The 72089-nt window shown below is 42.2% G+C and overlaps 1 protein-coding gene across 1 annotated transcript; it reads left to right on the top strand.

The window, feature by feature from the left end:
- The first annotated feature begins 13642 nt into the window (after positions 1-13642).
- Positions 13643-57901, top strand: LOC126184277 (mucin-22-like). The gene is made up of 4 exons (XM_049926651.1): positions 13643-13721; positions 15897-16136; positions 54854-54941; positions 55099-57901. Exons 1-4 carry the CDS (start codon positions 13643-13645, stop codon positions 57899-57901), a joined length of 3210 nt encoding a protein of 1069 aa, XP_049782608.1.
- The last annotated feature ends 14188 nt before the right edge of the window (positions 57902-72089 follow it).

Genomic DNA, 72089 nt, shown 5'->3' with positions numbered 1-72089 from the left:
GTGCGTAACCTCTGCCTGATCCCAGCGCTATACTGAAAGTCAGTGAGTTCTAACTGAATTCCAGGAGGCGCACTTTCAGCTTCCACTGCAAAAGGAGTTACAAGTCCATATCAATTTAAGTCATTAAATCTACTATCAAAGTCTCCTAACAAAGTATGTAGCACTGGCACAAATTCATAAAAATTTTCTCTCAGTGTCTCTTTTTCAAGATTTAGTTCAATTATAGTTAGTGCAACATTCAAAAAGTGCGCTAGTGACCATAGCCTTATCAACTACAGCAGCTATCTTTTAACGATCTACACGGTGTCAAAAACTTCATTACTGTGTGTCTACAGTGCAAAGTTGTATCAAGACGATGAGATGCTTTGTAAGGTCAGTTAGAAATGCAAGACGTAATATCTGCTTCGGCTCATTGAACCTTTTTACTGGTGTTCCTTTCATGAATAATAGGCCCCCTGGCTCAGCAGCTGTTGTGGCTGAGCACGTGAAGGATAATTTGGAAAATATTTCGAGTAGATTTCCCCACCATGTTATAATTCTGGGTGGAGATTTTAATTTGCCGGATACAGACTGGGAGACTCAATCGTTCATAACGGGTGGCAGGGACAAAGAATCCAGTGAAATTGTTTTAAGTGCTTTATCTGAAAATTACCTTGAGCCGTTAAACAGAGAACCGACTCGTGGCGATAACATATTAGACCTTCTGATGACAAACAGACCCGAACTATTTGAAACAGTTAACGCTGAACAGGGAATCAGCGGTCATAGAGCGGTTACTGCATCGATGATTTCAGCCGTAATTAGAAATATTAAAAAAGGTAGGAAAATTTTTCTGTATAGCAAAAGTGACAAAAAGCAGATTACAGAGTACCTGACGGCTCAACACAAAAGTTTTGTCTCAAGTACAGATAGTGTTGAGGATCAGTGAACAAAATTCAAAACCATCGTACAATATGCGTTAGATGAGTATGTGCCAAGCAAGATCGTAAGAGATGGAAAAGAGCCACCGTGGTACAACAACCGAGTTAGGAAACTGCTACGGAAGCAAAGGGAACTTCACGGCAAACATAAACATAGCCAAAGCCTTGCAGACAAATATAAATTACGCGAAGTGAAATGTAGTGTGAGGAGGGCTATGCGACAGGCGTTCAATGAATTCGAAAGTAAAGTTCTATGTACTGACTTGGCAGAAACTCGTAAGAAATTTTGGTCTTATTTCAAAGCGGTAGGCGGATCATAACAAAATGTCAAGACACCCTGTGACCAGAATGGTACTGAGACGGAAGATGACAGATTAAAGGACGAAATACTAAATGTCTTTTTCCAAAGCTGTTTCACAGAGGAAGACTGCACTGTATTTCCTTCTCTAGATTGTTGCACAGAAGACAAAATGGTAGATATCGAAATAGACGACAGCGGGATAGAGAAACAATTGAAATCGCTCAAAAGAGGAAAGGCCGCTAGACCTGATGGGATACCGGTTCGATTTTACACAGAGTACGCGAAGGAACTTGCCCCCCTTCTTGCAGCGGTGTACCGTAGGTCTCTAGAAGAGCGTAGCGTTCCAAATTATTGGAAAAGGGAACAGGTCATTCCCGTTTTCAAGAAGGGACGTCGAATAGATGTACAGAACTATAGACCTATATCTCTAACGTCGATCAGTTGTTGAATTTTGGAACACGTATTATGTTCGACTGTAATGACTTTTCGGGAGACTTTAAATCTACTCTGCAGGAATCAGGATGGGTTTCGAAAAAGACGGTCGTGCGAAACCCAGCTCGCGCTATTCGTCCACGAGACGAGAGATTTCAGGTGTGCCGCAGGGGAGTGTCATAGGACCTTTGCTATTCAAAATATACGTAAATGACCTTGTGAATGACATCGGAAGTTCACTGAGTGTTTTTGGAGATGATGCTGTGGTGTATCGAGAGGTTGTAACAATGTAAAATTGTACTGAAATGCATTATGACCTGTAGCGAATTGACGCATGGTCCAGGGAATGGCAATTGAATCTCTATGTAGACAAGTGTAATGTGCTGCGAATACATAGAAAGATAGTTCCCTTATCATTTAGCTACAAAATAGCAGGTCAGCAACTGGAAGCAGTTAATTCCATAATTTATCTGTAAGTACGCATTAGGAGTGATTTAAAATGGAATGATCACATAAAGTTGATCGTCGGTAAAGCAGATGCCACACTGAGATTCACTGGAAGAATCATAAGGAAATGCAATCCGAAAACAAAGGAAGTAGGTTACAATACGCTTGTTCTCCCACTGCTTGAATACTGACTGCTCAACAGTGTTGGATCCGTACCAGATGGGGTTGATGGAAGAGGTAGAGAAGATCCGACGGAGAGCAGCGCGCTTCGTTACAGGATGACTTAGTAATCGCGAAAGCATTACGGAGATGATACATAAACTCCAGTGGAAGACTCTGCAGGAGAGACGCTCAGTAGCTCGGTACGGGCTTTTGTTTCGAGAACATATCTTCACCGAAGAGTCAAGCAGTATATTGCTCACTCCTACGTATACCTCGCGAAGAGACCATGAGGATAAAATAAGAGAGATTAGAGCCCACACAGAATCATACCGACAATCCTTCTTTCCACGAACAATACGAGACTGGAATAGAAGGGAGAACCGATAGAGGTACTCAGGGTACCCTCCGCCGCACACCGTCAGGTGGCTTGCGGAGTATGGATGTAGATGTAGATGTAGAATACGCTATGTCTTTCTGCAAATTGAAAAAAACTTTCTCAAACACCTTGACTCCAGCAGGGTACTTCACAAAACTACGGCACATGGACACAGATACACTCTATCTCTTCCATTAAGGACTGTCGATATCCCAAGCAGTACGATCTCAGTTTAGTAACGGTCTTTACAGCAACGTCCATGATGGCAGTTATTTTCGCACATTACCAGCACATTAACACAATGCAGGGTGCAATGAATCGCTGTATTTCCCTGTATATACCAATTTTTCCACATTTATTTCTTAAAAAACTGTACCTCAGTCGTTTCGGGAGCTCCATCTGAATATCGACGTAAGTTTTTCCCAGCTAAGCCATACTATTTCTGCACAACACCCCAGACGCCAGTTTTCAGCAAGACATACAGGACCTCAAGTTGCTGCACGAAGACGTGCCATCTTGGTATCACAGGATGTCAGCCTTTTGCCCTGATCCGCTAGATCACCAGACTTGTCGCCTATCGAAAATGTATGAGATGTAGTAAAAGGACGGCTGCAGTACTGTGACTCAATGCCAACCGCCACAGATGAACTCAGGACCCAGGAATTGGAGCACGGATGACTATACTACAGGAAGCCATTCGTGCCTTATACGCATAGATGGCATCATGCATAAAACAAGGTATAAGGACCCTTGGCAGACCCTGTGCCGACTAGGCAACAGGACACATGCTGAACCGAGGTGACTGAAATGCTAATCATTTCTGCAGAACATACCAATGTAGATGCCCTATGAATATGAACGTCCTTTCTCTCGTCATTCATGATGTTCTATTTTTTCTGATCATGAGTGTATTATACTGACGACTGTAGCTAGATAGGTGAAATATATCAAGTATTAATCATTAAAAAAGTATTCAACAGCTTGCTTACTTTCATTTTGGGAGATACTAGGTCAGTAAACCGGTCTGTTCTTGTTATTTGTGTTTGTCTGTTCTGAATGTCAGGGTTCGGTCACTCTAATGGAGATATCGCCTTCAGTTCAATTTTTAAACGAATATAGAAATTGTGGTTTTATTTCATATGCAGGAAACTGTTAAGTAAAATAAGATATAAACTACATAGAAATAATTCTTTCCACTTACTAATGTCTGGGTTACCTGCCGTTGATTGTCTACAATCAAATCACCTTCCCGATTCTGGCCAGTTATGAAATAATAACTAGATTATTATAGAGCTATATTGTTAGATCCTGCCACGTGAAATGATCAGACTTACGAGGTAGCTGCCTCTAAACCGCGTGAGACAGACTGTGTTGTGTAGAAAACGTTTGAACCAGTAAACCGTGAAAATGAGTAATTGATATCTATTTGTTAATGCTGTAGTTGCTCGATACATAAACCCAAATTGAACCGTTTTTCCCTTTGGAAGCGATAAGATTTCTAGACGTTATAGTCTCAATAGTGGAAGAGTAGCGCAATCTTAAACGTATGACCAGCATAGAAACAGTGTTACCAGGGCGTATGAGGAACACTTTGACTGAATAAAGAATTAACGAAATTCAAATCAAAAAAGCGCCATCAAATCGATAAGTTTGTAGCTGCCTGAGAAGTACACGATTTGTATTGTACTAAACGTTTCAAACTCAATAAAAAAACCAAGGAACATGCCCAATTCTCTAGATAGGGCAGTAATACATTTTAGAGTACAAGAATCAAGAAATATATTTTAGATTTCCTTTACACGCTTGAAACAACATTCCATACTTGGACTGCGTCGTATGTTATCCAGAAACGCTCTCCATGAAAGTGAATTCTACATTTAACCCTATTTTAAATATAGTTTTGTATTAAGGACATTAGTAATAGTATAGTGAGGTTTGTAGCACAATTTTGATATCAACTGATACACAAATTAAAGAATTTGATCAATTAATAACCTCAACCCACGCCCATCCAGGCCCACCCCCGCCTTCAGCCACGCCCACCCCCACCCCAGATGACATCACAGGTTTTTCTCAGCTGCACGAGTGCCCCAGTCCCCTCCTACCCCTACCCCGCCTACACCCCGCCCCGTCCACCAATCTACCTTATTGGCGGGAATTTCGAATGTTGGCGGTAATTTCGAATGTTGGCGGTAATTTCGAATTTTCGTGAGAATTTCCTTGTCCCAGTGCTGTGCTTAAATCCCACCCCATCCCACACCTGGGAATTGTTGGGAAATATAAATTGGCGGTCCCCTTTCCCGGACTCGAAACACCTGGTTGGAAAGCCCAAGTGCACCTCTGTAACTCAATTAAACCACCAGAGGTGCCGGGAACTGACGGGAAATTAAAAATGGCTGTGTCTTTTCCAGGAGTCGAAACCTGATTCTACTGAATGGAAAGCCCAGGTCCACAACCAAACACGGAAACTGTCCAGAAGTGGGAGAGGGACGTTAGGTAAGTATACTTTATTTATTTTTGTCGGGAAACTGACGCAAGGATCGATCCTATCAACATAATTAATCACAAAGATTGGGCCTAATTACACAACCATATGCAAAATGAGTTACTGTTCTAATTACGTTTCGAAATTGTCATGAATAAACCAGCACTCGTAATGAAAAGGTCATAATACAACACATGTCCTAAAAGACTGCAGGGTGCAGAGGGGGTGGTAGTTCAACGTGCAATCTTCTTGATGTATAATCACCGACAGCCGAAAACCAAAGCCTCCACACCTTCCCTGACGGCTCCCTCTTCCCCCCTCTAGGATGCACAATCGAGCGTCTCGCGCCCCCGCTACGACCATCTAAGCCTCTAAGGCCTTTGCCCGCACTCGGCTTTCCACCATCTGGCCGCCGCCTTAAGGCTACGCTCCTATCCATGCACAATAGCGTGATTAGTCAACTAAACAATAGGAGATAAAAGGACGACCACCTCAAGACCAACTTGTTTTTCTAAAATATAGCGACAGAGCGGCTGTGTCCGGTGACCACCACAGCAGACACGCCTCCTCGCCCTCTCGCCCAAGGGCAGCCCGCTGTTCGGTGATGGAGAACAATTGTATCTGACGTCAACGTATCTACAATCAAGCATCTATTAAAAAAAGGAAAACACATTTGCGACCATAATAAGTGTCCTCTTTCCACGAAAATAGGTACATTCCATTTTCTTTTAGTTTTATGAGAAAAGTCGTTATAGTTTTTACGTTCTAATGCAGTCGCAGCTCATTATTTTGTGATATGCAGCGAAGTGTACCACCACCCTTCACAAATGGTGAGCAGAGACATGCCCACCCTGTGTAAAATGAAGAAAAAAATTTCAAATACTTTGATGCGAGAACTACCGATCACCATAGAAGGTCCTCGTTATTTTGAAACTGTCATCAGACTGAAGAGAAAGCTAGAATTTAAACTCCAAAGGAAAATAACTATACATTAAGCAATTTCTTCGAGCTTGTTGAACAAATTACGAAACCTGAGAGCGTCTCTCTCGTTCAGTGTCTTCGAATAAACTGAGATGCACGTGAATTATAAACATTGCAGGCAATCTTTCACGCCATTGGCACACATATCGGAAAAAACACATTCATTTAGCGTCTGATAACAAGAAGCTATAATTCAAGAGAACCTAGCTCTTAAGTACACTATGACAAGTACCCTTTTACCAATTCGATGCTATATCCTATAGCGTTTACGAAGCAGATCGTGAGAGCTTATATCGCCCTGTGTAGGGAGCGATTGGTATTTCGGTAAAAGATAGCCGCAAAAAAATAAAAAAAAACCGCTTGTGAAGAATAATTCTGTGGTGCCCTAGCCATCTCTTCCAAATGCGAGGTGGCACGTCATTGATATCAATATGATAGGCTAATTAATTAAATTGGCCATGAGAGTCACTTCGTATGGCGAGTAACTATTTTTTCAGCAACCGGATTACACTTGACAAGCAAGACAACTGGGAATCCACGGAGGGAACACGATGTTCTTTTCAAGGAACACTATCGAGAAATGACATCTGAAGCTGACCACAGAGGGATTTTACAACACACAACATACATTTCGGGTAAGGACCGCGATATTGAAGAACACGACCAGAACGCCTAAGTCACCATCACGCTGCATACAAAGTGGTTTTGGCTACAGGCACACACGGTTTCAGGCAGAATTGCTGTCCGCTATTTGGAATGAATTCTATCCATTCAACCAAAAAAATTTGCGTGGGATCCTGTAGAGACGTCTTTTAATAAATACAGCCACTGGTGAATCATATTCCTGCCACTCTCGTGTCTCTAAACTAGTCACATACGTTTTTTTTTTCGAACCTATGTTCTAAGGATGCCATACACACCACAACTGTTTTTAGAGAGTCGCTCTGCGTTTTGTAACTGCTCCTAACTCTCTGCTCGCCCTCACCGCAGCTTAATCCATATGACAGTCCGAATTTAAGTCTGACCTGTACGAAAGTCAGAGAGCGCTATATCTAAACCCCCTGCATCCTGTGGGAAAACAGGACGAGTTGAGTTAATGCGACAGTAGCGTTTACGACCACTCGGTGGAAATGGGAACATGGCCTCATTGCTCTGACAACCATATACAATGTGGACTACCAGCGTCAAAGGAAGCTTTCCCCTACAACACGAGGTAGCTGAAGAGACAGTACGAGAAGTTACGGTGGTGTTTTTTGTTGGGAAAATTAGGAAGACTACACATCATAAATGGCATAGACGAAGGACGAAGACTTTGTGACACATCTCCAAACTACATACAGGTAGTCCGAAGGAGATCTATGTCTCTCAGGGCGCATTCATGTCTATCACCCAATCAAATGTAGCGATCCTATTAATTATACATGTATTGGTTCATTGTAGTAGGTTGTTCGTGATCAAATTCGCTTCCACAGACAGGTGTATAATTTCACCACCTGTACTGTATTTTGACCATATCCAACAGAACATCAATCACACAGGAGTGTTCTTGACTTGCTCCTTCATAAGCAGTCAAATATAGTGTTTTTCTCGGTTGTAACACACCCAATAAGTGTACACCGCCACACACTTTGTTTTCTGTACGATGACTTAGAGACCCATGTCAGCTGCTGCTAAACCGACATTAACACGTTTTGATCCCCTGGCTCTCACAGAAAAGTGAACATCGCAAGGCATAAATTATACAGCTACCATACCAGAGACTGGTGGAAATAAAACACAGACATAATGTTTCTCATTGACAAAAATGAGGAAGAGATAGCAAGGTGTGGAAACTGGAAGAGTTTGCAGTATTGTAGTGCGGTTCCAGCAATTATTCGAAAGATATTACCTGTAGAGTTAATCTCATCTTCCCATCGAAAGGCTAGCGGATGTCTTGGTGCTAACACTTGTCAGACAGCACAAATAAAAAGAGGTACTTTTATATTATTGGTGAAACAAAATAAAAAATAAAAATAAAAATATGTGTATGGTATCGCAGCATATGGAAATAGGAAGTATCTGTAGCAATGAGGAACGCTTCCGAACCACTTAATTCAGGTGATGACGTCTACATTTAATCCCACGTTCCACATCAACAAGGAGCAAATATCTGGTGTTCGTCAAGGTTCCCTCCATCTCAACGGAGTGGTGTCAGTCTATCTTTATGCGGTAATCAACAGTATACCCAGTGGTCAGTTGGGATTGGAAAGATGCCATTGATATGGAGCGATGTGCAGATATACACACTGCTATTGATAGCGAGCTCAGTTTTAGAAATTTTACCCAGAAGTCAGAGGGAGCAATATCCACCACATTTTGCAACCCGTGTAGAAACGGAGCGAACTGAGTTAATGCTATAGGAGCGTGTTTTGACCACTGGTTGGAAGTGGGAACATGTTGTCATATCTCCGCCACCCATGTACGACGTGTAATGTCAGCACCAGATGAAGCCTTTTCTTGCAAGATTGAAGCAGGTGGCCAGTGATCGACGTCGCATGCACAGACCCGTGTAAGTTCCGTTGTCTGTACCTCATTCCACATATTATCAGTCGCAGGAGAGGGACGTTGTTTTGTTGTTTGATAACCGCTTTTTCTTCTGTAATACGCTTTGTACACTGCCATACATTTTTTTCCGCCACGACTTAAATGTCTGTGTCACATTCTAAACTGTCATTAACACGTTTGGTCCACTGACTCCCTCAGGAAACTAGATACCGTACGGTGTAAATCACATTATGTGGTAATCAACCACGTACCTGGACTGTTGGGATGGAAAAGACACCATCGATGCACTGTAATAGTTCGCATCATAGTTGATAGTGCGATCAATTTTAGTAATTTTATCACAATTTCAACACCGACCAATGACGCGGTAGCATGCTCACCAATTTCTGTATCATCGCTAAACAGCCCCTCCACTACCTTGCGAGAACCATCGTGAATGTAAGAAGATGACTGTGCAGTATGTTCATCAAATGTTAATTCTCGATCATATACCAGACAGCTACCTACATATCTCTAGCACTTCGATCATAGTGCATGACTTACGATCTTTCTCTATGTGTATAGGAGTCACAGGACATTCTCGCATTCTTAGGATAAGGTTAGAGACCGAAAGAGCTCCTCTCATTGTCTTTGACGAACGCTCCCTGCAGCTGACCAGAAGTAGAACGCTACGTTCTATGTTTCGTGTAGAAACAGTGGAAACAGAGGATGTAACTGCTGTCCCACACCGAATCAAGAGCACAAGATTTCTCCAGATGCGCGAATTTCGAGGAGGTTAGCACCCCTTATCAGTGTAAAGCAGAAATGAAACTGTTGTGATGATACAACAGACGGTTAAGAAGAAGAAAGGGGTGGTTTTTTGCATGATGGAACTCCAGACGGACGTTTTTTGCTGCGTTTTATGTAACTCAACTGCGCTAGCAATTCTAAAGTATTGTTTTAGTGTGTGAGGTCATTACCTAGAAGGTATAAGTAAGAGAGAACATAAAGACATGCACTCCTATGGGTAAAGTGTTCTTCACTTAAAACACGCTATAATGTAGGATCGTTGTTGTTTCCAACCTATTAGTCGTAAGGAATGCAACGGTGTTACTATCCCAATGTAGGAAATATATTTCCAGCACATGACATACATTCTCCTTGCAGATATCTCTGCGACATACTATGGTAATAAATTGTAAAATTAAAACCTACTTCCTTGAAATATCGATTCCTTGCGATACACGTGCAATATAGCTTTCCAGAGGTGTATAGCCCCCACTACTCACATCCGATCACGGTTCAGAAATTATACTATGCTCGCCTCAGTCCTATATAAAATGATCGTTAGTAATGGGGAATGCCTCTTACAAAAAAGGGACACACGCATAGCAGTGGTGTTCGATATGTGAATTTACACGTCATTTCGCCCCTAGCTCTGTAAACAGGAATCTGTCAAGCAGATGCATACACGGACATTGTAGTACCTCACAAACACCTGCCACTTACTTTGAATCACCGTAGTTATGAAACTGAAGACTCGATTTTATGCCTAAGATGCGGCAGGGGGAATGGAGTACGTCGCATAAATCTTCGTTCGTCTAGAGGAATGTGTAGAAACAGGATAAAAGTCCCCTGATGACCGAGAGGTTTGCTGTTAACGATCGGAAGTAGACAGAACACGTAGTTGTATGAGAGTCGAACGTAGGTCATGTCACACAACCGATACATCCCGACAGAGCAGCGGAAAGAAATGGTCAAATGACCTTCAGCAACATGTTCCTCTCTCTCTAGAATGCATAATCAGTCTACCATTAAATCCTACCCCGTTACAGCTCAGTCTCACCCTATCTCTCCACCCACTCTCTGTCATACTTCAACGCAAATGCAAGGATGTTTAGAGGCACATGGTTCTCTTTTTACCAGGAAAGCATCGAAGACAGCAGTCAACTCGCGTGTGTCACTGTTACCTCAGCAGCATACTGTAGAATGTTGCTTCGATGAAAAATGAAAGATTGTATTCCCGTTTCCCGGTGCTTCCATCTCCCCATTTTCCCGCATTCCTCTTGCTGTCGTATACTCGTTCCCATGTACAAGAACTGTTCTGCATCAATTATTACAGTACATTGATGGTATCTCTTCTATCCCAACAGTCCAGGTACGCGGTTGATTACCACATAATGTAATTTACACCGTGCGATGTCTAGTTTTCTGGCGGAGTCAGTGGAACAAACGTGTTAATGTTACTTTAGAATCTGACACAGACGCCGAAGTCATGGCGGTAAAAGTGTATGACAGTGTACAAAGCGTGTTTCAGCAGAAAAAGCGGTGTCTCAGACAACGAAACAGCCTCTCTCTCTCCTGCGACTGATAGCATGTGTGATAAGGTTCTCATACAGTACAGGTGACAAAACTTTTACACCGGTCTGTGCAAGCGACATCGATCACTGGCCACCTGCTCCAATGGATAATTATCTGTATGTTTAATACGTTCGCCACATATGCCCAATGCCGGCACCTAGACGGTATTCGTTTTCGACATATCGGAAGAGAGAGATGCGGAAAAATCTATCGGATGAAATTAAGGGAGCTTTATAGATCGTAATTTTCCTATGCTGAATGACACAGAATAACGCTGATAGAATGTTTGGGTGATAGATGTGAATGGATCCTGAGGGACCCGGATCTGCTTCGATGTTGAGAGTTACTAATTTTCCTAGCAACAAACACCACCGTAACTGTTCATCCTGTGGTCGTGTTGTAGAAGCAGGCTTCATTTGACGCTGACCTTACACATCGTACATGGGTGGCTCTGAGAACTATGGGACTGAACATCTGAGGTCATCAGTCCCCTATACCTTAGGACTACCTAAACCTAACTAACCTAAGGACATCACACACATCCATGCCCGAGGCAGGATTCGAACCTGCGACGCAGCGGTCACGCGGTTCCAGACTGAAGCGCCTAGAACCGCTCGGCCGCCCCAGCCAGCTAATCATATAGGATCTAGCCAGAGGATCTAAACGTGTTAATGTTTGTTTAGCAGCAGCTGACATTGGTCTCTAAGTAAAGTAGGAAAAAAAATGTACGGTGGTGTACACTGATTGAGTGTGTTACAAATGAGATAAAAACCATGTATTTAATTGCTTGTGAATGAGCAACATGGGAACCCTCTCGGGTGACTTATAGTCTGTTGGATATGGTCATCCTAAAGTACAGTTGATGAAATTATATACCGGTCTGTAGAAGCGACTTCGATCACGAACCAATTGCTCCAGTTAATTAATGCCTGTATATTTATCAGGATCATCACCGATGTTTGGATGATAGACATGAATGCACGCTGAGCGACACACATCTCCTTTGGACTACCTGTACTTGGTGTGGAGATGTGTCACAAAGTCTCCGTCCTTCCTCTATGCCATTAATGATGTGTAGTCTTGCTAATTTTGACAAGAAGAAACACCTCCATGACTGCTAATACTATCTGTTCTATTACCACGTGTTGCAGGGGCGTTCGTTTGGCGCTGGCAGGACACACTGTCTACGGTTGGCAAAGCTATAACACTATGTTCCCATTATCGCCAGATGGTCAAACACCCTCCTGTCGCGTTAACTCAATTCGTCCTGTTTCCCGACAGGATGCAGGAGGTCTTAGATATAGCGCTTTCCGACTTCCGTACAGGTCAGACTTAAATTGGGACGATCACATGGACAAAGCTGCAGGGATGGCGGGGCAGAGATTCAGGAGCAGTTGTACAAGATGCAGAGGGACTGTCTATAAACAGCTCTGGAGTTCTCTGTTAATGAAATCCTAGCAGTTAGGGTCGAAAAGAAATACAAGAAAGGCGACACGTTTCGAGATACTAGAGTGGCACGAATTTAATTCGCCAGTGGCTGTAATCATCAAAAGACATCTCTACAGGATAAAACGGAAATATGGGGTTGAATGGATCGAATTGATTCCAAATAGCAGACAGCATTTCGGACAGGATTTCTGCCTGAAAGCGTAACATTATCTGCGACCTTGTGTGCCTGTAAACTCAAGACCGCTTTTTTAGCTCGGTGAAGGTAATTTAGTTGTTATGATCGTGTTCTTTAATAGCGCGGATCTTACGCGAAATATATGTTGTGGGTTTTAGCATCCCTCTGTGGTTAGCCTCAGATGTCATTTGTCAATTGTGTTCCTCGAAAAGAACATCGTGTTCCCTCCATGGATTCAAATTTGTCCTACTTTACGAGTGTAATCTGGATGCTGAAAAAAAAAACATTCCTCGCCATACAAAGTGACTCTTATGATTAATTTCATTATTTAGCCTCTCAAATTGATAGCAATGATGTGCCGCCTAGCGGTTGGAAGACATGGTTAGGGTAACACGGATTGATTCTTCACAAGTGTTTTTTTTTTTTTTTCGTTGCGGCGATAACTTGTGATGAAATTTCAATCTCCCACCTTCACAGGTCGAGATAAGCTCTCACGATTTGTTTCGTTAGGCTGGAAAGCCGAGTTTTGAGGGCCATCAGGACCCTTCTCAGGATGGGTGGGGTTATGATATTTTCTTTCTAGGACTGTCGTCTGAAGGAAATCCACGTATCGCAAGTGATGCAGAGGGGGTGCGTCTAGTGCGAGTGTTCGCCAGACACTGCCGCTCTCTGCCCAGGTATGGTACTTCAAATGGTTAAAATGGCTCTGAGCACTATGGGCCTTAACATCTGAGGTCATCAGTCCCCTAGAACTCAGAACTACTTAAACCTAACCAACTTAATGACATCACACACACACATGCTTGAGGCAAGATTCGAACCAGCGACCGTATCGGTTGCGCGGTTCCCGACTGAAGCGCCGAGAACCGCTTGGCCACAACGGCCGGCAGGGCTGGTGCATGGGGCTCTGTCACTATATTTTAGACGAACAAGCTGCGCTTGAGGGGGCCGACCTTTTATCTCCTATTGTTTGGTTGACTATACACGCTGTTTTCTAGTGGTTGAAGCATCGCCTTTGGGCGGCGGCCAGATGGTGGAAAGCCGAGTGCGGGCAGTGGAACTTGAAGGTGGTAGTGGAGGCAAAGAGGCCCTTGGTGTGGAACATCGTAGTGAGTGGGGAGAGGGGTAGGAGGAGGCGTAAGGGGAAGTGAGAAGGCCTTGGTTTTTGGCTGTTTGCAGGGGCGGCCCAAATGGCCTGCGCAGATCGGCGAATATTTCGTCGTTCTGCGCATTACGTCAGCATTGGAGCACGTGGTGTCGAGGCTCCAAAAGAGCTGTTTTACCGGTGTTGTTGCTTTGCTTTAGTTTGTGGTGATGTTGCTGTGATTTGTAAAAGTGTTGCGTTAAAATGCCTGTGTGTGCTATAACAGGGTGTCTGTCGTACAGCCAAAAGACAAAAGGCACGGATTCAATTTCATATTCGTTCCCAAAAGACGTTAAAGTGCAGAAGGCCTGGATTATGAAGTGCCACCGAAATGATCGCTTCAATATTGCAGCGTCAACTGTTTGTTCATTGCATTTCACCTCCGATGATTACTACGTGACTTGCGAGCAGAACATCTCAAACTACCACCGAAGAAAACCCTTAAACCAGATGCAGTGCCGAGTGTGAATATACCAGGAAGTGCTCCCAGTGTTAGTGGAAATTCAGGCCCTGATGACACAGTTTCGCCGAATATGGCAGACAGGTTGCAGGCAAGAAAGACAATGAAAAATGCAATTGAACACCTGGTTAGTGTCTCCAAAAAAAGAAAAATAGGCCAGTCAAGAGCGACAGATGACTGTGACACTGATAGTAAACAGATCAGCGAACTCTGTAAACGTATAGAAGAATTAGAATACAGGAACCGCAGACTGACAGCTATGTGTGCAAATCTCAAGTGTAGTGAGAAGCGTTTGAAACTCAAAGTGAAAGCTTGTGGTGAGAAAATAAAATATCAACAAAAGTGTCAAAAGAAGCAAGTGCAGGAGAAAGTGACTCAAATATTAGGAAAATTGTTTTCAAAAACACAGATAAACTGCTTGTTAAGTGGAAAGAAACGAGCAAAATGGCAAAGGGAAGATATTTGTAAAGCGGTTACACTTCGTGCTGTGTCTAGGAAGTGTTATTTGTTTTTAAGAAATCAGGTCGGCTTCCCACTTCCAGGACTGTCATCACTTAAGAGATGGACGTCACGCTCTTTCAGATGCTTTCCTGGTGTGCTGACAGACGTTTTGCAACTAATGAAAGCCCACTCATCGGTATTGACAAAAACTGAACGTGTGTGTGTGCTATCATTCGACGAAATGAATGTAGACAGCAATATAATTTATGATCCTGTTAAAGATCGTGTAGTAGGGCCACACAGTAACATGCTATTTGTTATGGTACGTGGTTTATTTTCTGGATGGAAGCAACCCATTTACTATGATTTTGACACACAAATAACAGCTGATCGGTTAAACAGTATTATATGCTCTGTACAAGATGTTGGTTACGATGTTGTTGCGGTAGTGTGCGATCTTGGAACAAAAAATCGATCTGTGTGGAAAGATTTTAATGTGACAGAAACAAATTCCTGCTTTTCCAATTCCCAGTATGAAAATAAACGAATCTGGGTGTTTTCAGATGTTCCGCATTTGTTTAAATTAGTGGGGAACCATTTTCTGGATGACGGACTAAAGCTTCCAAGTGGGAAAATTGTTAATAAATCTATTGTAGAAAGACTGCTCGCACTAGATAGGAGTGAAATGAAGTCGTGTCCTAAACTGTGACGGCTTCATCTCAGTGTCAAGGGGAGGGAGCGTCAAAGGGTTTATTTGGCAATGCAACTTTTTTCGAGTACCACAGCGAAAGCCATGAAGTACCTAATGCCTGAAGAAGAGGAAGCAGAAAATTTTTTTCAGTTAGCAAACGACGCTTTTGACATTATGAATGCTCGGAGGTACAATAAGAATGTGTTATCATGTGGTTATGGGATTCATAAGGATGTACAAGAAAGAATATTGAGAGAACTGTATACATGTGCCGAAAAAATGCGCGTAGGCAATGCAAATCACTTGCTCCCATTCCAGAAAGGCATTATGACAACTCTTCGGTCATTATTTGGACTGTTTTCAGATCTTCAGCCACTACAAATAACATATTTTAACTGCAAGATTGAACCAGAATTTTTTCTCACAGATCAGAGGAATTGGTCATATCCATTTGAACTCTTCTCCATCAGAAGTAAAATATCGATTACGGCTGTTACTGCTGGGACACAATGCTCATGACGGATTTTTGACGTCACATCTGTTCACAGGAGTTTTGCCTGACATGAGCGAAGCACTGCAAATGATAGATGGTGAAAAAGAGCTACGAGATATTAACTTTCCTGTTCAACCTGCACAAGAAGAATCTGCTGTCAAAGAGGGATGTGACTGCTCTGCAGAAGGATTCCGTTACCTGGCTGGCTACATTGCATATCGTGCAAAGAACTGTGACAAGACACTGGGACCGCCGTCTGCTGATATTTTAAATCCTCCAACAAATGAAAATTATGGTTGGATTGAATTTCTATGTCGCGGTGGGCTTATAGTTCCAACAGATGAGTGGCTACATAAGGTGTCTCAGTTTGAACTAATTTTTAATGGATTTAATGGATTGGATAGTATTTCCAAGGAAAAAAATGTAGTGAAAACAATATGCACTGCTGTCCAAACTAAATATCCGGAATTTTCGTCACACGTTATAATTCATTCGTATGCGGTTCCTCAATACGAAGCATAAAATGCAGAAAGCAGCAGCAGCACAGAAGCGGAAATCAAGACAGTGGCACTCTCCTTCTACTGAAAAAATCTAAAGAGGGAAATCAACTGTTTTGAATAATATCCTGAGAACTTATTGGTGTTATAAGTAGTTGCTTGTCCTTAGTAAGAGTCGCGTGCTGCGCTAGCCGCTGCCTCGCTTTGCTCCTACAGTGACGTCACTGCGCCAGGCAATCACAGCCGATTTAATTTCGGGCCCAACCTCCCTTTTAAATAACCTTGGCTGTTAGTGACTGCATGTCGAGATGAACGCACGTTCAACCATTACCCCCTCTGTACTCTGCAGTCTTTTAGGATGACGATTTTCCTCATACATGTGCCGCTTTATGGCCCATTCATTGCAAGTGATGGATTTTCCATGACACTTTAGAAGTTTAATTACAAGTGTGACACATTTGTTTTTCATCAGTGGTAGCGTGTACTGGCTTCGATTACCTGGGCTGCAGGATAGTTTTTGAGCAGGAATCTGTAGCGAACTCTGACGTGAAACAGTAGTAGATACTTTACGTTTACAGGTAATACACTTCTTAAGCTCCTCTCTGTTCAATACATGCATTGTCAGCTGATCGTATTTCGTACAAAAAGGGATAAAGATAGTACCTTACACCCCTTCCTTTTTCCTTCCAGTTTGTAGGTGTAGCGTTTCTCTGAGTGTGTCTGTAGCTACTTTCGAGTGGTATTGCGAATTTGTCTCCCAGTAGGGTAACACCAGTTGTATGGTATCATCAGTTTTTAAGCTCTATTGTGATTTTATGCCATCCTTGTGTGGCACAATGCCTATGGTTTTGCAATTAAGCCCGATCTTTGTTATTACTTACATAATTAGGATTGATCTTTGTGTCAGTTTCCTAACCAAAAATAAATAAAGTAGGCTAACCCAACCTTCCTCTCCCGCATGTGTTGAGGGTGCACTTGAGCTTTCATCCAGTAGAATCAAGGTTAGAGTCTTGAAAAAGTGCGCAGTGATTTTTAATGTTCTGTCAGTTCCAAACGCCTCTGGTAGTTTAATTGTGTTACAGGGATGCACTTAGGTTTTCCACCCAGGAGAACCAGGGTTCGAGCCTCGGAAAAGGAACTGCCGATTTTAATTTTCGATCAATTCCCGGGCGGGAGGTGGAGTGGGATGTCAGTACACCACTGGGACAAGGAAATTCCCAAGATAATTCGAAATTCCTGCCAAAATTCGAAATTCCCGCCAAAATTTGAAGTTCCCGGCAATACGGCAGGTTGGAGGGAAGGAGTGGAGGAGGAGGTAGGGGGAGGATGGGGCTGTGACCAACGTGCAGCTGAGAAAAACACGTGTCATCATCCGGGGGCGGGGGTGCGCGTGGTCGGAGGCGGGGGTGGGGACGGGTTGGGAGAGTGCGGGTTGATTAATTAAATTAATTTTCATAAAAATTTGATATCGAAATTGCGCTACAAACCCCATTATACTACTAGTGACATTATTTAATATTTGAATATCTTTTGTATGTTTAATTTCTTACAAACTAAATTCGAATATTGTCAAAACACTATGTACATGTAAATACTTGCCCCTCATACTGCATTGTTTTAATTATTAAAGTTGTGGAATCACCACATAATCACTTTATAATTAATAAAATGTAGTACATTTAGTATTATCTAGTATAGGTTACAGACGATTTGTGGCGTCATTAGTGTCGAAACGCACAAGAAACAATCCTCATACGATTACAGTTTATGAGATTGTTTAAGGTAACCATCACAGTTATACAAGAGTTCTACATCGATTGTACATGCAGTGTTTAGCTTTGGATTGCGGCTATAATATTACACATATATGAATTATCTACAGTACGAAATGTCACAAAAGGATTAGTTTTGTAATCGCTTCAGCTGTTCAGATAATATCTTACACTGCAATCATTTTTCCTGGCATAGAACGTAAACCAGCTAATCAGTATCTTGTCAGACATATTCAACACTAAGTACAAACTATTTGACAAAGCTGTAACAAGAAATGGCTACGTATTGCAGTTACATCCTTATATAGTGGTTGTTGTTCTCTCATACTGCGAACAGAATCTTGTTCTCGGAAAATTTTTTACGCTGTCAGGTATTTCCAAATAGGAAAAGAGGGACACGATGACAAGAGGATTTGGATCGAAGAAACACAGTAAACATGCTCGAGCAAATACATGAATGTACTATTAGGCAGGTATTTCTATGAAATTATGAAGACCAGAACAGGAAGTTAACTATGCGAAAACTTCACTATTTTGGCGAAAAGTTTTAGTATTTAAGACTAACTAAGAGAGTCTTCAACAAAAATATTTTTTTCTAAGGGATTAGGTTTTAAAATAGTCATATTAAGCGACCGATAAGAGGAATGAGCAAATTTAATTACGAAGAGAGGGCACTAAAAATATATTTTTATGAAAAAAGAATTTTTTGAAATCAAATGGCCAGTAGTTCATTAAGATGAAACTTGGATTTGCACACATTGCATTGTTAATAGATTCTGTAAAAGATAGACTACAAACAAAAGTGCTGATGAGTATATGATGGTTAACGCTAGAGAGAGTTCCACGTGAAAAAATATTGGAGAGAATGTTGTTCTTACGTCGGTCTCTCTCTTTCTCAGTCATGAATACGTCGGTGCTGGTGATATGAACATAACTTCCGTTTGCCCCGTTTTGCAGCAGAACGACACGACCCACATTTATTTAATTTGAGGTTTCTGCTTAGATGATATATTCTTCTTGTTTTCTAACGTGAGTTGTCCACTTTACGTGAGGATAGTTTTAAGATTTCGTGTATTTTGAACGGATAGATGAATTCTGCAGTGGACGCAACGTTTTGCTCTCTTTATAGCATTAATAAGACGCCACTTAATGGCGAAGAATGAAGGAAGGCTAGAGTAATCAATAAAGAGACGGCACTACCGAAGTTGGACAATTATTGGGGATGAAACTCGGAATTTTCTAATCACACAAACGATGGAGGGTTTCGTAAAATGTGAATTTGGGAGATCAGGCGGGGATTAGACATTCCTTCTTCTGAACACGGGTCTACGGTCTTATCTGTCCTACTTTGTCCCCATGATCGGCACGTAGTAGAGATGTATCATCATCGCAAGTATTGCGTCTTTGACACTTGGGAGCTATGTCTGATTAAGGCTGGGCGATACGCGTCCTTCCAGAGTATTCGTAGAAGACGGGCTGAACGCTGTGTCAGCTGATAACGGAAGGAAAGACATAGCTGGGTAATTGGAAGTGTCTTCGTCCGAGGCCTGGTTACACGCTCGCTACTGCGTCATCTTCTCCCTCCAAATGATTCATAGTGGGAGAAGTGCTGTTGGTGTTTTATGAATGACAACATGTAGATGAATGTCTTTGCTTTCATAACTTCTGGGTAACGAAAATCATACGGGTATAATTACGGAATCAGGGCAGTCACTATTACACAGATCTTCGGCATCAAACATCTACTGTCATTTAATCTTAAATAACTATGCATTCTGATGAAACTAAGAACAACAGTCGCTTCATTGAAATTCCTTTCTGTATTGAAGACATGGGTCATTTCGGACACCTGTGTTTATATACTCACGATCTACACAGTTCGAGATGTTGTTTTGCAATATACTGTCTCTTTTCGCCGATGTTCACACACGGCTAATCAACTAATGGTGAAGTTTCGCTTCATCCCCACATTTTCTTAGCATAGTCACGCATGCAAAAAACTAATACTAATTATTATATTAATATGAATTCTCTGTGAAGAAAATCGATGTGCGACGGAAAATAATTGACGTTGAATAAAGTTTGTAACAATCATAAATGAAGGAAGATCGGAGGTTATTCTCCCTTCTACAGGAAGGCCATAAGAAACAGTGTATTGTCTTGGCTAGAAAATGGAGAAAGGGATGGAAATAGCTTACGTCCTTTCCAGCGAAACTTCTAGACTTCTGTCTTAATCGATTTAGTGAGTTCACGTAATACGTAAATCTGGCTTATCGGATAGTGATTTTTACCATGGTATTCCTCATTGCTATATAAACTACGAGACAGTTCTTGCCAAAATATTAATTGTTACCTGATAGTACCACAAGTATAGTAAAAGTTCTTGCCACATAATGAACGTTTTATTAAGACAAGGATATATTATGGTGATATCCTAGACACGATATCTATGTGCATAAAAAATGACAAGTTACACGCCTGACTAAAATAGTAAAACATTATTTAGCCACCTCCAGTCACAAACCGCTTAGCTGAAAAACATCCTAGGCAATGTAGTCGTACGTTTTGTAAAATTTGGTAAACAGTAGCAGCCGTTTATATACACATGTGGTGTATTTTCTTTCGAACATGTCCGAAAGAACAGATACCACTTTGATACAGCTGCCATTGTGAATTAAGATACAAAGGGATTAGAGACAGTGGCTGCGAGCTGGCATTGATTGAAATCAACGAGGAAAGTTAAAAATTTTAGCCGGACCGAGAGTCTAACCCTGTTTAGTGGTCAGAGCATCTGCCAGTAAGCAGGAGACCCGGGTATGAATCCCGGTCTGGCATGAATTTTCAGCTTTCCCCATTGATTACAATTAAATCCCGCTCGCAGCCAATGTCTGTGTTTCCTTAGTGTCTTAGAAGTTCATTAATACGATTTATGGTAATATAATAATTTGTTGCTGCTTATTCTGAAAATTTAAATAAAAGTTAAACGTCATTATAAATCATTGGTTAACTTCTGGTAGTTGGGATTTACAGTCCTGTTAAAAGACTGTAAGACTGTAACGTAGATAAAAAAAACTCAGATGCAAGGTGACACATACACAGATCAGAAGACCTTTAGGGTTTGATTCATGCTAAAGCACAGTCTCCCACATATTACTGATAAATGCCATAAGGCCAAAACTGCATTCAGTAAAATAAATATTTTAAGCCAACTACGACTATTACGTCTTTTCAAAAATTATAAACCATTGTTTTATTACTCGCAAGTACTCACTGTACGCTAAGTTTAATAGCATACAGAACTTCATAGAATTTTCTAATTCGTACATCAGGTATTATTTAACCAAGACAACTCAAAAGATCACAGTACTATCTAAAAGTATACGTATGGTTAATACAGTAAGTCTTTTTGAAACATTTTATACCACAGAATTTGTAAACTAAGCTTTGGTTGACGTTGTATTTATTTTCTACGAGTAATAAATATATTCTAAAACAAAGACCTTGACTTAATTCTGCTCTTGAAGTTGGTGCACACTTCTGATGAACATGCGACAATATTACACTGTAGATTTGGCATCATCCAAATAATATGAATACTTTTTTCAGATTTACAGATATTATCCTGGTGTAATGCTTATTCCAAAGGATAAGGGACAGATGAAGTGTCACCAGGACATCTCACACTGAATGCACTTATTCACTTCTCATGTAGTGAGTAACATATTAACCATGAACAAATTTTGAGCTTTAATATAATATTAGTACTTATGCAGTACGTTCTTCGAGAGTAAATTGTACAACATTAGTGGTGATGTATCTGAAATCGTCTGTAGAAGATCCGTCACTCTTCGGTTGATCGCATATTTAGGTTATTGGACAGCCGAGAGCCACTCCACATGAAGCTTCACGTCTTCATTTACGTGATGAAAAGTGATTATGGAGAACTTCCGCGATGTAATGACCTTTGGAATGGATAACTCTTCGACCCTTCAAACATTTGCTCGTATCACGTTACTTTTCCTAGCGAAACCGTTGCATGCCCATTGAACAGAGCTATCATTGTCTCAAGCTTATTTGTCAAGTTCCAAATGTTAGATTATTCTGGCAATGTCTCCCTTCGGAATTCTGTCTGCTGTTACTAGGTTTTCCTGTGTTGACCCTTCACGTCAGGAACTGGGTCTGTTTCGTATTTAATTACAAGACTTTGAATAACTCTCATCCTTTTATTTCAGTGAGTATAATAAATTCACTGCGTCTCGCTGCAAGAGATATATTTTTTCGTATTATCAGAGGTACACAAGTACTGTAACATTCGGCAAACTAAAAATATGGCAGGTAAATAGCAGTACCAAAAAATAAAAGTACAAAGAAAATGAAAACATCGTTTTAGAGTCAAGTATCGTAAACAGTGAAAGAGTGTGTACTGCGAACAGCAAAACTGCAGATGTCCACTGTGTTGGTACACCCGCTATCGTGCAGAAGACACGTACCGATATCGGCAACAACATATGTAGTTAAGCAGAATAAATGAAAATCCGCTTATGATTGAGAAAATCCTCCTAAATATAAATTGAAAAGAAAAAAGACAACAAGGAATGTGCTTTACCGAATACGGAATACTCAAAACATATTTATTGCTCAGTTTTTCCCTTGCAGCAGAACGACACCAACAGACGACGTAACAACTTTTTGACGAGTCATCTGACCCGGACGCTACAGCCTAAACTACCAACGTTGGCCAACTTACCACACTACGACTATAGTTCAGTCAAGGAAGTGAAATAACGGGAAAAATTCGTGTAGTAAAAAGTGTCTCCAAACCGAGTCTTCCTAAAAAACGTTTTCCAATACAAAACAAAACTACAGTAGACTTCCTACAAAAAATATCATATTCATGTTTTCCACAAAGTGTGTTTGCACCAAACTGATTACAGATTATGAGTTGCTAATAATATAAATACAAGAAAAGCATATGGGCAGATTATATGTAATTCTCTGCAGCCTGTCCTTTACTTCTAGAGGAGAAATTGGTTCTTAGTCGTCCTGTACGGCAGCACTAGTGTTCTTCCGTGAAAGGAGATTTCCTCTGCCACCAGAGCTGATCACATTTCAGTTTACACAATATAGTTATCGACACAGTATAATTATCTCCCCAGAATATCCTGTCCATTTATCGTACGTAAGTTCTGGAGAAGGAAGACTGACCAGGGTACAAAATCAGAAACTGGGGCTATCATTTCCTAATTTTAAGTCTGGGGTACATCTTTATATTGCATTGCCAAACTCTCTACATGTGGCTGAAACATATCCCACTCGCTTTCAGTTTTTGTACATACATTCTTATATGTTCGAAGTAAGATCTTGAACATATATTAGGAACTGAACATGTGGGTAAAGGAATTTGTAGAGTACATGGTCTTTTAGCCGATTTGGGGAAACAGTTGCATCACCAACAGCCGTCCTTGAGAGCTTTAGATACATATATTACTCTGTTGACATCCAACGTCTGACAAACATTCGAAATCACTGAGCTCTTCTAGACGACCAATTCTGCAGTTCCTGCTCCCGAAATCACGGAAAACCTAAATCAGGATGAACGAACGCGGCTTTGAACCGTCACCCTACCGAAACCGAGGAGAGTGTATTAACCACTGCGCTGCACTGTTCCGGGCGCGGCTGCAAATAATATGACGGTCTCTCCTTTCCGAAACCGGGCAGCAGATTATTCGGTCCCAGAGCACTGCCACACGACGCCGCCAGTGAGTGGAATCGGCAGGAGTTGAACATAAATATGGAAACACAGTGAGAATTGCATGCTTCAACATAAATGCAGATGATATCCAAGCCCTGTAGGTTGCGCTGTTGTATTTGACCACAAACGGCACCTGAGTAATGTCATCCGTATGGTGCACGTGGCAGTCGTGGTTGGAACAGCGTTTTGTGTAGCTGTAAGTGCATTATATCGGAGCTAAGTGAATTCGGACGTACGCAAGTTGTTGGTGATCGAATGGTGGAAGCTTCCGTAACCAAGATAGATGAAATGTCTAGTGTTTCAAGAGGCATCGTATCGAAGATTTATACCGCCTACACGGAAACCAGAAAAAAGTCATAATCTAAGTGAGAACGTGGATTAAGGTGTGTGTTAAGTAATCGCAACGGACGGTCATTGCAGAGATTTGTAACGAAAAATAAAAGGACAGCAGGTGAATAAGTTCCTGTGAATTGAATGTTCCCCTCGGGAACCCAGTCACCGCCAAAAATACACAAAGGGATATCCAAAGGCATGAAATTGTATGGCGACCTGGATATCCAAAACCATTTATCAGCAATGAAAATGCCCGTAGCAGGAAATTTGGTCGGATGAGTGTTGTTTCACGCTATTTTAAACATCTGCCAGCGTTTAGCAAACTTCCCGCCAGGTTTCAGTCTTCCGACGTAATGATTTAGCCAACCATTTCGTCGTATTTAGTGGGACCCGTGGTTACTCTGAAAGGTCGAATTACCGTCGAGAATCTGTGACCTATCTGGCCGATTAGATCTACCCCATGGTTCAATGTTTGTTACTAAAGTGTGATGCTGTGTTCGAAAATGGCAGATCCACTGCTCACATTGCTCGCATCGTCCCGGACTCGATTTGAGCATTAGGGTGAATTTTCGCATCTTCCTGGCCAATACAGTCAAAGATGTTAAAATTTTTGCGCACTTGTTGTGTGCTTGGAGAGAAGTGTGCGTGATCACTGTCCCCCTTCATCATCGTTACCTGAACTTGCCACTATACTATGCTACTGTGAAACACATATCTTCTACTGAAGAAGTGCTCGTAGTTCTTAAGGTATGCCATTGACAGACCAAGTTTAATAGACAATTTTTTTCATCTTTTGGTCCATACTACACGCTTCCAAAATATGGAAAGCACAGTGATTGCAATGGAAGAGGTTTGTTTCACAGTACTGAATACGAAGAAATGCTCATACCTCCCAAGGTATGCAATTTAGACCCCATAATTGCTAGATATTTTTGCTGCGAAAAATTGTTCCTGTGATACCCCCGAATACTCATCATTCCTCATGGGTCACCATGTATAATCATTGTAAGTGAAGCTAGGTAGAGTACCTGCCATGGGGTTGTTAGTGCAGGAAAGTACCCTACATCTTCGTGTAGTGTTACTTGTTGAAAGGCTTCTTTCAATACATTAATTTTTTTTCTAAATAGAAGACGGGTCTACTCTGCGGGAGACATTGTATACAACGTAACAATATGAAAAGTAACAAAATAATGTGAAGAGACTTGTTTCCTTGTAGTGCTACTTTTGCTAAATAGGTTTCTCCGTCACGTATCTATATTATGTAGTCAAAAAATTTTTATGAGAAAGAAGCACTTTCTTATTGAGAATAACAACTGCCAATTTCTAGTTAATTTCATTTCTTCCAGTTGTAGTGCATGGTCTCCATAAGGCCAAAACCACTAAGAAGAGAAACGTGTCATATACAGTTGTTTTAATAATGACCGATTTTAAGTCGACAATAGATTTACGAGTCGTTCAGTACCGTAAACAGCAGTTGGAATTACGAGTGAGGCCAACGACGCGCAGAAAGCAAAGTAAAGCGCGACTCTGCTCATTGTCAGGATTAAACGAGTGGCCGTTAGTGCATACACAGGAAGGGTGCGAAACTTGCAAGAAGGAACTTTCAACTTCTCCTCCTAATAACGTGGCCTCCAGTAGATATACAGGGCGATTCAAACGTAACTCTGAATACTTAGTGGGTGTAATGTATGGATCAAAATAAGAATTAATTGTTGTTTGAAATTGCTTTTTTCTCAAGTTACTATGCATTATGTCATTTGTGGTAGGCGTTACACCATGGGCCAGTACAGGCTTTTGGCATATCGAGTTCGTCTACATATCGACTGATGTTGCCTTGTTGACGGACCCCTGCACATTTCAGTCGGGAGGTAAGAGAGCATCTCAAAGTTGCTTGTCGCGATAGTTGCTTGGCATGCTAGATCCCCGGATATGAAACCCTGAACTTCTTCCTTTGGGGCCGTCTCAACGAGCTCGTATATGTTGTTCCAGTTGAGAATGTAGATGAATTATATAACTGAATTTAAAATAGCTGTGCAGCTGTACAGAATGAGATGAACGGAGCCTGCAACATTCCAAGAGCCATATGAAGTTGAGCATATCTCTGTCTTCGTTTACACCGACATCATTTCGAACATGTTCTGGGGTAAACGTACCGTACGTAGTGGAGTTCGTGTCATTGATTTGTGAGAAGAATTAATATGGTGTCATTTGTGTTGCATTATTGATCTCTGCTCTTCTGTATAACTCTGAAATAAAGCAATTTCAGACAAAGATGTCTTACTCTTATTGTGATGTACACTCTACACGCACGAAGTGTGTACAGTTAATTTTGAATCACCCTGTATATTAGTACTCTTATCCAGTTACCTGAAAAATACAAAAAGACAGAAAAATATTAAATGTGCAGATTACAAGCTTTTCTTGATTACGATTCTTTTCCGCACACGGCACACAAATACCCGAACCAAAACAAGTCGAAACTTCGAATTTTTCTTGTATGAGGTCGGCCATCTCGTCTTTTGGAATGGCAAAAATAAATTTTCGGTGGTTTAAACTTTATCTCCCACAGTATGTCATTAATAAATACACGGTCCGACGTAGAAAGTGACGCCCCAAGAAAGATGGAGGGGGGGGGGGAGCGGGAGGGACGAATTGAATCTTCACGAATTGTAGGGAATACTGTTGTCATTTCAGATATTACAAAACAGAGTCAAATTTGCACGGAAGCTAGCAGTATGAGTGCAGTTCGAGGTATGACATTGCAGCCCCTGTGACTTGATTGCATCACTTTGTTCTGTTGGAAGAGATGTGATAATGCCTTTGTACCCTCTCCTGAGGCGAGATAGCATACAGCTATTGGATACTGACAATGGGTCGGAACTGATGTCTGAGTTGGTGCCGCACAGGTTCTGTTGAGGACGGATCTTACGATCTTGCTGGCTACAAGAGTGGCTCTACATGACGTATAGAGACACATAACATCTGTGCAATCTGTGGACGCGCGTTGTCCTGTTGAAAAATCGCACCACGGTAGTGTCACAAAAGAAGTAACGCATGAGTGCGCGGTATGTCCGTGACGTAATGCTGTGCCATCAGAACTGCCACAGTCACTGCTAGCCGGGTCCTGAAGTCATAGCTGATGGCACCATGACGCCAAGAGTAACACGTAACACCTCGGTGCCTTTCCAAAACACTTTAGAAACGCGGTATCACCCCAGTTCGCCAAAATACTTGACGTAATTGTCATCCGGGGTGGGGCAGAACCACAACTCATCGCTGAGCACAGTGAAGTGGCACTCACAGCAGTCCACTTCAAACGTAGCCAGTTGTATTTCTGACGACATCCAACGCGAGGGTAATAACTCCCTAATCTGGTTTATACTCGCCTCTGACCACTGATGTGAGATGACAATAAATGTTGCAGGGAGTCCATTACTTTTCTCGGGTCGCAGGGGCAGATATGTTGGAGTTACGATGGGCTTGGACACAACACATCGATCCTCCATTGTCGTGGTCAGAAGTGGCAGATCGGAACCTTGACAATGAGTATGCCTCCACCCATGTTCTTATGCAGTCCAACATCAGACCACAATCACACCTCAATGCCCCACAAATCTGATTACTGCACGATTCGGCTAGCCGGCCTAATAAAGAACCCGCAACGAGTCCCATTTCAAAATCTGTCAGGTGTTCACAACGCTGTCGCCCACGAGTACAAGGTATCTCTGAGTAATTAGCAGTGGATACTTTACATCCAACATTGTTCAAAAAATGGTTCAAGGTCATCAGTCCCCTGGAACTTAGAACCACTTAAACCGAACTAACCTAAGGACATCACACACATCCATGCCCGAGGCAGGATTCCAACCTGCGACCATAGAGGTCGCGTGGTTCCAGGCTGAAGCGCCTAGAACCACTCGGACACCCTGGCCAGCTAACATTGCTCACTCCCCTTGTGCATCCTAGCACTTATGTATGTTTTGGATAGGGTCCGCCTTTAGCATAACACATTTTTTGTTTTTTAACCCAAACATATTTCACTGCAGTTGCAGCATCTCCAGTGGGCTTTTATTTTCCAACTGTTAAACATAAAGAGTGTTCTTTGCTGTTTGTATTCATGTAGCTACTAGTTTTTAAATCGTAATTACAGATATTTGAAACAAAACACATAAATTACGAATTCATACCTTTTTACCACATGGTGTGGTTTTTCCAATGTGTTATGTTTCTACAGTGACCGTTATTTTGCACAGTTTGTCATCAGAAACCACTTATACCTTAAAGTAGACAAATTGTTTAAGCCAAAATTACGATTTGAAAACTTGTTATTTCTGTGTCTGAAGTTATTAAATTCTATGTGTGTGTCTATTTACATAATGTTTCACTTACGTTTTCCTTTGAATCATCTTCATCACTGTCGAGCACTATATATTGAGTTGTCACTGTCACTGTCACTGTAACTGTTTCACTGCTTTACCCGCTGTAAAAACAAACATGGCGGGTAGTGGAACAATTGAAGGTGTAAAAACAAGATGGCTGACAGTGGAACAGTTGAAGGTGTTCCAGGCGGTCGTTTGAATCTCTCAGAGGTGTTAGTCATTAATTTTTCCTTTGTGTGTGTGTGTGTGTGTGTGTGTGTTTGTGTGTGTGTGTGTGTGTGTTTGTGTGTGTGGAGGGGGGGGTTGCAATGGTTTGGGTTAAAAAACAAAAAAATGTGTTTTGCTAAAGGCGGGCCCTATCCACAAACATACATTTTGTTAAAGCAAAAGGAAGAAAAGAGCTTCAACTCCAAGATGATTGTCCTAGCACATGGTAACAGTCATAAACACAAATAAAATTAATATACCCTGTTGTGTGTTCTATCCTTCTCATTCGTTTTCGGTGGAACTTTAAACACCTTTCCACCTTTCTCCCTGGTGGCCTTTCTAAGTGCAACAGAGAATTGCAACTCTTCATCACATATCTGCGGATGATATGTATGTGTATGAAGTCACATAGACATCTGACCATTTCATCCAGATGCTTCATTTTTTATACTAGTTGAAGAACCCAGACGACATGTTCGGACGTGAGTGTTACGCCGTACATGTACTCACCCTCTGCGTTATGTAAACGTTTAGAGCTGACATTCTCTGTGAAGGTAACAGAGAGAAGTGTAGAAAAGTGTTTAACGTCCCATCCAAGAAGCAATAATTAAAGCTGGAAAAAAATTTATGATTAGACAGTGGTGCAGCAAGAAATCGGCTGAGGCACCTTCGAAGGTAAACCCCGAAATCTGTCTAAACTTCAAACCTTAGAGAAATATAAATCGTAATGGGTGATACGAATCTCAGTGTAGCGTGGTGCTGTTTATAGGATGCTGTTAAACTTGTGCTTCGGAAGAGAACAGGCAGTTACTCTGGCGAAAGAAAACAGTCTGCCACCATACCCCGTAGGAATCGACCCTCGATGATATGCACCCTTTGACATGGTAAGCACCAACCTGAGTCGTATGAAGGGGCGTGAACTCTTTCGTACACTGTGCTAAGCAATAATCAGTCAAAAGGAAATTAAGAATCGTCAAAAATGTATGTAATTTTTAAATAGTAGCACAATGTATTAGCAGCTGCGACTGACAAAAGAGGAACACGGAGGGGACACAATCCGCACCCCAAAATAGAGCACACAAATGTTATTGCGGTAACAACAACATTAACTGGAAAAGAAAGCAAAACACTACAGACTATACAACCAATGACTGGTTTGAGAAGAGAGCTAGACAGAGATGAGGCACAGGAGACAGAAGAGAGGTTATAGCTGTCAAAGTTCACAGAATCCAGCTTCCTATTAAGGGATGACGTGCTGAGCAAGACACAGTGAATGACAGCGATGATGGAGCAGGTGCAGACATCAGATGCACTGATGCCTCTGGCGACTGCACTGTCTGACGCTATGTCGGTGATACCACAGTAGTGCAATCCCTAGATGCGTGTCTGAAAGTAACACCGCCACCGACCAGAGTGGCCGAGTGGTTCTAGGCGCTACAGTCTGGAACTGAGCGACCGCTACGGTCGTAGGTTTGAATCCTGCCCCGGGCATGGATGTGTGCGATGTCTTAGGTTAGTTAGGTTTAAGTAGTTCAAAGTTCTAGGGGACTGACGACCTCAAAAGTTAAGTCCCATAGTGCTCAGAGCCATTTTGAACACCGCCAGATATCATAGAAACTATGTAGAAACTATTTACACATGGTGATGGTTCAAATGGCTCTGAGCACTATGGGAACTGCTGTGGTCATCAGTCCCCTAGAACTTAGAACTACTTAAACCTAACTAACCTAAGGACATCACACACACCCATTCCCGAGGCAGGATTCGAACCTGCGACCGTAGCAGCAACGCGGCTCCGGACTGGAGTGCCTAGAACCGCACGGCCACCGCGGTCGGATACACATGGTGATCCTGTGGCCATCAGCGACTGTTAACACAGCGTATGTGACAAAGGATTACACAGCATTGCGAATAAGCACATGGATAAAAGACAACGAAAAGAGTCAATTCATAATAGCTCGGTCCTGGTTCTAATGTTGCGATGATCAGTGAGCTTTATATCGTTCTTTCACAGATGTGGGATTGTCTGCAAGCAATATACCTAAACGACATCACAGATAGCGTTTCACATTACTGCTAATAATTTTGGAAGTTTAGGCTGCTATAGGTTACATTTTATAAAAAAAAAAGTATGTTTCAACCTTTCTCTTTATTTAAGTATGAATGACCGGTTTTTGAAATTAATTAATTATGTATATATGTTTTAGACATCTGCCAAGTATTGTTTGATTAAGCTTAACACTTCTGTAGCCTTTCTATGCCCTGTCCAAACAATATACTTGATTATGATTAACTGTGAGACGCTAGTGGAGAACACTAAAATACAATAGCTTCCTGCAACATGTTGAATGGTTTCGAATAGTACACTGACGGAAAAAATTGCAACACCATTAAAAGGTCCCATAGTGCTCAGAGCCATTTTTGAACCCCAATCCATAAGCCCTGGTGTTGGTCCTAGGTGTCTCCTACGTAGACAAGTTGGTGGCATTCCCACAACTGGCCTCCTTCAAACCAATACATGGACATCTCTGGCACCGAGAAAGAACCACCGTTCATCAGAAAACACAATAGACCTCCACCCTGCCTCCTGTGAGCTCTGGCTTGGCACCAGTGAAGTAGAAAATAGCAGTGGTTTGGTGTCAGAGGAAAGTGCGCTACAACGCGTCTGGCTCTGAGCTGTCCATGAAGTAGCCGATTTGTAACAGTTCGTTGTGTCACTGTGGTGCCAACTGCTGCTCGAATTGCAGCTGAAGATACAGTACGATGCTCCAGAACCACATCCGCAAATCGTTGGTCTTCTATCTCGGTCTTGGAACGTGGCCGTCTAAAGCCCTGTATCCTACCGTACATTCACATAACCGCTGCTGCTAGGAATTTGTATGGTAACTGCACTCCAGCCACGTCCTACTGCAATATTACGGAAGGAAAATCCACCTTCTAGTAACCCTACTAAACGACCTCGTAGATATTCAATGTGGCGTTGATTATAGCGTCTTTTTCGCCTTAAAGGTATTATTGACTAACATCAACTCAACACGTCCAATCTCAAAGATATCTTGGGCAATCACAGTGTGTATTTAAAGCAAACATGATTTACGTCCTCACACTAACTCCATTCGGATGCGACTGGCACGAAAACTTAACAGAAATGATCTTTCGATGTAGAAAGACGCCTATCAACTCCTGCTTTGTGTTGCGATTTTTTTATTCCGTCGCTGTATAAGTACGAGTAATAATGTGGTGTGACAGTCATTTCTATTACTCAGCCTCACACTAACATGAAGTATATATTTTGTATAGAAAAACCAACTACTGATGATATTCACATCGGGTTGCCATCTTCATGTCAGTAAGCCGTCCTACTAACTCGTCGCAACTGAAACCAAACATGCCGCAGCGGCTCCTTCATACACCGCCTGGAGGTCCACATAACGTGCGCGAACACAACTGACCTCTAGTGCAAAGCACAACAGCACACCGGTGGTGAAAACTCGAGAAAACGATTAATCGGGCTCAAACACTAACTACGCCTTTTGATGACCGAAACAAAGACCGTTTCTTTAATGTCAAACAAAACGGGGTTGCAGATTTTACTTAAAGGGTGCCTCGTATCTCAGTTTATAATATTGTCAGATAGCTGGATTTCGATAGCTTCTTTCACTACACAGTCTCAATTATGCGACGCAGGGGCAACCACTTGGGTCCTATCATACAACACTTTATGTCCTTCAGTAAGAAAATATTCCGCAACCGCCGAATTTTCTGGCTGAAATAAACATGTCTAGGGATCGTGCTCCACGCATCGATCGCGGACCGTACGAATCGTTTGTCCAATATATACTTTCCCGCAATGACAGTGAATTTTCTAGACAACGGGCTTCATAAAAACCAAATTATCCTTCATTGAGCCGAGCAGCGCTCTAATCTTAGCTGGCGAACGGAATATACTTTTAATATGAAATGTAAAATACTTCCTATTTTTGAAGAGCGCTTCCCGCGACAACTAGGAACGCCACCAATTTGCTTGTACCTTCGGCTGATTCACACGAAGGTGCAGTCTGTAAAGTACGACGAATCTGCTTCTCGCTATATCCATTCTGCTTGAACACACCTTTTAGATGATCCAGTTCTGGTGTCAAACTACCTGTATCTGAGATGGCATAAGCCCTTTTTACCAACGTACCTAGGACCCCTTTGCGTTGCATGAAGATATCGGTCCGTATGTAAGGGATTACGATAAACAGTCCTCACATGCATCATCCCTCCTGCAGACCAATCAATCTAAAACCGAAAATTTTCCGTCGCTTTCAGCTCCCATCGCGAACTTAATATTGGGATGCAGACAATTAAAATGACCTAGGAAACGACTCCGAGTATCTTTACCTTGTAGCCAAACCAAAAACATATTGTAGGCGTATCTCCAAAAAAAGTTGGTTTTAAGAACACCGTCTTCAGTCTGTGTCCTCAAAATCTTGCTCAAAAAAATTGGTAACTATGGGGGATAATGGACTCCCATTGTTCAAAGCATTTGTCAGTAAATAAAAAAATATGTCGACGTCAACAATGACAAGAAAGCTCAGTTGTTTATTCGTCACGTTTTCACCAATTAACTGCAAAGAATCTTCAAGAGGACTCCTAGTGGACCGCCAAAATATTGTGTCAAGATGTTTTTCATTCACTGACTCTTACCGTCTTCCTTTCGTTCATATTTTCTTAACTCGAACGTTCTAGGACGTCTTATCGGTTAACCCATCGTTAAATAAAAAGTTAGCTGAGTGACCGACATTGCTTGGGTATGTATTCCTTCCTATCATTTATTGGTCCTTCTCCTCCTTTCTCCTCTCTCTGTCCATCTCACCATTCACCCCCTTTCTGTCCATCTCTTCTTCCCACGTCTCACTGTTAATCTCCTTCTCCCCCCTCCCTGTCCATTCTCTGTCCATCTCCTCATTTCACGTCTCTGTATCCATCTCTTCCTTTTACCTTCCTCTGTACATTTCGCCCTCTCCCTCTCTCAGTTCATCTCCTCCTTCCCCCTCTCTCATTCCGTCTCTTCCTCCTCCTGTCTCTGTCCATTTCCTGCATTTACTTTCTCTGTCCATCTCTTCTCTCGCTGTCCGTTGGTCCCTCTCCTTCTCACTGTCTCTCCATCTCCGCCTGCCCCTTCTCTCCCCATGTTATCACTCTCACCCCAATAGGAACGTGGTGGTTCTTACACCCACAGTGTTTCTTTCCAGATCGTAGCTAACATGTGTTCCAAATTTGGTTGAAGTCGTTCCATGGGATGGCTTTGCCCGCGCATTGGTATGTCAGGTATATTTCACTTGTATTTAATTCATTTCATACGTATTTGTTCATATATTTCACCTGTATCTCTAGTTTATTCCGCCCTCCAGTTAAATGTTAATGCAGCGTAACGCTGATGACGTCGTAACTCCTGAATTATGTTATGGACAGTCATATAATTTGTAGATAGATTCACAGGTATACGTGGCTACAGCTTGCGAAATGTGTTGTGATTACAGTTAATAGTAAGGAAGTAATAAACTAAAACGTCATACATGATATGGCTGTTTTTTACGCATCTGAGTGTTCAGTACGCCATATATCCAGAAGTACGAGGCGCACAACGATATAATTTTGCTGGAACATTTAGTAGTATATGTGAATACTGTCTGAAAAATGTGTCGAGAATAAATTTAGTAGCAAAGAAGTAATAAATTAAAACTTTATGCTTTATACTGCAGTTTTACTAATCTACAGCGGAAATGTAGTAAGTGATCAACTTACTTCGTTTCATCATTTTTTGAGGGTTATCAGCGAGAAAAAGTTTCAGAAAGGATTATAATTATGTATAAAGCTTGTTCCAAGTCACTACGTGCTCTCATTCTCAAATACCCTATGACTGAAGTATGGCTATCCACTCGTCTTGGGCTAAACTGCTTTTCATGTCTCATTCCCACCCTTCTGATAGGTAGTTGGCTCTTACCCCACAGCGATGATTTACGACGGTAAGTGGTATGTGTATCATGTTTGGATGATAACTCTCTAATGGTTTACGAGAAGATGTGGAACATACAACCATACATACCTATGTACGCCAATTTTTGTAAAACGTATGGATGTATGACACGTACATCACACCAGTAAAATTTCCTTCCTTTGCAACAACGTGATAACTCTATTAATCGTTTTGGTATAATAACCTATTCTTAGACACACGGACGTTGAAATCTGTAATATAGCAAAATTACTATCGCCAAGTCGTCAACCACAATCGCTTCTTAGAAACTCTTTACCAATGTAAGATATCGTCCAAGATTCTACTGGTCATTAATTATTATTATTTAATTAATATTATTAACTAATATGCCACTTATAAAACTCTGTATTTTCATACTTCTTCCTAGAGCCTCACACTGCTGGTACATAATATGTGAACACCAAAGGACAACCAGAAAAACGAACTTGTATCAAACACAAAATTTACAGCACTCTACAAATCACATATACACTCCTGGAAATTGAAATAAGAACACCGTGAATTCATTGTCCCAGGAAGGGGAAACTTTATTGACACATTCCTGGGGTCAGATACATCACATGATCACACTGACAGAACCACAGGCACATAGACACAGGTAACAGAGCATGCACAATGTCGGCACTAGTACAGTGTATATGCACCTTTCGCAGCAATGCTGGCTGCTATTCTCCCATGGAGACGATCGTAGAGATGCTGGATGTAGTCCTGTGGAACGGCTTGCCATGCCATATCCACCTGGCGTCTCAGTTGGACCAGCGTTCGTGCTGGACGTGCAGACCGCGTGAGACGACGCTTCATCCAATCCCAAACATGCTCAATGGGGGACAGATCCGGAGATCTTGCTGGCCAGGGTAGTTGACTTACACCTTCTAGAGCACGTTGGGTGGCACGGGATACATGCGGACGTGCATTGTCCTGTTGGAACAGCAAGTTCCCTTGCCGGTCTAGGAATGGTAGAACGATGGGTTCGATGACGGTTTGGATGTACCGTGCACTATTCAGTGTCCCCTCGACGATCACCAGTGGTGTACGGCCGGTGTAGGAAATCGCTCCCCACACCATGATGCCGGGTGTTGGCCCTGTGTGCCTCGGTCGTATGCAGTCCTGATTGTGGCGCTCACCTGCACGGCGCCAAACACGCATACGACCATCATTGGCACCAAGGCAGAACCGACTCTCATCGCTGAAGACGACACGTCTCCATTCGTCCCTCCATTCACGCCTGTCGCGACACCACTGGAGGCGGGCTGCACGATGTTGGGGCGTGAGCGGAAGACGGCCTAACGGTGTGCGGGACCGTAGCCCAGCTTCATGGAGACGGTTGCGAATAGTCCTCGCCGATACCCCAGGAGCAACAGTGTCCCTAATTTGCTGGGAAGTGGCGGTGCGGTCCCCTACGGCACTGCGTAGGATCCTACGGTCTTGGCGTGCATCCGTGCGTCGCTGCGGTCCGGTCCCAGGTCGACGGGCACGTGCACCTTCCGCCGACCACTGGCGACAACATCGATGTACTGTGGAGACCTCACGCCCCACGTGTTGAGCAATTCGGCGGTACGTCCACCCGGCCTCCCGCATGCCCACTATACGCCCTCGCTCAAAGTCCGTCAACCGCACATACGGTTCACGTCCACGCTGTCGCGGCATGCTACCAGTGTTAAAGATTGCGATGGAGCTCCGTATGCCACGGCAAACTGGCTGACACTGACGGCGGCGGTGCACAAATGCTGCGCAGCTAGCGCCATTCTTCGGCCAACACCTCAGTTCCTGGTGTGTCCGCTGTGCCGTGCGTGTGATCATTGCTTGTACAGCCCTCTCGCAGTGTCCGGAGCAAGTATGGTGGGTCTGACACACCGGTGTCAATGTGTTCTTTTTTCCATTTCCAGGAGTGTATTACCTACAAAGTGTTAGAACCTAACATTTATATCACATAGTTGATTGGAACGGAATTTCTATGAACTTTAAGTCCGATTTTAACTAAACAACTGAAAATACACAATAACCAGACGTAGTACGTTTCACCCTGCCCCCTCCCCCCTTCCAATGACTTTTGTTGTGATACCCCCATCTAAAGAAGTTAGTATCTTCACAGTCAGAATACTCAATGTAATAAATCGATGCTCATTGAATCGGACGCCATCGAACAGCTCATTACAAAAATTTAACTTCATTCAAATAACAATTCTGTTAATGACTTACTGAAAATATTCTCATTTGTTGTTGATTCTAACGGCAGTGACTGGTGGCTTCGCAGTAGTTGGTTTCTTTTCCTGACTAGAGTTCAATAAATTCTGGGGAAATACCGCCAGCCCGTCTCAGCTCCAGCATCGTCAGCGCTTGGACTAGAAAACAAACCAAACAAATAACAGTTTCAGTTACCAAACCTGACCATTCCTAACAATAAAAGAAATTATAGTATCTATTGTATCTTCACACCAACGACTTAGAGGACTCCCACATTGCTACAAAAATGTGTTTAATTATAATAAATATTTGACCACATGAAACTTGTTTTTTGCAAAACCTTAGCTTCACATTAACGACCCCCCTGATAATGAAATATTCGTGAACAACGCTCTGTTATAGAGTAGTGAAAATGAAATTAACGCGTTTCGTTAAGGATGAAACTAGCGATAATGGCAGTTGCTCGGACCATAGAAAATCCCCTTACAAAACTCACACAACACTTACATCTATACAAACGTACATGTGCATAAAGCTATATCATTATAAACAAATGGATGCTTCCTGAACGTTGATTAATAGCTCACAGTATAAGGAAACACTAGCAAATGCAGACCTATTAAGTCAGTCTTAAATAAACACAATTCACTAAAATATATACGTCTCCGAGATCTATATAAACACATTTTACAAAAAAGTCCTTTTCAGTCCTTCTAGCAATGCCAGCTTTGTTACTCACAGCCTTTCCACCTTATTCACTACGTGCTGAAATCACAGACATTCAGTTCACTTACCTATAATTTACCTTCGCTAACATATTCGTTTAAGTATTATAACTACATAGCCTTTATTGTAAAACAGGCCTGGGAACGACCCCATTCTGGTGAAGAACGTCATTAAAAAAATTTTTGTGTATGATTCATCTGTCTTGTTGCAGTTTCAGTAGAGCTTCTCATTGCAAGAATCAGGTTCATTGGCTATAAAATTCAGTCCTCCAGTCCACCAGTTCATACTACATACCTCGTTACTGCAGCTTCCATGCAGACGACTTATTATTTAATGAGTCAAATCAGACAAAGCACATACTGTCAGACGTATTACATCTTTCATTTGGTGTAGAATAATGTTTACATCCTAAATTTGTCACACAACCTAGGTCAGCTGCGAGATAACTCTTTGCTGCATGGCATTCTTATCAATACTTCACTTTATTAAAATCCTCAGAAACAATTCTGAAAGTAACTGAGCACAAATACCCACAAAACAGTCAATTATCTTCCTACTCTATTACATAGCAGTACAACATGAACACTGTTATGTAAGTACTACTACTACTACTACGATTTACTACTCAGTTATAATACTATACAAAGAACTTCGTTGGATAATTCATCTTCTAAAATGTAAGAGCCATTGATTCAGGTTCAGCATAGCAGCTTAGATACAATGCCTGTTAGATATGGTTTATAAGAGAAGGACAAATATTATCGATCACTACAGAGCCACCTGGTAGGTGGAAGTCAAATCGGCAGACCGAATTCCTGTTGCGCTTTTAACGACGATGTATTATGAACCTTTCGTAACACAAATGGAATATCACTTATGCTACTGTCCTCACTTTGCAGTACAGTTGTATCAATCTACCATTAAAACGTAAATATCACACAACGGACGCCTGAAATGCAAAGGCTACAGGAAAGAAAGTAACTCACGAATCAAAACATTTGCAACTAATAATAATTTACCAAAAACAACATAGTCTTTTGACTATAGTTGGCACAGTGTGAGCAAACCATTTGTAGCTCTGAATTAACATAAACATTCCCACCCTGATACTGCTCACTACTATCTCTGCAATAAGTATACCTCCAAGAAAATACAGCTTCACATTAGCTCCCCTTCTTCAGTCAGGCACTAAATTTCACTGTCGTGACAATTACATTAAGTCACAATCAGTTCTCGACGAACATTATACCATCTTCTCTCATAATACTGATCATACCCTAACTAAAGAGACAGACCAAGAATTGAAATAGCACCCACATCATACACAGGGCAGTAGAAAGAATGAGACTCCAGATTAGGAAAAGGAAGAAATCCCACAGCCAACTCCAGAATTCCCTACTTGCTGATTACATTTCTGTACAGAGTAGCAAATTATCTAGGAACTGTAACTGTGTCTCTTAATGTAAGGCTTCAAATCTCTTATGTTTCTGAGATTAGTCTCTTCCACCAATTTGTTATACATCAGCGTATAGTCATTGTCATGCTGTTTACCATTCACATCCAACAGACCATGATAAACCACTCAGATATATTTCATTATTTCAACATTTATTCGCTTGGGTTTTTCTTTGATCTATAATAAAACTAAGTCTCCTACTTCAAAATTGAATGTCTTGCCTTTCTCATAAAGTTTCTTTTTTCCGTCTGCGGGCTTTCACAATTCGTCACAATTCGCCCATTACCTCACACCTCTCACACTTTCTTTTCATCCTTTGCTTAAATAGTTTCTTCGTTTGTCCAAGGAACAGTTATCCATTCACAGGAGACTCTATCTTCTCACCAACAACATTACTTGCTCTTTAATTTAACGTACTTTCACATGGAGTAATTCAATGTCATCATGACACCATTCATTAATACATTTCTCAGATACATGAATATAGCTGAATCAGGCTGAACGCCATTGGGAACAGTATGCTCTGCATATCCAGTTTAATTCCGTCATTATTGTTTCATCCATGTAGCTTTGTCGGAAGTACACAGACATACGGATACCTTCTTTTCAAATACTTCTCACACTTTGTAGAAACACATTGTGCTCTTTACGGGAGGAAAATGCCACTGGACACTCTTGTATTGGAATATACCTAATGAGATACGACTGGTATCCCTTTAACTAATACTTCAAAAGAAATTTATCTTCACACTCCTTAACTGTTTCACGTGCCTCTGTGGCTACTAACGTCACGTAAAAGCATCGCCAATGAGGTTACTATTGATGAACGATATCTTCTTCTTTTCTGTTTCAATAACTAGGGAAGATACCTCTAAAAACTTTCAAAAATCTACAGAGTAAAATGATCATATTCAGCCAAACATTAAAAAATTTTCACACCTAACCAGAACATACTCCATACTTCGAGTACATGACGACGACTCCAATACCCTGACACTCTGCTCTCTAATGCGCGTATTTTCTCTCAGCTCTTCAGTATATTTGAATTATAGACCTTCATCGACTGCAGCACATCGAGCCTGCACATGAATCAACCAGTTATCCAGAGATGACTTAAAATCGGTGCACTGTTCCTTTGATTTTTGTATGCGCTACCACAATCAGAGCCAGCCTTTCTCATATACTTATGACAGTGAATCTCCATTAGTTGAACCCTAACGTTATAGTCACTTTTCAACTTTTCTGCATCAAACTCTAGCATGTCACCTCAAAAATTAACACTTTTATTAAGTTACTTTGACTAAAAAAATAAACTCCAGGTCAGATTCTCGGTTAAATCAAGAAAACTTTTGATCTGAATCTTGCTTGTTGCTGAAAACTCTTACGTAAGTGCTTAGTGCAAAAATCATCTTCTCTAATCCCAGTAAACATTTGCTTCCAAGCTAACAGGACTGATTGAAATTTCATGTCCTTGATGGCCATACCCGCACTGTCTATGCTTGATTTCCCCACCTCTTTCATTGTCTCTGCTTCTGCTTTAAGTTCCTGCTCACCACAATTATATGATGCAGATCCCGACTGCCTTTTAGAATCATGGACTGGCACACCAGAGGGATGCTCCACTGTGTTTGACATCAGTTCAGGTTTCAAAAACTATTTACTCATACACACAACAAGCTCCATACTTTCTACACACACAACAGAGATAGCTTAAAGATATACGAAAAGTTCATATTCTTTTACCTTTGTCCTAATTTCTGAGCCCGAAACTGCTAATTCATTTTTCAACCCAGAATCAATACGCCTCATTTTGTATCTTTCACGCCGTACACCGTGAAGTTACGAACGTGCTATACTCTCGGGCTGTAGCAGTCTAGTTTTATTGCTTAAATGCTGGTCTCGAGAAATGGTGCTACGTTTTTGTGACACTTCCACGCGTAAGCACATTGCTGCATGCTCCTTTCTATTTTTAGTCTGCATGTACCAAAACTGCAACAAGGCGATAATTTGACGCCATTGGTGTTGGTACAATAAGTTATTCTTAGACACGTGGACATTGAAGCCAGTAATGTAGCAAAATTTCCTCCACCACGTAGTCAGTCACATTTGGCTCTTGGTTTTGGATACCCGCCTCTTGAAAACTTGTTATTTATATCATTGTTATAATCAAAGGTGCTTCTGATCACTAAACTAAATTAATATTCCCTTTAGATAACCCTGTGTTTTCATACTTCTTCCTAGCTCCACCACAATGTTACTGTAAGTATATAATATCAAAACACCAAACTACCTCCAGAAAACTAAACATACGTCAACCACAGAGTTCGCAGTACTCTACAAATTACAGATGTTACCTCACAGAGCTAAAAAGGTACATTTATTACACGTAGTTGATTGTAATCAGTACATATTATAAAAATAAGTGTACAGTGTGCGTCCCGCTAAAACCCAGAAACGAGTCCCGGTACGATCAAGGGAGTTACATGGTGTGGTAGCCGTCTATCCCTATCCATGAAAAACGTTTCTGTTTGTATCTGAAGGACGTGCTTTTCAAGATACAAGGGCTGGTAAGTTTCGGAAGTGTGTGAGTATTCAAAGTGATACAGTGACTGAATATAAATCGAAAATAAAGTGTGAGATTTGTGTAAACTGTACTTAGTGTCTATCTTAATAAAAAAAAAGTTGATTTGATTTATATTTCTGAAACAGAAGAAAAGCGTGAAGCACGTTAAGTTCCCAGCAAACGAGAATGACCACCGCCAGAAGCAGAGAAACCAAAGAACAACGAAATGAACGGATTGAAGAATTAAGTATAGCTGCACAATCTTATAATAATAGGCTATGAAGTGAAGCCAGCCATGAAAATATAACCCTACGGGAAGCGCGCCCGAGGACAAGCAAACAGTACAACCTAACAAATGAAGCATTCCACTATGACCCGATGAAAGAATATAACAAACATAAACACGCAGTAATCGGAAAAATGTAAAACGTCAGGCAGTTTTGCAACACAAAAAAATTCACCTTAGGAAAAGACCAGGAGTCTGTTGCATGAATGGAAAAATTCGATTACTACCACTGGAAGTACCTCCGCCCGAATTTTTACATTACATAATCGGGGAAGCACCAGAATCAAGACACTTCCATTTAAATATACAAGCGTACAACGCCTGCTTCCAAATGACTTAGATCAACACTAACAGAGATGATATATATATATATATATATATATATATATATATATATATATATATATCTGTGTGTGTGTGTGTGTGTGTGTGTGTGTGTGTGTGTGTGTACTTTTTTCATCCACGGACAAACCTATCACAACACAGGATCATTGCTATCACTACCCAACGAAGATCGTACATTTCTGCAAGCATATTTCATCGGACATGAAGGACAGGAATTGATCAACGGAGCATGAGTATCAGTAGATTGAGACGAGAATTAGTTCAAGACGTACAGAGGACCTCATACAAATACAATAATCTGATTCGCATATTCAAAACAGCACGAGACCGAATGAGTTGATGACTATAAAGTTGTAATTCGAGCCCAAAAAAACACAAAACATATTTAAAACAGCACTAGACCTAATGATTTCTGAAGACTATAAAGTTGTAATTCGAGCCCACAAAACACCATTTGGAGACGTCGAACGTCGATTTAATACACTTCAGATAGACGAAGTTATCTTAGTAATCGTAGAAAATGAAAACATAGGCAGTTACAATTGTACAACGAATAAGACAAGGAATACAACTCATTGCAGAGACGCACCAATCACAAGATGCCCTCCAGTATCCATTATTACTTCCGCACGGAGAGGAACGACATCATTTTAATGTGAAACAAATCCGAACTGAAACAGGCGTAGATAAAAAGAAAAAAGACACTTCCAAGGTGTTATGTGCTTACCGCCTAATGATCGAAGACAATGAAACGTACAACCACTCTCTCAACAGGCGCCGTTTATTTCGACAATCTCTGGTAGATACGTATGCAAAAATAGAAGCGGAGCGGATGTTTTACATAAGACTGAATCAGAAGAAACTAGGAACGGAAGAGTACATCCATCAACTAGACGCAATCATACATGACGGCTGCGCTGACGACATTGGAACAATGGTAATCTTACCCACATCACACATAGAAAGTCCAAGACACATGCAATAATACACCAAAGATGCTATTACCTACATAAGAAAATATGGAGGACCTGACCTCTCCATAACATTCACATACAACTTGTCGTGGCAAGAAATCAAAGAACAACTAAGATACGAACAAGCTCCATCCATCGACACGACATCATAGCCCGAGTTCTATGACAAAAACAAATCAGATTTATTGAAGTCATCACAAAATACCACATCTTTGGGACCGTTAGATGCTAGATGTACACACTGGGATGACAAAAACGAGGACAGTTTCACTCACACAGTAAAGGAAATTTGAAAAATTTGTACATACATATACCGCGGATAACAAAATGAGAAATTTTCTTTATAAACAAGTTTTGTAAATAGTGAGAATACATTTTCAGTAATTTTTTTATGTCTTATACCTTAAAGTTTATTCTTCTATTCCAACTGCCACACAATCTCATATCATCTCCCTGAGCAAAGCCGGGCGTCCCAGCTAGTATAATTAATAAAATATTATGTCCCATTTTTAACAAAAAAAGAAATAAACTGCAAGTACCATATTGCTATACTTCGTACATTTCACCTTTACCTTCAACAGAAAACTAGGTATGGACTCGGGTGTGAAGTGCCGAAACATGTTTCTAAGGAAATTTCCGAGAGAAATATAATGAGCTGCTCATAGCTTTCGATTCATACATGACGCTCGACGACTAATGCAAAAGCGATCGACAGTATAACTGTGACATTAAGCTGTTACGACAGTGCGACAATAAACGATTTAATACGGCAGACGTAAAAGTAGCAAAGAATCCAATCGGTTATAGGAAGGTAATTATTTACATACGGCACAGAACCCTATTACTGAGTGCATAATATGTAAGCGCACAGTCTGGAGGGGCAGTGTCAATTCGTTGCCAGCTGCTACTACGTTGGTAGTAGTTGTGCGTGTCGTGCATTTGTTCCTTCAGTGCACCAGTTAGGTTAGGCTGTGAAGCTACGATACGACAGCTATTACCTTTTTCAGAAAATAGTGGGTTTAATAGTCGTCTTTCACAGTTTTCCCGATCAGCCATTTATGGGCAAACTCTCAGATCCTCTATCTACAATTACAACAAGTGTAAGTAGGCTGTTTATGTTTTCTTATTGGCAACGTTACGTAGCGCTCTGTATGAAAATCACTGGCTGTGCTGTGTGCAGTCTGTGGCTAGTTTGCATTGTTGTCTGCCATTGTAGTGTTGGGCAGCTGGATGTGAACAGCGCGTAGCGTTGCGCAGTTGGAGGTGAGCCGCCAGCAGTGGTGGATGTGGGGAGAGAAATGTCGGAGACTTGAAATTTGTAAGACTGGATGGCATATACATTATGATTATTAAGGTAAATACATTGTTTGTTCTCTATTAAAATCTTTCATTTGCTAACTATCCCTATCAGTAGTTACTGCCTTCCGTAGTTTGAATCTTTTATTTAGCAGGCAGTAGTGGCGCTCGCTGTATTGCAGTAGTTCGAGTAACGAAGATTTTTGGTGAGGTAAGTGATTTGTGAAACGTATAGGTTAATGTTAGTCAGGGCCATTCTTTTGTAGGGATTTTTGAAAGTCAGATTGCGTTGCGCTAAAAATATTGTGTGTCAGTCTAAGCACAGTCATGTATAATTGTTCAAAGGGGACGTTACACAAGTACATCATCAAAAAACCGCACAACGGATGACGGCCTCCGAGACAAGCTAGGGCATTATTGGTCATGTCTCTTAATGTAAATAAATGTAACTTACGGCGCATTAATAGGCAGAAAGCCCGACAGCAGTTCGATTACAATATTGGCGACAAATCAACAGAAACCGAAACAACTGTAAAACGTCTAGGAGTGTCCGTTCATATGTGAAACGCCCACTTAAAATTGCTTGCCAGCCCGGTTGGCCGTGCGGTCTAACGGATTAGTGTCGAGATCCGGTGAGCCGGTCAGTCTGTGGATGGTTTTTAGGCGGTTTTCCATCTGCCTCGGCGAATGCGGGCTGGTTACCCTTATTCCGCCTCAGCTACACCACGTCGGCGATTGATGCACAAACAAGTTCTCCACGTATGCGCACACCACCACTACTCTACCACGCAAACAGAGGGTTTACCCTCGTCTGGTGTGAGACGTTCCCTGGGGGGTCCATCGGGGGCCGAACCGCACAATAACCCTGGGTGCGGTGTGGGGCGGCGGAGGGGTGAAGTGGACTGCGGTAATCGTCGTGGGTTTGCGGACCACTGCGGCTGCGGCGGGGACGGACCCTCTCCGTCGTTTCTAGGTCCCAGGTTAACATAACATAACATAAAACTGCTCGAAGGAAAAGCAGAAATTAGGCACCAATCAGTGTATTTTTCCTAAGAATATATAATTCAACCAGGGAAGTAGTGGGTTATGAACCACTTACTGATCAATATTTGAGTATTTCTCGTTAGTCTGGGACCCTTAATCGGTACAATAGAGAAGTTCTATAGCACATCAGTGTGTTGGCACATATTCATTTAGTACGCGCGATATCGTTACGGTCAGCTCGTCGAACCTAAGGGGCAGATATTACATGAGGTTTGTTTTTTCGACGAGAAAAGGTTTGTAGTAAAAATTTCGAGGAAGTGCGATCCACGAAAACTTACTCAAATATTACTTCGTTACATAACATTTCTCGAAATGAGCATGGGCATGAGTATCAGACAAATTAGAGTTCATACGGAGGCTCAACGATGGTCTTTCGTCTAACACGCCATTCACAAATGAAAGAAGGAAGTGAGGGAATGTAGAGCAAGTACTACTGCCACTCACCATTACGTGGTCTCTGGAGAGCTACTGTTGACGTGTATGTAGAATGCTCAATTAAGTTAGAGAATGATGTACAGAATGTCCATCCTGCGAGTGAATTTCCAAGAAAACGACTGAATTTCGCCTTTTTCGACACGATGTGCAGTACAGAGCAGGAGTGAGGACTAGGACATCAAGTGTAACGATTCATGTTAGCAGAGGGCTTATGCTTAGTAGCAATGTGAATGACGACCTGAACTGTCCACTACAGCATCTACATCTATGTGATTACTCAGCTATTCTCGATTCATGCTAGCGAAGGGCTTACGCTTAGTAACAATGTGAATGACGACCTGAACTGTCCACTACAGCATCTACATCTACGTGATTACTCTGCTGTTCACAATTAGGTGTCGGGCAGAGGGTTCAATGAACCACCTTCAAGCTGTCTCTACCGTTCCATTCTCGAAGGGCGCGTGGGAAGAGCAAGGACTTAAATTTTTCAATGCGAGGCCTGATTTCTCTTATTTTACCGTGATGATCATTTCTCCTTATGTAGGTAGGTGTCAATAGAATGTTTTCGCAATCGGAGGAGAAAACTGTTGTTTGAAATTTTATGAGAAGATTCCGCCGCAACTAAAAACGTCTTTGTTTTACTGATTGCCACTCCAATTCACGTATCATGTCTGTGGCACTGTCTCCCCTATTTCGCGATAATACAAAAGGAGCAGTGCTTCTTCGAACCTTTTCGATGTCATCCGTCAGTCCCACCTGATGTGGATCTCACACCGCACACCAGTACTCCAGAATAGGGCGGACAAGTGTGGTGTAAGCAGTCTCTCTGGTAGATCTGTTCCACCTTCTAAGTGTTCTGCCACTGAATCGCGGTCTTTGATTTGCTCTATACACAAAATAATCTATGTGATCGTTCTAATTTAGATTACTAGTAATTGTAATCCCTAAGTATTCAGTTGAATTTACAGCCTTCAGATTTGTGTGCCATACCGCGTAATCGAAATTTAGCGGATTTCTTTTAGTACTCATGTGAATAAATTCACTCTTTTCTTCATTCATGATCAATTGCCACTTTTCGCACCCTACAGGTATCTTATCTATATCATTATGCTACTTTTTTTGGTCATCTGATGACTTTACAAGACGCTAATGGACAGCACCGTCTGTAAATAATCTAAGAGGGCTACTCAGATTGTCTCCTATGTCGTTAATATACACTCCTGGAAATGGAAAAAAGAACACATTGACACCGGTGTGTCAGACCCACCATACTTGCTCCGGACACTGCGAGAGGGCTGTACAAGCAATGATCACACGCACGGCACAGCGGACACACCAGGAACCGCGGTGTTGGCCGTCGAATGGCGCTAGCTGCGCAGCATTTGTGCACCGCCGCCGTCAGTGTCAGCCAGTTTGCCGTGGCATACGGCGCTCCATCGCAGTCTTTAACACTGGTAGCATGCCGCGACAGCGTGGACGTGAACCGTATGTGCAGTTGACGGACTTTGAGCGAGGGCGTATAGTGGGCATGCGGGAGGCCGGGTGGACGTACCGCCGAATTGCTCAACACGTGGGGCGTGAGGTCTCCACAGTACATCGATGTTGTCGCCAGTGGTCAGCGGAAGGTGCACGTGCCCGTCGACCTGGGACCGGACCGCAGCGACGCACGGATGCACGCCAAGACCGTAGGATCTTACGCAGTGTCGTAGGGGACCGCACCGCCACTTCCCAGCAAATTAGGGACACTGTTGCTCCTGGGGTATCGGCGAGGACCATTCGCAACCGTCTCCATGAAGCTGGGGTACGGTCCCGCACACCGTTAGGCCGTCTTCCGCTCACGCCCCAACATCGTGCAGCCCGCCTCCAGTGGTGTCGCGACAGGCGTGAATGGAGGGACGAATGGAAACGTGTCGTCTTCAGCGATGAGAGTCGCTTCTGCCTTGGTGCCAATGATGGTCGTATGCGTGTTTGGCGCCGTGCAGGTGAGTGCCACAATCAGGACTGCATACGACCGAGGCACACAGGGCCAACACCCGGCATCATGGTGTGGGGAGCGATCTCCTACACTGGCCGTACACCACTGGTGATCGTCGAGGGGACACTGAATAGTGCACGGTACATCCAAACCGTCATCGAACCCATCGTTCTACCATTCCTAGACCGGCAAGGGAACTTGCTGTTCCAACAGGACAATGCACGTCCGCATGTATCCCGTGCCACCCAACGTGCTCTAGAAGGTGTAAGTCAACTACCCTGGCCAGCAAGATCTCCGGATCTGTCCCCCATTGAGCATGTTTGGGACTGGATGAAGCGTCGTCTCACGCGGTCTGCACGTCCAGCACGAACGCTGGTCCAACTGAGGCGCCAGGTGGAAATGGCATGGCAAGCCGTTCCACAGGACTACATCCAGCATCTCTACGATCGTCTCCATGGGAGAATAGCAGCCTGCATTGCTGCGAAAGATGGATATACACTGTACTAGTGCCGACATTGTGCATGCTCTGTTGCGTGTGTCTATGTGCCTGTGATTCTGTCAGTGTGATCATGTGATGTATCTGACCCCAGGAATGTGTCAATAAAGTTTCCCCTTCCTGGGACAATGAATTCACGGTGTTCTTATTTCAATTTCCAGGAGTGTAGATAAGGTACAATAGAGGGACTGTGACACTTCCTCGGGGAACGCCGGATATTAATTCTGTTTTACTCGATGACTTTCCGTCAGTTACTATGAACTGTGACCTTCCTGACAGGAATCCAGTTTCACAACTGAGGCGATATTCCATAGGCACGCAGTTTGGTTAGAAGACGCCTGTGAGGAACGGTGTCGAAAGCCTCCTGGAAATCTAAAAATATGGAATCAATTTGACATACCCTGTCGATAGCACTCATTACTTCATGAGTATAAAGAACAATTGGTGATTCGCAAGAACGATGTTTCCCGAATCCGTGCTGACTCTGTGTCAATAAATCGTTTTCTTCGAGGTAATCCATAATGTTCGAATACAGTATATGTTCCAAAACCCTACTGTAAAACGACGTTAGTGATATGGGCCTGTAATTCAGCGGATTACTCCTATTTCCCTTTTTGGATATTGGTGTGACTAGAGCAATTTTCCAGTCTTTAGGTACGGAACTTCCTGTGAGCGAGCGGTTGTGTATAATTGCTAAATATGGAGCTATTGCATCAGCATACTCTGAAAGGAACCTGGCTGGTATACAATTCGGACCATAGTCCTTGTCTTTATTCAGTGATTTAGGCTGCTTTGCTACACCGAGGATATCTACTTCTCTGTTTCTCATCTTCACAGTCGTTCTTTATTGGAATTCAGCATGAAAATCTCGCTCACTAGTACAGTGATGGCACTACATAAATGAAATATTTTTATTTTAGTATAAATAAGCAATAAATTTACTCAGTAGTCAAACTGATTGGATGGATACGCTGGATTAAACAACTTTTTCAAGTAATGTGGTTGAGTTCCTTTCAAACTGCATAACCGTACATTATATACTTTTAGATAGTTAAGCGTAAACGTAATTTAACTGGAAGATCCCTGTCAAACATGTGACAAAATTTTAACCTCACATGAAATCAGCAACAATGTCGAACTATACCGTCGTCGATTACAGTTATATTAAATAGGTAACGAGATATACACCCTACGGTACAGTGATGTTCATTGAACGGGATGATATAACTATGAGAATACACTGGCAATCTCTGTGTATTCAAGGGGGAATGCTGACTGACTGACTCATCATCGCCCAGCGCAAACCGCTTAAGGACAGAAATTTGAAATTTATGGAAGGTGTGGATCTTATACCGTAGGCGTAGTTTAAGAAGGGATTTTCCGAAATTACAAATCTAATAGGGTGAAATAGGGGACGAAGCATTATTAGAAAAACATCGCTATTAAGGCAATTTTGAAGCTAAACCTACGAAAATTGGTAATTGATTTCTTGGTCAGGAATAGAGAAATATGTGTTTCAGCATTTTTGGAAATTTAATGCTATGGGGGAGAAGCAGTGGGTGAAAGCACTTTTTTTGGAAATATACTATTATTAAAGAACTATCAAAGAATTTTTAAAGCTACATCTGTGAACACTTGTATCAGGCTTCTCGGTTACAAATAAAAAAATACATATGTCACTGTTTTTGGAAACAGAACCTCTAAGAGGGTGAAATAGGTTGACTTTTTATGAAAGTATTATATTAAGAAATCATTTTTAAAGGTAAAGCTACGAAAAGTTAAATACGGATTTTCAGTTAGAAATCAATAAAACGTGTTCCATTGTTTTTGGAAATTCAGACCTTAAGGGGATGAAACAGGAGATGATACTTTTTATCGAAATATTTCATTGTGCAACCATTCTTGTAGCTAAATCTATGAAAATTTCCATCTGGGTTCAACTCCTAATGTGGTGAAATAAGGTCATACTTATCCACTGACTCCTAATCGCCCAGCCCAAACTGCTAAGGATACGAACTGGAAGTTTGGACAGTACGTGGATCTTATACTGTAAGCATCGTTCAAGAAGGTATTGTCCAAAATTGCATTCCTAAGGGGATGAAACAGAGGATGAAAGGCCTTTGGAAACTATGTCGATATTAAGGTGTTTTGAAGCCAGAACTACGAAAACTGGTATTTGGTTTCTCAATCAGAAAATAAAAAATAAATGTTTCATAAATTACGGAAATTCAAACACTCAGGAGGAAAACAGTGAGTGGAAGTTTTTTTGAAAATAAATAATGACTGAAGAACTACTGAAGGGTTTTTAAGGCTACATCTATGACAATTAGTATCTGACTTCTCAGTCAGAAATAAAACAAACACATGTTTCATTCCAGAATGAGATTTTCACTCTGCAGCGGAGTGTGCGTTGGCAGAAGTAAGGCTGTGAGGACGGGGCGTGAGTCGTGCTTGGGTAGCTCAGTTAGTAGAGCACTAGCCCGCGATAGGCAAAGGTCGCGAGTTCGAGTCTCGGTCTGGCACACAGTTTTAATCTGCCAGGAAGTTTCACATGTTTCAATGTTTCTGGAAATCTAGTTCCTAAGGAAGTATAAAATGGGATGAAAATTTGTAAGAAATTATTTCATTACATTAAAAAATTTTGAAACTAAATTTATGAAAACTGGTATTTCATATCTCGGTTAGATATTAAGAAATATTTGCTAGGAGATTAGAGCTGCTACAGACATATCTGTGAAAGAACGCAGAAGGCACGATTAACAAAAATTTTAGACTCCAGCTATCAGAATCGTTTTTTTGGTCAGATGTACATTCGGAAAAGACAGTGCTTATAATTCCTTAATAAGCGTGAAAAGCTTAGAAGGCATTTCAGTTTATGAATAACATAAAACTTCTATTAAAAGTAAACAAAAAAACATCTCTGTAGCACATACAGACTACACGAGCGAAGCAGTGGGCGCTAAGCTATTGAGTTATGTGAGGCCTTGAAACCAAGAAATGTTTGTACGTTCATTTTGTACCATCTACACAAATCTATAGTTAGGAAATATTTAGCGTTCAGTGAAGAGCATAAGAAAGATTTATAATTTGCATACGTAGCAAAATCGTTATTCTTGAATACCACCATTCATTATAAATTGTGGGACAATGCTATTTAGCCTAAAAGGTTTAAACGTGTTTTTGACTCAAAACTCGCAATCTTTCAACATACGATCGAGAGCATTCCATCTTGCCTTTATACTCTCGACGATCAATCTGGAATGTTTTAGTAGGTAATCAATACCCTCATGTAAAGGACAAATAAATAAAAAATTATGACCCAAAGGTGTCGCTGAATATAACAGGTAAGGAACACCACCTGAAAATTCTCATATTCGGTTTACTTGTAGAAAACGCTTTAGATTCAGTGCAGTGCCCCCTACGTCGTTCCCGTAACCACTCCCTTCCGCTACCATTATCTCTCGTAGCCCCTTGACTCATCATATCAAATGCTCAGTGACGGTTATCGTCTGACAGAGGTATGCGCGAGGTGTTGAGAAGCGAGCGGTGACGTGTTACGAAGCTCGCATTCCATTTCCTGACATATTCGGGAGGCGGAGACCTCCCCTCCACAGCGCTCCGGGATGTATTTAAGCGCGCCACACGAGCGGTGGCCGATTCAGTTTGCTAGTGACCGGAGTAGTGTTTCGTGCGCTCGCGAAGGCAACTAGGACTACCAGCATGAAGATTATCACTTGCTTGACGGTCATCCTATATATTGTTGGTGAGTTTAAATTCCGTAACCATGCTACTTCACCACGGACTTGGTTACCAATTTTTCGTTGTTTATTAATTTAGAGTGTTGATAATTCGTCTCTGTTTCATTTTGTGTTGACATGTTACGAAATAATTTTTTTCTGGAAAAATAATAGTTGCTCAGTTGGAAAGTTTTCGTGTGTTTCGAATGTGGTAGGCCAGTTTTTCAGATAAATCTTTCTTTCCAGTGGAACCAACAGGTTCTTTGCCACTTTCGTTTCACAATTAAGAGATACCCACTCATAATAGCAACAACAATAATAATCTTGAAATTACATTAACAGGCCCTCCTTCATCGTATGCTGTTCTTAATCATATTATATGTTCTGTTATTGATTTCATAAAATTTTGGTTTACATCTAGCATGCAAAGATGCAATGATAACAGATTTCAGTACTCCGTTTTCTGTATAAATATACTTTTGCTATATTGAGTGTCTATTTAACTCTTGGTTTCACTGTCGTCTATCATTACAGCGATCTACTACAACTCGTTCTGATTTGTTATGTGCTCAACTTAGCCCAGTGTTTGTGTTATTTTTTGAAATGTGCAATCGAAATGTGAAATAGTTTCGCAGACGACGCCCATTCGTAAATCTTGTTACGTTCATTATGTATGACCTGTCAGTAAAAGCAGTTGTGTGTGGGAAATTTCAGTGACATCATTAAGTTTCAACGTGCATATGATTAATTTCCCTAATCGTTTATGTCACGATCTTTCATTTCTCTCAGCTATGTATTCATGTTATCGTCAACGTCCACAGACGTTCGCTCCTCATCTGAAACACACACTCACCAATCGAAACTAACGCCTTAACGTTTCCACTGACTTTGAGCACTGTGCAACGTGAAGGCGCTATGTATAAAATATTTCGCTATCTCTATGCTGCTCATAGCTTTTTCATGTTTCTTACTCAGCAGTAACACGGAGAATCGTCCACGTGTGTGGAATAGTGTCGCTGCTGATGTTGTAGTACATTCTTCACGGGTCAGGATTTATAGCACCGATTTAATTCCTACTTTCACTTGACACAATCACTCAGTCAGTTGTTCTTTAAATAAAAATCCAATAAACTTTGGATACAACCCGTAACTTCAGCTGCAATCTTGACATTCATGTTCGGCGAACTTCACGGTACAATCCTTGCACTTCGTTCGATGTTTAACCGTCATTGTTATTTTGAGCTCGCTTTGCACGTTTCTGTTGCACATTTAAGCATCGTCTTTCCCTCCAGTTATCACCGTAGCTTGTTTATTTTTCACCTGTCACACATCGTATATTTCTTCACGCATGCCGCGCATAATAAGAGCTTCACCAATATTTTCTCGTTTGGAGACAGAATATAGATTAGGGTATATTTCTCTGCATGTATAGACACATTGATATAGACACCTCCAATGCGTAATGTCCACCTATTCCGTTTTTTTGGGATACATGACACAGATATTGTGTACTGAGTTTTTGTTTCACCGTTTGTCGAACATACTTGCTATAAACAACGCAAAACGGCATTTAACGATGTATATATTCAAATGATTAACAGGAATTTATGATCTAAAATAATCATTAATCATAGGGGTACGTTATGAAGTTTTACAGATACTTTCGTGTGTAGGAGCCAATAAATCAGCATCTTAAGGCTTCAGTCATCTCTGTTGTTAACAACTTTCTACAGTATTAAAGGTGACAACGAAAGAACGCCACTTGCGAGAACAATTTCATCAAACTGCTATCTGAAATTGGACTCGTATTTCTAGGAGGCAAAAATGATAAATTTTATGACATATTTTCAGTTAAGGTCAATAAGATAATAAAATTTTTTGTCAGGAAACCAGATTGTTTTGAATCTTTAATCAGTTGCCCTATGCGACTGTCACTTGTTTTTACAGTTGAAGAAATTTATCTTCAGTGCACACAGCGATGTAATATGCATCTATCTCTGTAGCTGATTTGATTTAGGCGATAATGCTGTACAAGTAAATGCTACGATTTGTTTCTCAAACACTGACACAATTTTCCAAGACGATAATGCACCAATCCATACAGTTGGCTTGTGATTCGATGTGCACGCTGGAGAAATAACTAACATTCTTCGAAAAACTACTACAAAATATTGATGTCCGATATCAGAGCGAACTTGGTACACGTCTGCCGCATCTCTTTTCATTCATGAAAAAAATGTCTTACACAGTGCATCAAATGCCAAAGAATTGTAGTAAATTACTCAGAAAGTATTTGTAGGTTCTGATATTGCATTCAGCTACGAATCGTTATTTCATTTCGTCGTATATTTGTTTATGTTCAGTATCTTTACACGAACCTATGAGTAAAAGTAACGCATCTGTCACAGAGATTCAGTTATGAAATTGTCTAGTTGTATAGTGGTCCCAAATGTGCTTACCCGGACAGATATCACTGATGGACACTAGATTTATAATCACTCTTTTGTTTCAGCTCTACCGATAACAAGTCAGCTGTCAGCTGAAAATGCGACAGGTACAGCTGATTCTGTCCAAGAAGAGATAACAAATCAACGCAAAGTGTAAGTGTCGCTTTTGCCTTTGTAACTCTATGTTATTGCTCTCCTATATTTGAAACACGTCTAATTATTATTTTTATTTAACTTTTGTGTTAACTGAGAAAAAGAGTCTAGGCAGAAAAATTCAAAATTTGATAATTTTTTGTTTCCATTGTTTCAGGGACATGACCACAGCTGCTAAAGAAGATGAAGGTTACATGATGATGTCACATTTCACAAGTCTTGTTAGTAACGGGAATTCTGCGCCTGAAAGCGGTGAATCTACTCCTACACCGCCAACGAGTATCCAAAACAGATCGACTACAGGTGCTTTTTCATGGTCCCTGAAGCTCAGTGATGATGGAAAGACTGACGCTACAGCGGTTTCATCGGTCCCGGAGTTACAGCCAACCTCCACATCACCGTTTGCACTACCGAGTGGCAATGAAAATCCCCTGCAGCAGAATACGGAAGACACTGGGACTGATTATGGACACGTGCACACCTTGCCATCGCAACAAGGAGAGTTAATGCAGCGTAATGATAGTAAAAATTACGAAGATCCGTACGTGAGCTTCGTACCTCATACTGAAACCAATAGTCAAGCACCAACTATCTCACCATCAGCGTCGCCCACAACACCTGGAGATGTTGAGAATCACGAACTACATGATGGCAAATCCCAGACCATCACATTACAGGACAACTATGAAGATGGTATCACCACTCCCCAACATGTGCCCTTCACACCTCCTGCTAATATCAAAAACTTCAAGGAGCAGGGTGGAACCTCACCAGCTAAGGATGTTGAGACATCCATGAGATCACCATCGACATCATTCATGACTCCAGATGAAAATGAGGTCATGTGGCAGAATGGTGAGCCCAACGGCACAAAAGTTGAGGCCAGTAATCACAATGATGCAGAGACCACTACAACCCAGGATGTTGACTACATACCACGCAGTGATACAAATAATTTCAAGAAGGATGTTGATGAATTCAACGGTATTAATTCCTCGTCGTCTCAGAAAACTGGAACACCCACCATCTCACCATCAGTTCTTGGTGCTGAAGACGGACTCAAGCAGAAGAACGTTGAAACCACTGCTGGAACATTTGAGGCTAACTATGATGTTGCAGGGTCAACCACACCTCACTATGAACACATCACATCACACACTAGTACTAATAATCCCAATGAACACGATGGGAAATTCATCACTACTACTGAATCATCAGCTCAAGAAACTGGAATAATTGCCACTTCACCATCAACGTTGTCTGTTATCCCGAATAATGATGTTAGTGGCTCGCAACAAAATGGGGAACCCACCGTCACAACATTCGAGGTCGAATATGATTCTAAAGTGACCACCACACCACAGTATGATGATTTCATACTGCGCACTAGTACCAAGAATTCCACAGTACAGGACAATGATTTCAACACTACCACGGTCTCGTCAGCTCAAGAAATCGTGACTACTACCACCTCCCCAACAAAGTTTTTCACTATTTCAAATATCGATGTGAGTCACACGCAGCAGAAAGGAGAAAACACCACCGCAGCATTCGAGAGCGAAAATGATGCTGAAGTGTCCACCACACCCAAAAATGATGATTTTATACTGCGCACTAGTACCAAGAATTCCACAGTGCAGGACAATCATTTCAACACTACCACGGTCTCGTCAGCTCAAGAAATCGGGACTACCACCACCTCCCCAACAAAGTTGTTCACTGTTTCTGATAACGATGTGAGTGACACGCAGCAGAAAGGAGAAAACACCACAGCAGCATTCGAGAGCGAAAATGATGCTGAAGTGAGCACCACACCACAGTATGTTGACTTCATACACCGCACTGTTTCCGAGAAGTCCAGTGAGCAGGATGATGATTTCAGCGCTATACCTGCCTCGTCAGCTCATGGTGTTGGAATGACCACCATCTCGCCAGTAAAGCTATTGACGATTCCTAATGATGGCGAGGGTCTTACGCAGAAGAATGTTGAATCCTCCGCCACAACACCGCAGACCGACTATGATGGTATGGAACCTACTACACCCCCGGCTGAACTCTTTACACCACCCACTGGCACCAAGAATTTCATGAAAGAGGCTGGTGAACTCGACACTAACATGCCTTCGTCATCTCACGATATTTTACCAACCAGTACCTTACCCTCAGTGCCAGTGGCAGAGCAAGCAGATGATGAAAATTGCACACAGGAGGAATGTGATTGCGTTGGCACCACAGTTGCTGTGTATCCGGAAGATAACCTTACCACCATGTCACCACTAACGCCAGTCACCGTACCTGCGGATGGTGGCAATATTAAAGAGCACAGTGGTGGACCAAATATCACCTTCAGCCCGGAACCTAATAAAGATGAGTCTACTACCACATCATCGTTCCCACAGCCTGTTAACGATAGTAATATCACATTGCAAATCATTAAATGTAAGGGCACCAACCTTGGTACCAACCAGGAAAAGCCCTCCACGATGTCATTTCTAGCGATTTTTAAAATACTGGCAGGTATTAATGATAACCGCACGCTGATGTGTGACGAGCCAGATGTCACAACGACTCCGCCAACTAATGAAGAGACTTCATATAACACAACAACGAAACAAGACACTGCAACAATCTCTAAGGATGAAGCAGTGGATGGCAACAAAACTAAAAGCCATTATCCATCATACACTGGTTCTTCTCCTGACGAATTACTAATGTTGTACAAACTACACGTTAGAATGATCAAGACAATGTCTATCACCTTAGGGGCGGTAGTAGCTCTCATTTTGATCAGCATTGGATTCAAATTCTGCAGGAAACATAGACGAGGCGACCGCACAGCAGTTTCTCCTCACACTGCTGAACCTCGTGAAGCAGGTGAACCTTCCACATCTCAGGCTTCTACTTCCGTAGAGCCCGTTATAAGATTTCGAGATTTGCTCTCTCGTGAAGAGAATAATTAGTATGGTGTCCTCAAGTATGTGGGCACCTGGTGTCAACACATCAAGTGATAACTATTTTCAGTGACTCGACCACCGTTAGTTGAACAATTTCAGTACAGTCAGTTATATCAGTGACAGCATTCGCAATTTTGATGAGTGTAGCGTAACTCCTGATAACCATTTACTATTTACTATGATAACAAACTGGACATACATGGTTTACGATCTGAACTACGTCCTGGTGAACACGTCCACTGTAGTGTAGCTTTCATCCTCGAGAGTCTGTTTACGGAATGTAGTTTCTGATGATTTATTTGAAATGTTAATGAATTTAATTTCGAAATTTCCATCGTTCCTTTTGTTGAATATTAAGTGAATTCACTGAGCATTGATGGGATAATTATCAGGGCGTTGTTAAATAAAGACTTTTTGTGGTGACTCTGAATTTACAGTTGGCATTTAAAGTGTTGATTTTCTGTCTATTGTTGCATTTTGAACTGTAGTTATGAGTATGGACAACATTTTAAGTTTGTGTTGCAATTCTCAACATGAAAAGTGTTATTATGTGAATCCAACTGAACCATTGGACCATAGATATTTTGAAGCTTGATATTTGTAGTTGCTAGTGTATTGAATGGCTAAATATTTGCATCACACACCGCACAAAACCTATAAAAATAAAATGTCTTTGTTTGCTAAATTTATGTATAGTACATGTAAGAAAAAATAAATAAAAAAGCATTAAAATTATTTCTGAAGTATACAATCATTCACTTCCTTGAGATTCTATCTAAATAAGAGTTTCGCTGCAGCTACTGTCGAACATAATCTTGTAAGCTGTCGATGAATATAAATTGACTAAACACTGCCACAATTCGTCATAATGGAATCTGTGAACAGTTTCACGTCTAGGTTGTTAGGAAACATTCTTCAGGCAATAACAAATACCTTTAATTTTTTATTAAGTTGTTGTGACTTGTAAATAAATGATATAACCCTTCAGTTAATAACAAAACTGGTGTTGAAAAGAAGCTTCATATACAATAGTGCTTTTTATTACATACCTCTTGTTACATTCAAACTGCTTCATAATTGCTCCTTGTTAGAGTTTTAAACTACATTCGAGGACAACATTCATTTAAAGCTGTAAATTGTAAGTACATTAAAATCTGAGCTAGTAAGACCACCAGGTGATGGGAGGAAAATAAATCTGAAAACATTTTAAAAACTTAATGACCAATGGCGAGGCTCACTTCATATTTCTGTTTATTGGCTTAATTAAAGAATGAAATTATTTTAATGTGTAAGAGAACTGCAGTGAAGTAAATCATTCTGATAAGAAACAGTGATGCTGTACTACAACCACAGCGAATTATATGTCTTTCTGAATAACGGGCATATAATGCAAGAACAAGAGTCATCGGTAATGGTAAACTGTTAATAGCACTCAGACGAGAAAAGTACACAAATCTTGTGAGTGTGGTGTACATGAGTACATGTGTGCGAGGGGGGGGGGGAGAAGTTGAGATGAGAGCAGGGCGCTGAGAGGAACAAATGGACCGAGATGGGATACTGTTCCCGACTGCATTGTTACTATCGAAAATTACGGAGTTCCGATAAAAGAACAGCGATGATAAAACTGAAAATTTCTCATACAGAGCTGACACTAACTGTATGATATTCAATCAGATGGTACAATATCCTACATAGACCTGGAGCATACTTCCAGTAGCCACTGCTTGGCATTTTCTGAATTAATTAAAGCAAAGGGAATAATTCTTTATTGCATTTTACTTAATGTCTGAAACAACCACGTTCCCAAAATGAGAGCTATCGTTTGTTGACGGCAGTTATCAAACTAAATTTCTGCTTTCTATGCAAAGCAGAAATTCAGCTTGATTATTTAGTTGCATAGAAACGTAATTTTTGCTGGATGCGTACCAAACTACCAAAAACTCGTGAAAATAATGTAATTGTCTCCATTCGATGGGAAAGATCATTAGTCGCAGCCCAAAGAAGCATGCGAAGGTGAATTAAAAGTTATAGTCTAATCTGTAAGTGTAAATGGGTTAGCTAAGTCAGCTGCATTTGGCAAAATATTGACATTGTTGTTTATTTAAATAACTGAGATCAAATTTTATCTCTCGGTGGACAGTTTTGTTGCTAGGTTTCTTACTTTTAACAACACTGCATCAGTAAATTATCTTTGTGGACCAGGCAAAAGCTAAAGAGAACTGAAGTATTTATCGAGATATAGCAAACGTAGTACATCTTGTTAATCTACGCCAGACATCTTCCTTTATTTTGGAGTGGAATTACTGAGTCTTAAATCAATCTTGAGAATCCGAGACATGGCAGTTGTAGACTTGTGGCCATACTGGCTCAAAGAGTATTTGTTCTCGTTATGTATTCCACTTAGTGTAGCGTCCTTACGTAAATAAACCAAATACTTTACTACCCCAATGTAAATAAACGGTTAACTTGCTTTCTCAGTTTTGTTGACATTTGCGTTACGTAATTGCCAAGTCCTTTTAGCCTAATCTCGTAACTATTACATTAATGATCATAATTTATGATACAAAATGGCTGCCACCATTCCTGTTTTGTTTATGAAAGTACATATGTACGTTTAATTATTCACCGACGTGTTTCCTAAGTAATTCCTACCAGAGTTCCTCGTACCTCAAAGGGTTACAGCAATAAAGGGATAAAGCCAAAATCGCTTTAATAATATCGTTCAAGAGGGCTCTGATCAGCCCTTGCATGTTTGTGTCATTGCTTCCGCGATAATCCTTTGCAAGAAGGCAAAACTATATTTTTCATCCGTCTGGAAAATTTTTCTGGAAAGTGCTGTGCACAACCCAGACCTTTTCTAACTGACTAAAAAATTGTAATAGTTTCATAGGATGAATTGTTCACCTGTTTTGTATCTTATTCCAACCAGCGTTCGTCACACTTCTAAGGGATACAGGAACAAAGGAATACAAACCAGATTACTGTAAAAATTTGTTGAATGAGCATTTTATTCATCCTGAGTCTATGTGAGCGCGTTTTGGTTATCTATGAAGCACAAGAAATGGGAACTCGTATGTGGAGAGTCAGATCAAAAACCTTCAAATGAGCAAGACGTGTGGAGAGAATTCTTTTGATAGACTGTACTATATTCGGATCAAGAGCATTTGTCTCTTCTCACACTGGTGTCAGGAAGATGCACGCCATCGAAAAACAGGTTCCATTATGTTTCTGACAGTGAAATTTTTAATGGAAACAGATTAAATGCTTCCTCATTTCGGCTTAACTTAAGGCTGATGGTGTATTATACCAGAAGACAGTTGCAGCCAGGTTTTGCAATAATGTTATTAGTAGTACGTGGAAGGAATGAACTGATTCGGCTTTCGACGAAACACAGTGTTGTGTTAGACCTGTGACAAGTCTGGGTACTAACTACACACTCACTTCCGCCAAAACATAAGAAATAAGGTCTCATGTGTATAAGCAGTGCTGCAGTTTGTCAATCGGTAGTGAACAGTTATAGCTAAAGGACATCCCGCCGAAGCTTAATCGATGCACTTCAAACACCAGAGGTTCTGAAGATCCCCCCCCTACCCTATCCGCGAATCCCCCCCCACCCCGCCGCTCACCTTACAAGGAGAAGTATTAAGAGGTTGAGCTGTCCTATGCCCGTAGTGTAGAAGAAAGAACAGGTTTACTTCAATAGTGTTTCTCGAGAAGAACGTCGTTTTCCTTCCAGTGGCTGTCATTCGAGTTGACGAAACGTGTCCGTAATCCTCGCGTGTTGGTCGTGCCTGCCGGTAACAAATCTAGCAACACGCCTCAGACTTGCTTCGATGTCTTCCTTTAACCCGACCTTATAGGGTTGCCAAACCCTCGAACAGTACTCAAGAATTGGTCACATTTCGTACCGCTCTGCAGTGTTACTCAGGACATTCAATCGACTTAACTGTCTCACGGAACATACTACTAATACTGAAACTGGAATATTAGAGGACCTTTTCCCCTAAATATCTGCTTTAATTTACATTTTTCGACATTTAGGACAAACTGTCATTTACCACATTAAACAAAAATTCTGTCTAAGTTATTCTCTGTTCTCGTAGAGTCACTCAACGATGGCACTTTCCCGTACACTGCAACGTCATCAGCAGACAATCCCAAATTGCTGCTCACCCTATCCAGGAGATCGTTTATGTATACAGGCTGAAGAAAAATTTGTGCTCTCTGACTTCGCAGCGTGATTACTCACATACCAGCAAAACAAACATGTATGTCACAAAATTTCTTCCCGCGCTTATTTCGCGCAGTAAATGTTCGTTAAAGATTGGCAGTCTGGCAACGCTATAATCACGTGTTCACTAACTCCTCCTAACAAGAATTAGCAATTAGCACTACCGCTCTGCAGTTGGTGCAGTGGATAGTGTTTTGGGTTGACATTCAGGAGGTGAAGGATTTGATTCTGGGTCGAGGCTGACTTGTTTTCATTTGCTGTAAATAGTCGGCGTGGTACGGTATCTATCGTCTTAATAATCATACAGTGTTTACAGTGGGTCTTCTACTAAAGATTTGCAGTTTCGTACTGCGAACACAGAAATTGAAATACAATCGTTTTCACTTGTCAGCTTGAAAAGAAACAATTTGCGCGCCGTGGACGCGAATTTTTTCGCATCACTGTATCTACTAGATTCCAAACTTTTTTGTGTCTACCCTCCTCCAATAGTCCCATAGATTAATAGCAACCACTGTTCGTGTCACGCTCAGGCCCATCAGATTTCGGTTACATCACTAGTAGGGCTAGAAACGTGCTTTATAAATAGTTTCAACGGGACCATTGGGGAGAGTACACAGATAACAGGTTCGGAATCTAGTAGATGCAGTGGCGCGAAACACTTCGCGTCCACATCGTGCGAAAAGCTGCTTTAAAAACTGATCAATGAAAATGATTGTACTTCCATTTCTGAACGCAGATGTAAATGTTTCATAAAAGACCCGCTGTAATCGCTGTATGATGATTAAGACACCAGATACTTTACCATGCAGACTACTTTAGGCAAATAAAAGCAAATACGCCTCGACCCAGCATTGAACCCTCGACCTCCTGCGTGACAACCCAAAACCCTTTCTTCTGCAACAGCTGCACAGCACTGCTGCAGTTCCTGTCAGTGGTAGTTACCGTACATGTCATTACACTGTTGCCAGTTTGCCAATCTTCAAGGCCAATTTACTGCCCGAAGTACGGGCAGGACGAAATTTTTTGAGAGATGTATTACTAACATGTGAGGAATCACGCTGCGAAGTCCGAGTGCCCGAATTCTTTTTCACCCTGTATAGAGAAGAAGAGCAGTCCAACAACATTTTCTTGGGGCGCTGCTGACGATACCCTTGTTTCCGATGAAAACTCGCCGTCCAGCAAAACGTAATGGGTTCCACTGCCCAATAAGTCTACGACCCACTCACACATCTGAGAACCTAGTCGGTATGCTCAGATTTCGTTAACAGTCTCCAGTTGAGCACAGTGTCAAAAGTTCTTCGGAAATTTTAAAATATGGATTCTTACAGTTGCCTTTCATCCATGGTTCGCAGGATAGAGTGTGAGAAAAGGTAAGCAGTTTCGAATGAGACGTGATTTCTAAATCCGAACTGATTTGTGGACAGTAGACAATTTGTTCAAAGGGAATTTATTGTATTCGAATTTAAGATATACACTCCTGGAAATTGAAATAAGAACACCGTGAATTCATTGTCCCAGGAAGGGGAAACTTTATTGACACATTCCTGGGGTCAGATACATCACATGATCACACTGACAGAACCACAGGGACATAGACACAGGCAACAGAGCATGCACAATGTCGGCACTAGTACAGTGTATATCCACCTTTCGCAACAATGCAGGCTGCTATTCTCCCATGGAGACGGTCGTAGAGATGCTGGATGTAGTCCTGTGGAACGGCTTGCCATGCCATTTCCACCTGGCGCCTCAGTTGGACCAGCGTTCGTGCTGGACGTGCAGACCGCGTGAGACGACGCTTCATCCAGTCCCAAACATGCTCAATGGGGGACAGATCCGGAGATCTTGCTGGCCAGGGTAGTTGACTTACACCTTCTAGAGCACGTTGGGTGGCACGGGATACATGCGGACGTGCATTGTCCTGTTGGAACAGCAAGTTCCCTTGCCGGTCTAGGAACGGTAGAACGATGGGTTCGATGACGGTTTGGACGTACCGTGCACTATTTAGTGTCCCCTCGACGATCACCAGTGGTGTACGGCCAGTGTAGGAGATCGCTCCCCACACCATGACGCCGGGTGTTGGCCCTGTGTGCCTCGGTCGTATGCAGTCCTGATTGTGGCGCTCACCTGCACGGCGCCAAACACGCATACGACCATCATTGGCACCAAGGCAGAAGCGACTCTCATCGCTGAAGACGACACGTCTCCATTCGTCCCTCCATTCATGCCTGTCGCGACACCACTGGAGGCGGGCTGCACGATGTTGGGGCGTGAGCGGAAGACGGCCTAACGGTGTGCGGGACCGTAGCCCAGCTTCATGGAGAAGATTGCGAATGGTCCTCGCCGATACCCCAGGAGAAACAGTGTCCCTAATTTGCTGGGAAGTGGCGGTGCGGTCCCCTACGGCACTGCGTAGGATCCTACGGTCTTGGCGTGCATCCGTGCGTCGCTGCGGTCCGGTCCCAGGTCGACGGGCACGTGCACCTTCCGCCGACCACTGGCGACAACATCGATGTACTGTGGAGACCACACGCCCCACGTGTTGAGCAATTCGGCGGTACGTCCACCCGGCCTCCCGCATGCCCACTATACGCCCTCGCTCAAAGTCCGTCAACTGCACATACGGTTCACGTCCACGCTGTCGCGGCATGCTACCAGTGTTAAAGACTGCGATGGAGCTCCGTATGCCACGGCAAACTGGCTGACACTGACGGCGGCGGTGCACAAATGCTGCGCAGCTAGCGCCATTCGACGGCCAACACCGCGGTTCCTGGTGTGTCCGCTGTGCCGTGCGTGTGATCATTGCTTGTACAGCCCTCTCGCAGTGTCCGAAGCAAGTATGGTGGGTCTGACACACCGGTGTCAATGTGTTCTTTTTTCCATTTCCAGGAGTGTATTTGAGAACTCTGCAGTAGACCGATGTAGCGATATTTGTCTATTATTTTGTAGTTCCATTCTCGCCGAACGGTACTTTGTACTAAAGCCGAATTGATATTCCATCCCGAACTCTTGACTGTTTTTCGACTCCTTCACTTGCTTTTCAACGCCTGGGATGTCTGTTTCTATGCCGTCCCAAACGGGATTCGTGGTGACGGTCCAGCGATGATATATATTTACGATGCTCCTGAGTGAAAGATTTTTTAACCCGAAATTTCAAGTTTCGGCTTTGCCTTCGCTCTATTCTAATACCTCACCAGACTGATAGGCGCGAGACTGATCAGAAGCCTTCGACCAGCATAACGGTTATACGTAGGATCAGAGATTTCTCGGGCTCTCGCCAAGACTTGTCGCTTATGTAAGACGGTAGAAATTGTTGTAGGCTTCGCGCATCCTTTTTCTTACAGATGCACGAATTTCTACTAAGTTTGGCCTGGTGACATTTTCATGTCCTTATTTGAACTTAAAGTGCAACAATCTGTTTCCTCTGCATTTTCCGCGTTATATTATTACCACGGTAAGTCTATTCTGTCCCTAAAACACTGGCTCTGAACATACTAGTACAGAGAGTGATCTACAGTCTCATTCAGTCGGTCCGTAATTTCTCTACTTCCATCATATTGGAACTACATAATATCCAGTCTTTCTGTAAGAAGGATGCTAAAAACGGCATATGTGCTGTTTCCAGCGCAAGAACTCTCCTAGCTTCCTTGATGGAAGCATAAACGTTGGTAACCCTCGTCGTTATGAAGACTTAATGATCACAAGAGAATGTCTCTATACTGTCATTGTCGACAATGCCATCACTGCTAATAGCTGCAAGGTCTAAAATATTTCAACTGCGGGTGAGTTGTCAAACCCGCGATCAAGAGGGTTTTCGGTAAATCACCTGTAGTGAATCCGTAAACGTTCCAGGCTCTACCTCGTAGACAGAAGTAGCCTCCCAAAACAAGGGATGAAATGTGGGTCAGAGTGGGTATGAAGAGCTTCCCATCGTGTCGCACGTCCACCATGCCGTTGGGCAGATTATGACATTACACTCCTGGAAATGGAAAAAAGAACACATTGACACCGGTGTGTCAGACCCACCATACTTGCTCCGGACACTGCGAGAGGGCTGTACAAGCAATGATCACACGCACGGCACAGCGGACACACCAGGAACCGCGGTGTTGGCCGTCGAATGGCGCTAGCTGCGCAGCATTTGTGCACCGCCGCCGTCAGTGTCAGTCAGTTTGCCGTGGCATACGGAGCTCCATCGCAGTATTTAACACTGGTAGCATGCCGCGACAGCGTGGACGTGAACCGTATGTGCAGTTGACGGACTTTGAGCGAGGGCGTATAGTGGGCATGCGGGAGGCCGGGTGGACGTACCGCCGAATTGCTCAACACGTGGGGCGTGAGGTCTCCACAGTACATCGATGTTGTCGCCAGTGGTCGGCGGAAGGTGCACGTGCCCGTCGCGACGTACGGATGCACGCCAAGACCGTAGGATCCTACACAGTGCCGTAGGGGACCGCACCGCCACTTCCCAGCAAATTAGGGACACTGTTGCTCCTGGGGTATCGGCGAGGACCATTCGCAACCGTCTCTATGAAGCTGGGCTACGGTCCCGCACACCGTTAGGCCGTCTTCCGCTCACGCCCCAACATCGTGCAGCCCGCCTCCAGTGGTGTCGCGACAGGCGTGAATGGAGGGACGAATGGAGACGTGTCGTCTTCAGCGATGAGAGTCGCTTCTGCCTTGGTGCCAATGATGGTCGTATGCGTGTTTGGTGCCGTGCAGGTGAGCGCCACAATCAGGACTGCATACGACCGAGGCACACAGGGCCAACACCCGGCATCATGGTGTGGGGAGCGATCTCCTACACTGGCCGTACACCACTGGTGATCGTCGAGGGAACACTGAATAGTGCACGGTACATCCAAACCGTCATCGAACCCATCGTTCTACCATTCCTAGACCGGCAAGGGAACTTGCTGTTCCAACAGGACAATGCACGTCCGCATGTATTCCGTGCCACCCAACGTGCTCTAGAAGGTGTAAGTCAACTACCCTGGCCAGCAAGATCTCCGGATCTGTCCCCCATTGAGCATGTGTGGGACTGGATGAAGCGCTGTTCCAACAGGACAATGCACGTCCGCATGTATTCCGTGCCACCCAACGTGCTCTAGAAGGTGTAAGTCAACTACCCTGGCCAGCAAGATCTCCGGATCTGTCCCCCATTGAGCATGTTTGGGACTGGATGAAGCGTCGTCTCACGCGGTCTGCACGTCCAGCACGAACGCTGGTCCAACTGAGGCGCCTGGTGGAAATGGCATGGCAAGCCGTTCCACAGGACTACATCCAGCATCTCTACGATCGTCTCCATGGGAGAATAGCAGCCTGCATTGCTGCGAAAGGTGGATGTACACTGTACTAGTGCCGACATTGTGCATGCTGTCTGTGTCTATGTGCCTGTGGTTCTGTCAGTGTGATCATGTGATGTACCCGACCCCAGGAATGTGTCAATAAAGTTTCCCCTTCCTGGGACAATGAATTCACGGTGTTCTTATTTCAATTTCCAGAAGTGTATTTGGTGCCAATGTAACATCATTAACCAGTCTTAAACCTAAATGAACTTCCGAGCTGCGGAACTTATTTTACAGGTGTCGAATCCTTGCTGTATGGTGCGTCGCAGAGCTCGTGGATGCGTATGCCTCTCAGTCGCAGACAATTTCGGAGTTTCGAAAAAGTGGTACTTTTTTGCTCCATGTATTTGATTAGTAACATGGAGGATGTGTTGTAAGTGTCGTTGTTGCTGTTGTTGGTTTGAAGCAGCAGCACAGCCTGTAGAATGTACATCATGCTATATATGAAAGGAGTGTGGTAATGGAGCAATAGTATCATGGCGATAATGACCCAAGTCCATGTTGTTATTTTACTGTGAAAAGTACATTTAATGTTACTAAATTGCAGAAATGTGTGTTAAGTTTTTCATTGGCTGCTTAGGAAAATCTCGGAAGAGAAGTATAAACACTCAACATTGGTCACCCAGAAGGAACGAAATTCTTAAAGGTAATGAAGTATCGCATCAGGTGCGTATCAACTACCTTTAACTTGAATAGATGTATAGTTACCACATTCCAAGTTTTGTACAGACGTTATTCAGTTTTTATGAAAGGAAATATTTGGCTGTGGCAAAATATACTCGCAACAGAAAGTTCAAAGAGTCGTTTATGCTCACTCTGTGTAACGTAAGAAAACGAAAACAATTGTTACGTGGAGGACAATGCTAATACACTATATGATAAAAAAGTATCCGACAACCCCAAAAAGATACGTATTTCATATTAGGTGCATTGTGCTGCCACGTACTGCCAAGTACTGTATATCAGCGTCCTCAATAGTCATTAGACATCGTGAGATAGCAGAATGGGGCGCTCCTCGTAACTCACGGACTTCGAACGTGGTCAGCTGATTGGGTGTCCCTTGTGTCATACGTCCGAACGCGAGATTCCCAAGCTCGTAAACATCCCTAGGTCCACTGTTTCCGATGTGATAGTGAAGTGGAAACATGAAGGGACACGTACAGCACAAAAGCGGACAGGCCGACTTCGTCTGTTGACTAACGGAGACCGCCAACTGTTGAAGAGGGTCGTAATGTGTTATAGGCAGACATCTATCCACACCATCACACAGGAATTCCAAACTGCATCAGGATCCACTACAAGTACTACGACAGATAGGCGGGAGGTGAGAAAACTTGGATATCATGGTCGAGCGGCTGCTCATAAGCCACACATCATGCCGGTAAATTCCAAACGACGCCTCGCTTGGTGTAAGGAGTGTAAACATTGGACGATTGAACAGTGCAAAAATGTTCTCTGGAGTGACGGATCACGGTACACAGTGTGGCGATCCGATGGCAGGTGTGGTGATCCGATGGAAGGATATGGGCATGGCGATTGCCCGGCGAACGTCATCTGCCATCATCGTGTGCAGTGCTAACAATAAAATTTGGAGCCCGTGGTGTTATGGTGTGGTTGTGATTTCCATGTTCATCATTGGGGCGTGGGGGGGGGGGGAAGGGGTTGCATCCCTTGTTGTTTTGCGTGGCACTATCACAGCACAGGCGTACACTGATGTTTTAAGCACCTTCTTGCTTCCCACTGTTGAAGGGCAATTCTGGGTTAGCGATTGTATCTTTCGACACGATCGAGCACCTGATCATAATGCACGGCCTGAGGCGGAGTGGTTACACGACAATAACATCTCTGTAATGGACTGACCTGGACAGAGTCCTGACTTGAATCCTACAAAACACCTTTAGAATATTTTGGAACGCCGACTTCGTGCCAGGCCTCACCGACCGACATCGACACCTCTCCTCAGTGCAGCACTCCGTGAGGAATGGGCTCCTATTCTCCAAGAAACCTTCCAGCACCTCATTGAACGTATGCCTGCGAGAGTGGAAACTGTCGTCAAGGCTAAGGGTGGGCCAACACCATATTGAATTCCAGCATTAACAATGGAGAGCGCCACGAACCTGTAAGTCATTTTTAGCCAGGTATCTTTATATTTTTGATCACATAGTGTACCTCCCATCTTTTGACTCTAACGTACGTGTCAGCCTGCGGATCGGATCCGGCCGGCTGTTGGTTAATCCGGCTCGTGGAAAAAACTCGTGGGAGAGAAAACGAGGCCACAGTGTGGAGAGGATACAGAATGGAAACTCAGCTGAAATCTACGTGCCAAAATTTAGTGCGCACGTGATAAGTCTACTATATTGAAACCGAGTAAACAGCTGTGTTCAAAACCAAAGGGGAACGGATGCGTTTTGTTCATTTCATTGATTATGCATTTGAGCTGCTAGAACAGTTCTTTGACGCACTGTAAAAGTTAGAAACTCGTAAAGAGCAATAGTGAGAGAAAGGACCTCACAGGGAAGTGACGAGCGATTCGTACGAAGTGGCTGGTAGCATTACATGAGAAAAATGTTTATTCCAGTTTTCTTGCTGTAAATAATTACCAACTGTAACTAATGCTGTTGTAAGTAAGGCGAAGCTACATCAACTTCTGCAGTTAGATTTCCGGTACAGGTTCTCCTCTTCCTTTAAAAAATTAAGAACCACTTGTCTCACATTTGCACGTGTTCATCACTACTATGTATAATACCTCTCATTCGATTTTCAGGAAAATAAGTGGCACAAAAAATTGATTTCTTTCATGACTCACTGTTTCACGTAACAGTTTGATGATTAAATGTCTATTTTTCATTACTGTTTATAGTTAGTGTGATAACTTAATTTCCAACTACTTTGTTGCATAAAATTTGAAGAGTCTGCAGTGAAAAGTGTGGTACCTAGCTACTTTACGTTTGGCTCATTTTAGGTGCACGTTGCTGTTTGCTAAATGTATATAACAAACTGTAATTGTTTTTAAGTTTGGTGGAAAGCCAGTCTCATTCAGTGTGGAGAAAATAGAGGTTAAAGTATTTTATTCGAGCTCTCTTCCTGAGCGCACCATGCACAAGTAGCCTTCAGCTCACCAGGAGACCGCGGTTGCTCGTCATCGCCGATGTCGTCCAGGTTTGTAATATGTGAAGGGATTGGCCAAAAACGAAAGCGACAGACGTGGGAGCTCCAGATGCCCATGTGTTTAACAGAAAACAGCATTTATATAGCGGCTAATGTGTAGGATGAGCCATTTATAGTAACACAGTTCGCAAGCAATGCGTGGCGTAGTGGAAAAAGGGGGGGCGGTAAGCCAAGGCTGACAGCGTAGAGTGGGTTGGTGGTAATCATTTTATATTTTCAATTTTTACGTTACTTAGACAACAAAATAAACAGAAATATTGTATAATACACCGTATTATTTAATACTCTCATAAAAGGGATGAAAAGCAAAGGCAGACAAAAGTTTTCTTTCAAATGGATCTAAACACTATGGGACTTAACGTATGAGGTCATTAGTCCAGTAGACTTAGAACTACCTAAACCTAACTAACCGAAGGACATCACACACATCCATGCCCGAGGCAGGATTCGAACCTGCGATCGCAGCAGCATCGCGGTTCAGAACTGAAGCGCCTGGAAACGCTCGGCCATAGTGGCCGGCACAAAAGTTAGGGATTGTATATAATTTTCCAGTATAATTTTCCAATACTCTAGAACTTCGCATATAAAACTGGATGCTTTCATTATTTTACAGTCGATGGTTTACATTTATTGGGGTCATATATATCTTAAAAACAATTGGGAAAATTTCGTGCAAGTTAAGGCATGTTTCTCAAACGAGTGTTCGTAATTTCCTGTAGTACTTATTGCTGAAAGAGAAGACATTCTACATCAACAGCTATATAATTCTAAAGCTGAACACACCTCATATGTAGGGCAAAGTAGGACAAAAGTTGCTTTACGATGTTTATCAATCATCATGTATTAAACGAATAGGATATATATTACGTACTATGTTAGAGTGAACCTGTATGTCTGGCCTAATTAAAAACATTTGTGTAAATTAAATGTCAATCAGCCTACTGGCTTCATTTAAAGTAATGCATATGCGTTACTTTTCGTCTGGAAATATAAATGAAAATTCCAGCACTGATGCATAACCAGAAAATCCTGCAGTTGTTTCCGTTGGAAGTGAAGTTGATTTAGTAGTGTATAGTACCAGAAAAGCACATTTAAGGATAAAGTGAAATTGCTGCAAGAAAGAATGGCTATTCCCAAAACAGACTTGCTTCATTGCCATCTGAAGCTCAAATCAGCGGCGGTTCACAGCCTGTAAAAGGTGAACAGTAATTAATTTAAAAACTCATGTCGTAAGTTTTTGACTAATGACTTATCACACCTAGTTTCATTAGCGCTTCCTTTCGTAAAAGTGTTCATTTAGTCGGTTACATTAGTTGAGTTTCGTAAGAATGTCCATTCCGACGCGCAGTAGTAAGGAGCTCTCGCTGTGCGTTTACTCGGTTGCAATATGGCGTCGAGCGCAACACTTGGCTTCATACAAATCAAAGGAGCCGCCCTCAGTTTTTCT

Source organism: Schistocerca cancellata, chromosome 4 (genome assembly GCF_023864275.1).
Source record: "Schistocerca cancellata isolate TAMUIC-IGC-003103 chromosome 4, iqSchCanc2.1, whole genome shotgun sequence".
In the NCBI taxonomy this organism is placed as follows: domain Eukaryota; kingdom Metazoa; phylum Arthropoda; class Insecta; order Orthoptera; family Acrididae; genus Schistocerca; species Schistocerca cancellata.
This window is presented reverse-complemented; position numbering and strand designations above follow the sequence as displayed.

Coding starts and splice junctions, on each gene's coding strand:
- LOC126184277 (XM_049926651.1), top strand. CDS start 13,643: ATGGTGGAAAGCCGAGTGCGGGCAGTGGAACTTGAAGGTGGTAGTGGA. Junction 16,137..54,853: donor TCCAACAAATGAAAATTATG/GTTGGATTGAAT, acceptor CTTTTGTTTCAG/CTCTACCGATAACAAGTCAG. Junction 54,942..55,098: donor ATAACAAATCAACGCAAAGT/GTAAGTGTCGCT, acceptor CCATTGTTTCAG/GGACATGACCACAGCTGCTA.